A 72,089-nucleotide genomic window follows, 5' to 3' on the forward strand; every position below is an offset into this window, starting at 1 on the left:
TATAAGTATTTTCCTTTTCATTTGTGATATAGTGTGGAATACTTAATCTGGAACCGGCACTTTAAACCTGAAAAAATGTCTACTCGCCATCGTGGTGTGGTGGTAGCGTGCCCCACCTACCACACCGAAAATCCTGGGTTCAAGCACCGGGCGAAGCAACATCAAAAATTTAGAAACTAGATTTTTAATGGGATGTTGAAACAAATTTTGGCTAGCAGAAATGGACAGTCAATCGCTCCACTTATTACTAATTAAGTCGAGAACAAAGGTGAGAGACTGAATAGAACGTCTGCTGTCTACCGATTTTAGGCTAATAAGCAAACAGCGACTACTGGCAAAAGGATTGGGGTCATTGAAGTGCAACGACCGTAGGGCAAAGCGAACAAAAACTTTTTGCATACGTTCAAGTCTGGTAATGTGACAATTATAATATGGTCTCCAGATAAAAACAGTGTGTTCTAATTTAGACCGCGAGAGGTGTATAACAATTTTAAAGTGTAAGGATCAGTAAAATCAGAGCTAAAACGTTTAATGAAGGCAAGTGTTGAATATGCCTTCGTAATTATATAATTCAAATGGGGTTGAAACAAAAATTTACAATCGATTACAACACCAAGATCAGAAATTTCATTTAAAGTGGATAATCGAAGACCATCGATTTTATACGATGTGGGTAGCGGACAGCGAGACTTTGAGTAGCAAACATGTGAGCACTTTTTTATTATCTATATAAGATTGTAGGCTTAACATGTCTTCGTAGCTCGCAATTGTCGAAAAAATCTTTAGATCATCAGCATACAAAAAAAAAAATTGCGTATTCATCTATGGGATTACTTTCTTGCATTGAAAATTGATCCCGTCTGGGTAATGCAATTAATTATTATACGGATATGTATGTAAAACATTTCACAAAACGATTGAGAAATACATTCCTGTATCGTTGCTGAAAAAAGAAGTGGTTATGTATCAAAATCGAAAAACAAGCGGTGGTGTGTGTCGTTGTGAGTTCATACGAATTAAGCTACTTTGTTTTACTAGCAGCTTTGACCTACATCTCGAGCAGTTGACACTATTTGATAAAAAATTCTTTAAAAGTTACACTAATATATTCTAGTTTAAAAGAATGTTTCATTTGAGCTTTTTTAATTTAATTTCCTAATTAAATTAGATATTAAAAATAATTGTGTACTTGTCTAAGTGCTATGGCGCATGTGTGGAGCCAAACTTTACAGATATCAAAAAACTCATAAATGAAATCCCTCCAATAATTTTTAAAATTTCAAATATTACATCTTTAAATAAGTATTATCGAAAATCGATACACAAAAATATATCTTTAGTACTTTATAGTAGAAAACATTTGCATAAAATGTGCGTAAACAAAATTAAAATACATAACAATATAGTTATTTAAAAAAAAAAAAAAAATCCTACAGTCACCAACATTAATTAAATTTTATTATAAAGTAAACAAATTAAATAATAAACCTACATGCACACATACGCATAAAATTAAAAAAAAATTTAAATATTTTAAATAGCATATACACATATAACACTTTATCGAACAAAAATCCTAGCATGCTACCTATAAACCTTAATAATTTTATTGAGCATAATAAATAGTTTATATTTGCCTCGTATAATTCTTTCATCATTACTAACTCATGGTTAGAGAAGCATTCTATAAGAGATCTGCATCGAGATAAGAAAAGAAAAAAAGAAGAAGAAAAGGTCGATGAAAATGAGTTTATTATATATAAATATACATATGTATTAGAGCGGGTCAAATTGTATGGATGGATTTTTTTCCATCAGGAGTATAGCAAAAACGTAATCTACAAATGGCTCTAAGAAAAATTGCTGAAGACACCATAGCTCTAAGTCCGATTTCGAGGTCCCAATTTTTAAATATAGATATTTTGCCATATGAATGTAGGGGTTGACCAAAAAATGTTCATAGCTTCTGATAGAATTATAGAACAAATATCATACTGGGCTTACTTTAAAGGTATTTTACAATTCAGAATCTTTATTAATATCCATAATGTTTTTGAATTTTAGTAGAGATATCAGGCTTAAATTATGAGAAATTAGCCTAAAATGAACTTTTAACTACTATCTTATCAATTTTAAGAAATTTCTTATGGAATTTTTTTTTTGTCTTTACAACTAAAATAAGTTCAGAATATTTCCAAAAGCTTTCATTCAGGCAGTTTTTCTTTTTTCGAATTCATTTTAGTAGAAAAAAAATTAAAAAAACCTCTATTTTCAAGTACTAAGCAAAAAAAATACAATTTTTATAATTTTAATGTAATTTATTTAAAAAATAATTTTTTTGCTTAGAATTAACCATTTTAACGTATTTTTCAAAATAAAAGTAATATTATGTTATTATTTTTATACTCAGCGTGCTTTGCACACAGAGTATATTAACTTTGATTGGATAACGGTTGGTTATACAGGTATAAAGGAATCGAGATAGATATAGACTTCCATATATCAAAATCATCAGTATCCAAAAAAAATGTGATTGAGCAATGTCCGTCCGTCGTCAATATCAATTTTAATGATTCAGACTATACTGATATGATTGATCTGAATGACGATCATTTACTATCTGAACCGGCATTCACAAGAAATATTCCATGCGATCACTTGGTACAATTCTTAGATTATGATGAGCCAACACTAGATGATCCTAATATTCCAATGCATATACAAGGAACAGAAAGATATGTACAGTTGTTAACATCTGTTTCCAAACATGTTATAGAAAAAAAAAACCTGAAGGTGTTATGGCTGTTACAACAGAAAGTCGTGAAAAACAACCACGAATAGAGAGCAAAAAAGATTTTAAAAATTAATAACATAACATTACTTTAATTTTGCAAAATACGTTAAAATGGTCAATTCTAATTAAAAAAAATAATTTTTAAAATAAATTACATTAAAATTATAAAAATTGTATTTTTTTGCTTAGTAAGTACTTGAAAATAGAGGTTTTTTTTTTTGTTATTTTTTTCTACTAAAACGATTTCGAAAAAAGGAAAACTGCCCAAATGAAAGTTTTTGGAAATCTTCTGAACTTATTTTAGGCGTAAAGACAAAAAAAAAATTTCCATAAGAAATTTCTTAAAAATTCATTTTAGGCTAATTTCTCATAATATAAGCCTGGTATCTCTACTAAAATTCTAAAAACACTATAGATATTACTACAGACTCTGAAATGTACGTAAAATACCTTTAAAGTAAGTCCAATATGATATTTTTCCTATAATTCTATCAGAAGCTATGAAGATTTGGTGGCCAAACCCTACATTCGTATGGTAAAATATCTACTTTGCAAAAATCGGGACCTCGAAATCGGACTTAGAGCTATAGTGTCTTCAGCAATTTTTCTTGGAATCATCTGTAGATTACGTTTTAGCTATACTCCAGATAGAAAAAAAAATTTGACCAGCAGATCAGTATTTATTATGAAAATTTACAGTGAAAAAATTAATGTGTGGAACCTTAAATCTTAAGGTAGATAATTTGAGTATGGATGCATATACATATGTAAGTGTATTTTCGAGTATTTAAATAAACGTTATACGTATGTAAGAAATTAAAAAAAAAGGAAAAAACACGATAGTTGTGAGTGATAGTGCTGGCACTGTGTGACTGTGAAAAGTTTTTAAAAATATGAATCACATAAGATTTCAATTTCTTTAGAAAACTTTGTTCTGAAGTAATGGTTAGTAATGCTATTTTTGACTTGATATTTTTGACTGGTACTTATTTTGTTTTGTACTCTTTTTATTTTTCCGTCGGCATTAAAGAACCATGGCGTTTTTTGAAAAAGTATAACCTTCATCATGGTGCAATAAACCAGACAGGTGAAGTTAATATATAAAATTTAGTCGCATTTGACAATACGCGCCCTTATGAATTTAAGTGTTGCTTCTTGACTTATCTGCTGCACTGATTTTTTCGGTATCATAAAAAATACTGCATTAATGCCTTTCTGAAATATGAAGTAACTATGCAGGAAAATAACACCTGCGTTGTGTTTCCTTTTATGGGAGGGTTTACTTCCTTTTCCTGAGAGGAAATGGAAATATTTACGTCAAAGGAACTGGATGTATGGATCTTCAGAGTATGACGTTATCCACAACTAAGGAATATGGAAACATACTACTGGCGTCAATGCGATGATTGATGATCTGGGAAAATGTCATGAAGTTGCAGATGAGTATCTGGGAGGATTGTAATATGAAAACTGTGGCTTGGTGGAATACCGTCCCAAAATCAAACATTTTGCACATTTTGCTCAAACATTGCACAAGATAATAATGAATAAAAATGAATGAATGAATGAATGAATTTATCTATGTAATACTGCTGCAACAAATCAGAGCTTATAGGTTTACCTGATGCATGGCGAAATAAAAACTTTGGTTTACCACAACCATGGAAACGTTTAGACAAACATGAAAAACTCCCAGTCGTATCATAAAACCTGATGGACATTGTTCTAACATTCTCCATTTTTCCACCTGTCTCTCCTCTATCTAACCCTCTTCCTCTCTTTTTTCTCTTCCCTCTCCATTTTCTTGTTTATCGTATTCGGCTCATTCAATCTTCCGTACATCTTCGCGCTTTTCCTCGTATTCTTCCCGCTCTCGCGCCTTACGCTCACTATTATTATTATCTTATCCTTATTCTAAATCTTCTTACTGTTAACGTCTTTTAACTACTTTGTCTCAATCCATTACCCTTTTTCTTACTTTTACTATTACTCTCCATCTTCCTCTTGTTTTCTTCACTTTTTCAACTTCCTCTTCATTTTCTCCCCATTCCTCTGTTTTCTCTTTTCTTTCATGTCCCCGTTTCCAATGGGGATATATACCGAGTTTGGATCTTTTCCGTACATTATATCACTAAGATAGTGAAAAAATAGCCAAATAGTACCAACACTTTCCCCTCCCTTCTACTTTAAAATTCATGAGGGGATTATGAGGGCCGTCAAATTTTCGTTGATGTACACCTGTCTGTTTTTATTGCGTCATGAACCTTCATAGAAATTTGATTAATGGTCAGACATTTCGGAAACTCTTCATAATTTAGGCAGGGTATTGAACTTGCTGGTATTGCAATCGCAGACCACGTTATGTTATTTTGAATTTATCTATCCTCCGTAGCACCGGTTATATTTTTATTGTGCACCGGTGTTGCATAAAAACTTTGTTTCAAGATCACTAGCGTTATACTTGATAAATAATATTCTAAGCCGGTACGTCTTAGTAACGTTTCAAACCCCGTCATATGTACATCCAGGATTGAAACAGGTATCGCTCTCCGACTTCACCATAAGCCATGACCTATGGGTACGAATTTCAGTACAATGAATAATGGCAATGCTTCCCAGAGTGATTGGTCAGGTGCAGCATAGGAGTTATTAAATTTATTGACTGCAGATATGGGCAATTCCTGGTCAATCTTGATTTCGCTGTCTAATCTGATAAAAGAGGGCACGCAAAAAAAAAACAGAAATCAATTAGGCGCGGCTTACCATCACTACTACAGAAGTTGAAGAATCCATCAAGAATTTTAAAGCCTGAAGGCAATAGCATCGTCATGCTGATGTAAAGCATTTTGTTTGTGAAATATTTAGTTGTCTTATCTATCTGTATCTTTTTTTCACCTTGAAAAATGAAACAGACCACAGAGGTTCATCTACTGAGACCAGCTTTGCAAGAAAAGTTTTAGCCACCGCCATTCCTTCTTTCGCTTTTTGAGGCTATTCTATAACAAGCATAGTTGCTTTCTGTAAAGTGTAGCACCACGGCAATAAATTTTATTAACACCCAGAGAAATTGCGTGCTAAACCGAAACTACCTTCACAGTAGGCTAGTTTGCCTGCACAAGACCTGTCGAACGATTTGACAATAATGCCGCAGTCATCGTATTGCCCAGATCTGTTGCATTTCGGTTTTTTCTTGCTCGCGAAACTGTAGAAGCCTATAGGTATGATTGAGTAGATAAACACCGCATCGAAGGAGAAGCTAAAAAAGATCACAAAAAAATAAATTGTTTTGAAGTGCTTCGAGAATCGTGAAGAAAAGTTGGCACAAAAGTAACAGAAAATTCACGATACCTTCTTGAACATACCTCGTATATATCATCGATCTGGGAAAGATTTTCAGAAAACCACTTATTGTAGATATATAAATCAATATATCTGGAATAATCAAGGATGTACCTATTAAAATGTAGGACAAATAACTAACTTCCTAACTTATCTGACCAAGTGGTTGTATGGGGCGAGGATTTGCTATATTGTACCGATGCTCTCGGTGCCGACAAATGATGGAGGAATACGAAAAAAACACCCGGATACAAAATTTTATAGAGAAATATGAAAAATTGAGGAACAAATTCGCGCTGAAATAAGTTTATGAATATGTCACTGTCTTCTATGTCATCAGCATTGTGTTGTGGCTTAAATACAGAGTTGCACAGAAGAGTTTCGTAGAACGTCGGAAATCAATTCGACCTTCATTTACATGCCGAGTGGACGCAGCGACTTACATTTTGTACAGCAATCAGTGAGCCAGTTTTCGCTTGTTCTTCAAGCAGTAAACATATCATGCGTAAATTTTATGTACAAATTTTCTTCCGCCATTATTCTTGTACACACCACGCTATACATACATCTCTGCTTTGAGGCTGCGGCACAATGAAATTTTTCATATAGATGCGTTTAACACAAGCAATATGTTGCATTTATAAATATGAAGGAACTTCAGACGTAGTAATTGAAGTTCACTTCGTCTTGCCCATTCACATACAAAATTTCGCGAAGAACAACAGATGCAACAAAAATATTCGCTGACATACTTTGTGAATTACTCATTTGTTATATTGCAGTTTTTAATTGCGAAAAATGTTACCAACGAATGGGAAAAATAATTTCTCTTGCACTCACAAATGTCAAATTCTTCTTCTTATACTTTTCTTGCTACAAAAGTTTGAAAGTTGGTTACTTTTTCATGTCAGGTGGCGCTGGTGTCGTTCAATCTATCGTTCCCCATAAAAATACGTGCAATCTACTCATAAAGCATAAGATTGAGTTAAACGCGCCTATATGAAAAACTGCGTATGTGACGAGGCTTTTAGTGACGTTTAAGGCCCAACTAGCAAACCAGCGACGTGTATGCGTATTTGGTTCCAATGCCACGAATGCTTAAAATATTTATGTGGCAAGCGAAATATTTAATATATATTTTATGCTCTCACTAACTTACTTCATTATAAGGATACTATGATACCACCACATATGCAAAAACAATTTCACATTTACATACAATTTGCATATTAATTTTTGTAAGGCTGTGTGTTTGCATTTGTATGTGTAAATAAAACTATAGATTCTCTCGGTTGTGCGCTTTTAACTGAAGTTCTACTAAAGAACCCTAAATAACCGCAACAAATACACACATACAAATATAGTTATATATTTATTTAATTTTATTAAGTAAATTATTTAGTGTGCAAAGAGAAAACGTTCTTCCTACAAAATAAGAAATGTATGAAATTTTATTCTTATTATAAGTAAATGTATTATTATAAATTAAAAATAAAACAATTTGAGTTTTTGTTCATAAAGTTATTATGTATTACTAAAAATATGTATAAACAATTTTGTATGCATAGGTACATATACACAGATGCGTACATCAAATATACATATATGTATTTATTGTAGAAAAACCAAAAAAACCCAAATATTTGCATACATTTATATTCTCCTGTAGTAGCGATACATACCTACGTAGATATATTTTGCTTAGGTACACACATACATAGAAAAAATTACCTATATTTTAAGAATAAAAATTAATGAAAAAAACCTGTTACAATCTGCGTTACTTACTTTTAGTGTCAACTCTATGACGACATACATACATATATATAATATATGCAGTATATATACTGCTAATAGTATGTATATATAAAAAAATTATTATTATTGCAAAAGAAAAATTAATATTTTAATACTTGCGCACAAATTGTGTTAAATGAAAAAAAATATATTTTTTTTTGTTTTTAATCAAGACTTGCAAACGTTGTGCTAAATACTTTATATACAAAAATTAAAAAAAAATAAAAAATAAACGCTCTTACATAGGCATTTTTATGTGACAATGTTACTTCGTTACTTGTTAGCATTTATGTAAGTCTTTATTAAGTAAAAGCAAATACTTTCATTTACATACACTGCTATGTAAACATACATACATACACACAGACACATATATACAGCAAATATGTCGAAATCTTCTATTAAGCGTTTATGCAATATTTTCACTGCATTATTTTGTCATTCGTGCAAAAACGGAAATATTTTAAATATCCACCTGAGTATAACAAAAAAAAAAAAAAAACTTACAAACAACACCTCTGCCAAGTCTTGGACTTAGGCGTAACAAACAAAAGCAAATAAATAAAACTACGAAAAATGAATATTGCCAAAAGCATGCATAATTTATTATATTACACTTAAAATAAGTTTAAATCTAACTTGTTTTGAATTTACTGTAAAATTTATTTATTTTTTTTTTTTAAATTTCACTTTACACACTTTAAACTAATAATAAAATATATTGAGAAAAAAAACTTGTAAAAGTACGTATATGGAATTTTAATAGTACGGAAAAATGTACACTGAATGTGTAAAACAGACAATTATTACCATATTTAAGATAAACAAAACAAATCAAATTACTCCATCATGTAAGTTCTTTTCAAAATAATATGAAAATAAAAATGAAATGAAAGACAAAAACAAAATACCACTGGCTTCTTTTCAAATATTTTAAGATACATCATGATATAAATATACGAGGTAAATTCGTTATTTAAGGTAGGTAGCCATCTTAAGCGCCATTTTAACCGTTTGACTTTAGCTAACATCATGGCGGAACGATACAAGGTGGCAGCATGGTGACATGCGTAGAAACATAAATACAAGTTTCAATTACTTTGTTTTTGCAAATTCGGTAAGCTAATGTCAAAATTGCACTGCGACAGAAGTTGATGTATCAAATCATATTAAAGTACAAATCAGCTGTTACCGCAGCCACCTTGTATAGTTCCGTCATGACTAGCATGATGACATTTCATGCAATCAGAGTAAATATTGTGACGAATATTAGCATTTCGGTTCATCACTATGCTGCTACGAAATAAATGCACAACAACAATAAAGCAAGCAGGCACACTTATGTACAAGTAAACATGAAAGCAAGCAGCCACACATACACATGTAAACAGCGAAGCTAAAAGCAAAGAGAATATTTCACATATGTATATACATATATGTAGGCAGCAGCTAAGAGCAGAATTTATTACTCACACATACACACGCATATAACTAAGAGACAAGACGTTAATATCCGATACATACAGGAGGAATAAACAGCGGATCGCGAAAAGTCCAGACCTTAGGAAAAATATGCGAACGAGGCAAACAAGAGTATAAAAGCAGCGCAAGCTTAGGAATAATGTGTTAGCTCGATTTTGAACGCTATAATTGAAGAAGCGGTTGATAAACGCAATACAAAGCTTTATAGCTTCAAAGCTTTCGGAACCCAATTGTCAACCACACCTACGCGAGGGGAATCCTGTTAAAAATATGAATGTATCAGTTGCGAGACAAAGACCGCTTAGTAGTTCTTGGTGATTTCAATTTGCCATCGGTAAATTGGATTATCTTGAGCGACTCAAAAACTTTGACTACAACCGGTCTGCATGATTTTTTTAACAATATTTCAGATACATCACTCCTACAGATCAACAATGTTTTAAATTGTAAAAACAAGATTCTTGATCTGGTATTTGTGGATGAATCAGTGGGTATTGCTCTCAATCGTATTTCTCCTTTATCTTTTCCAGAAGATCCCTTACATCCTACGCTCGAAATAGCAATTGATATTGTTCAGCCTCCCAAGGTGCTGTGCTTTACACAATTAAAATCTCGATCCCGCTCAAGATTTCGTTATAAAGCAGACTTTATAAAGCTCAACCAATTGATTGCTACTCATGACTGGTCGGATCTTTATTCGTGTAACGACGTCGACTTAGCGACTTCATTATTCTACGGCATTCTTGATGTCTTCTTTGAAAGCTGTGGACGCCGTCGATGTGTTAGTGCTGGAACAAGTAAACCACCTTGGTTCACAAAACAACTTATAAGACTCAATAATATTAAATCTAGGGTTTATTAACGTTTCAAGAGATCAGGATCTTCTTCCGATTTTTCGAAATATTCACTTGATCGTTGCAACTTTCATTTTTTAAACCAACAATGTTATAAGTTGTACCTAAACAGTTGTAAATTTCAATTTTTCAACAATCCGAAAAGATTTTACAGTTTTGTTAATGCTAGTTCTAATAATGACATTGAGGAATTATTTGCAAAATTCTTCAAGTCGACCCACTCATCCAAACGTTTTCAACCTGGTCAGTACTCGTACAATTTGGAAAGTTTCAATTGCATTCCTAATCCAGTAATTGATAAGAATACTGTTTTTCAGAGCCTTCTAGGTTTGAAACCGATTTTTTCTCCGGGTCCAGATGGTGTTCCTAGTTGTGTGCTCAAATACTGTGCAGTTAATTTATCTGAGCCGATACATAAATTATTCCTATTATCTATGGCATCTGCCACTTTTCCATTGATTTGGAAGAAATCATTTATTATACCTTTGCGCAAAAAAGGTAGTAGGTCTAGTATCGAGAACTATTGAGTATAGCTAAGCTTTAAGCTATTCCCAAAATATTTGAGCAAATAATTACATGCCAGCTTCAACACATGCACTCAGAAAAAACTTGGATAAAATGGCGCTTAAGAAACTTTTTCCTCTTCGCATGGCCAAAATTTCTTTAAAACGAGGAAAAATTCCTCAATTTGAAGAATTTTTCCTCATTTTGAAGAAATTTGGTCATGCGAATGAGGAAAAAATTTCTTAAGTGCCATTTCATTCCCATTTTTCTTCAATCGGGAGAAATTTTTTTCTGAGGGTGTGTAGCTCCATATTATCGCCATGCTGGCAGGTTTTGTGCCGCGTAGATCAACCACTACCAACTTGCTAGAGTTTACTTCTTTTGTAATGGATGGATTTTTAAACAACAGGCAAACGGATGTGATCTATACCCACTTCGGTAAAGCGTTTGACTCTGTCAATCATGAGCTTTTAGTTTACAAACTTGATTTACTTGGGTTTCCGAAGCATTTAATTTTATGACTGGAAAGCTGTCTCGCAAATCGGACTCAAAAAGTTTTCTTTAAAAACAGTCTTTCAAGGTTGTTTGATGTTACGTCTGGTGTGCCTAAGGGTAGTCATTTGGGTCCGTTACTTTTTACTTTGTTTATAAATGACTTACCACAAACTCTAATACATTCCCGAACTATTATATATGCGGATGATCTTAAACTTTGCTACTCATACTTGCCTTCGGAGTCTTCCCGCATGTAGTTTCTTCAGGCAGACTTGGACTAATTTCAATGCTGGTGTATTGCAAATTTACTAGTTTTGAACTGCTCGAAGTGCAAACTAATGACATTTCACCGAGTGAAGCCAAGATTGACATCGTATACGTTAAACAGCACGCCTTTGGAACGTATATCTCTTGTAAGTGATCTAGGCGTTCTTTTTGATACAAAACTGACTTTTAATACCCAAATATTTTATCAATGGTAAGCAAAGCAATGGGTATACTCGGTTTCGTGAAGCGATGGGCTAAGGAGTTTCATGATCCGTATCTGACTAAGACCCTCTACACATCGTTGGTACGACCAATCTTAGAGTATTTTTCGTGTGCCTGGTGCCCAGGGTATCTAAACTTTATAAAGCGTCTTGAGTCGGTACAGAAGCAATTCATTATATTTGCACTACGTGGTCTTAATTGGGATTCAAGTGTGCATTTGACACCATATAGAAAGAGGCTTCTCCTTATTAATCTGCCAAATATAGAAAATCGAAAAACTTTACTCGGGGTATTGTTCATCAATAAGCTCATTATGGGCGAGATTCACTCCTCTGATCTTGTTAGTTGACTAAATTTTGCTGTTCCTGGTAGAACGTCCAGGCACTTCGTGCCTGTTCATTTACCACTTTGCCGGCAAAATTTTCCCAAAAATAATGCATTACATAACTGGCGTTCGCACTACAACAACTTGTATAACTGCATCAGCTTTGAATGTACACCTTCCGCGTTGCATAAGTCAATACTCCCACGTCTTGCCTGATATTTTGTGCTTTCTTTCATATGTATGGTTGAATTTAATATATACATTTGTATTTAATTGTTTTTAATTGTAACATTAATTTTATGTTAATATATATCTTAGTATTCGACTGCATTCGTCGACTTTAATCCAAATAAATAAATAAATAACCATGTTTAGCAGGCGAGGCTCTTGGGACCACAAGTTCCTCGTCGCACTAGGGGGTGGGGAGGGATGATGCTTTGTTACTCGAACTTAACGGTATGTATTTCTTAAGATACTTTTTGAAAACATAATGAGAGTGAAATTTTAAGGTGTACCACAAAATTAACAGGTTGTAACACAAAATTAACAGGTTGAAAATTCAGCTCGTGCGGTTGTTCCCTGTTAACTGTGCGAGCATACTTGCTTTGAGTGGGACTTTCACCATATCACATTATGCGGCCGCCATGGTGTGGTGGTAGCGTGCTTCGCCTACACCATGAATATGCTGGGTTCACGCCCCGGGCAAAGCAACATCAACATTTTAGAAACAAGTATTTTCAATTGAAATCAATTTTTCTAAACGGGGTCGCCCCTCAGCAGTCTTTGGCAAGCTTTCCGAGTGTATTTATGCCATCAAAAGCTCTCAGTGAAAACTCATCTGATTTGCAGATGCTGTTCGGAGTCGAGATAAATAAGTAGGTCCTGCAAATTTGTAGGAAAAATTAAAAGGAGCACGATGCAAATTGGAATAGTAGCTCGGCCTAAAATCTCTTCGGAGGTTATAGCGCCCTACATTTATTTATTAATTTTTTAATTTCGATAACATGCTACGAAAATATTACTTTTTAATATAAGACTACTAAAGATTTAAAATAAAATATAATGCTTTAGCTTTAATAAGCAACTGTCTCCTCCATTGTTGCTACACCGCTTGTTTAGCGACGACTAACACATTCAATAACCAGAAAAGCTTCGTGGAACGTCTCGTTACAGTCCCTTTAGGTATGTATTTATTTAGTAATTAAACATTAGACATTAATAAGATTTAGTCTTTTATAGTACATCAGCAAAATTATCAAAAATATAAATGCTTGGGGAAACAATAAAATAGAGATATCAGATAGATCATGTCTTAAAAGTAATGCAAATCAGCAACCCCACTAATCTTGGCTTGCTAGGGGTGATAAAATAAATAATTAAAAATAAAATAACATTTCATAAAATAAAATAATTATAATTATGTTAAGATTAAAATGTGTAGGACAAACATTACTGACTGAAATTAAGTTACTCTTAAAAATATAATGATTCATTGACAATCAGAGAAGTGACTGTAGATCAGCTTTTTGAATTTGCCTTTGTTAAACTGGCTTTCTACAGAATAAGGAATTGAATTCCAAAGAAAATAATGAAAAACAGCCTTTCCGATTTTTTAAATTTAAATGTGGGAAGTATTAACTCCAAGGAACGCTCCGACCTGGGGAATGTGAGTTTATCATATAGATACCGAGGTGTTTTGCAGTGAATAAGCCGTTATAAGAAAATACAGTTTCTGGATTTCATATATTCGGAAATCTCGCATCTCAGAAGAGAGGTTCCCCACGCAGAAATATGTTCAAATTTACGCAATCCTTAAACATATCGGAAAACGTGGTTAAATAGAACGTCTATTTTATGAGAAGAACTAGAATCAAGTCTACTATATACTAACTCAGAGTATGTAATAATAGGTAAAATCAACTGTAGCGCCAGATTATGCCTAATAGTAAGCGGGGTGAAATGTGCAGATTGTCTCAGTTTCCTCAGAGTGGCATAAATTTTGCGCATGGTCGAGGTGATATGATCTATGCAGCTAAGGGAAGAGTTGATTACGAATCTCAAGTTGGTAACTTTACTGAACAGCTTTAGTGCATAATTGTTCCGGGTAACAGCTGGAATGTCTTCAACCATCACTTTCCGACTATGTATGGGCAAGATATATGATTTTGCTGCATTTAGGCTAAGATAATTCTTAGTAGCCCAGCGAGAAATGGAGTCTATATCTTTGTTTAGATTATCAACAACCACACTCACATTAACAAGGGGACCTGAAAGATACAGCTGAATATCGTCAGCATAAGCGTGTATGGTAGCGTATTTGTAAGTCAAAAATACGTCATTAACAAATATACTAAATAGCAAGGGACCCAAAATAGAGCCCTGGGGAACACCACAATTCAGGGTTTTAAGTGCGAGGCTACTGATCCGATTTTTACCCTTTGAAAACGACCAGATAAATAGTCCTTCAAAAATATTAAAACTGATTCACCAAACCCGAAATATGATTTGAGCTTAGAGCAAAGCAGAGAATGGTCAACTGAGTTAAATGCTTTTGAAAAATCGAGCAAACATAAGACAGAAAATTCACCCTTGTCAAAGCAAATTCTCAAGTCGTCCATGATTTTAACCATTGCGGTTGAGCATCCATGCTTTGCTCTAAATTCCGACGGCAGAAGAGATAATAAATCATTTTCAGATAGATGCATAGAAACCTGCTCAGCCATTAACAACTCCAGTATTTTCGACATAGATGGAAGTAGGCTAATTGGATGAAAATCACGGGGGGAAGAAGCAACTTTACTTTTCGCCACAGGACACACACACAAGTGACTTTCCACGAATCAGGGAAGGAGGATGTGGTGAAACAATGATTAATTACATGAGTTAAGGGGCTTATAATATAAGGGAAAATCAACTTTATAAACTTAATAGGTATCCCATCATCGCCAACAGCATTAGATTTTATTTTGAAGATACACCTAGCCACATCAGCTTCAGTTACGGTAGAAAATTCGAAGGGAGCGCCAGAGTACAAAGCAGATTGGCATGGAATGAATTCAGGCGAAATGGCAGTATGTTTCTTATTTCATCAAACTTTGAAAAAGCGAATATGTGAAAACTACCTTTGCGCCCTTAAATTCGTAAATTCAGATGACAAATAACCGTGATGTAATAAAGGAACAATTTCGGTTTTGACAAAAAATAATAAAAAAAGAATTTGTCCCAACTCCTCTCAACATAAGCTTCAAATTTAGAGGCGGTTTTTTTGCTGCTGTTTATTTAGCAAAGGAACCGACTCATTTAAATTTCCATTCTTGGCTCGAAAATTGTGATCGTTGGAGCAGCTTCTTGCTACTGCCCACCCGCTTGCTCTGAGAGCGTCTCTCATTCATTTCCTATCACAATATACATATTTGCCGCATCGGCATTGACCGCAGGTAAAGGAAGTATGTAAGGTTATAACTGTCCCTTTCACCTGCTGCCTGAGGTCTGGCATCCTAATTTGCCAGCTGATGTTAGGAGAGTGGAGCTTGGAGACCACCCAATATCTATATTTCGCTTCAAGCCTATTAGTAGATTAAGGAAATACGTCTGAATTTCCCAATAAAAGTGGCAATCTTAGTGAGAAAACGTGATCAACTGCGACAGTTGAACCTGAGGGATTCTCATATTATGGACATCAACATGGAAATCTCATATCAACTGGTTCGTTATTGCAAATGAGAAAAGCAGCAAAGGTTAAATATGTAGTAACTGTATATTCCAACAAAATATAATGAGAAACTGCCAAATTGAAGTCTACATATAAAAGCTCACTTATGAAAACTTGCGTTGGTTAAAAGCTCCTACATACCACATATTTTGTAGTATGGTTGCACGGTTGTCACTTTGGCCCATTTGGACCAAATATGGTGCTTTCCAACCCCAATTGATCCGCTGATAAATTTTTTTTTTAATTTTTGTTCATTTTAGGCTGTAACCAAAACTTTGGAATTTTTTTACTGAGGTAAAAACGTACAATAAAATTTTCCACATCTTCATTAACCCTTATATAACTTTCAATTTACCTCAATGGATTTCTTACGAAAAAAATTATTGTCATTAAAATGTGGCAGAAAAATGGCACTTCATCTAGCAGATAGTTTAGAAAGTTGGATCTTGAAGCAAACCAATTTTCGTTAATTGTTAGTGATACAAGCAGCCAATCAGAAAATCTTGTTTTGGTGGCTAGATATTTCGATCGGTTATCAGAAACTTTTCGTGATAGATTTGAGCTTAAAAAAATTGTTGCAAACGCACGTGCACCTCAAAGAAATTTGACGGAATTTGCATTGATGAAGCTATTCTTGAATTGAAAACTAAATCAAGGCATGCGACTAGTTTGTTTTATATTAATACCCAGTTTTTCAGTGCGAGTTTAAACTACAGTTAAAGTTGAGTAGAGTTTAACCCTGCCACTTCGGCCGCTTAAGCTGAGATGCGCGGCAGAGTTTTATGATATCGAACAAAGTGGCAAGGTTAAACTCTAGTGAACTTTAACTGTAGTTTAAACTCGCACTGAAAAACCGGACCTAAGTGCACTTGCCACTTCCCTTTATTTATTTTCAAATTTTGCGTGCAGGCATACCGATGGGTATTGAGAATTTGTGAAGCTATATATCGATTGCTAAACAAAAAAATTACCCTTACAAAGAAATCATATGTAAAAATTTTGAAAGTGTTACTTTTCGTTTGGTATGTCAATATTTAAATGTTCCTCACATAGCCCTAAGCAAAATAACGATTTTAAGGAATTCCAAGGCTTTTGTGGTGCTAGGCCGCGCAACATATTGGGCATTTATTTTACTCGTTGGCTCACTCTGGAAAGTATCTTCTTGCGTACGCCTTACACTGCGATGCGGCTATATATTCTATCTTTGTGTCTGGAAATTTACGGCGTGTATGATATACAACTGTCAAATTTAAAGCAATTATAGATTTAATAGTTTGTATATATTTCCGGCCTGCACTAAAGAATTTAATCAGAAAAAGTTTGTCTGAAGCACAATTTGAGTAATCTTAAGTACAACAGTTATATCAATCATATTAGATATTTATAAATTTCAGCGTACATAATTTAGAATACTAAGGCTGGGTGCAAGTTCGCCTAAATTTTAGGTCCCTAAACTAATATTCCACTGGAACTTTTCAGCACTACAATAATTTAGGAAAAAGCTGTCAAAACTGTGCGAGTTGATTTTAAAGCCTAAATTGTTTATTTCTGCTAAGAAAATAATAACAATACGGGGAATTTGGTATTTTTGATGCGTTTTCACGCTTAAAAAGAACAGAGGTCAATTAGGGTTGGCGGTAAGTACCTATCCCAAGATAGCAGTTCAAGAAAAAGCAGTGGCTCCGTTTTATAAGGCTTTTTTTCGGACATAGTGGAGCACGTGCTCAATGACCTTTTCCACAATCTCGAAATCAATACTGTGATGTTGGTACGCCTCCAATAACTTCTTTAGGCAAATTAGTGCACTTGGCTGCCAAATATGTTCAGATTGCGGTTCATATTTGAGAAGGATCCAATTCTTGTGTCGCCAACATCAGCTTGAACAAAATTGAGCTCACCATCACGTACAATCGATTGGACCTTAATCGCAGCAGGGATCATCGCTCTATGGTCTGTGATTTACTTAAATTGAATGGAAAACAGTCATTTATTTGCGTGCTTTGCACACAAAGTATATTAACTTTGATTGGATAGCGGTGGGTTGTACAGGTATAAATGAATCGAGACAGATATAGACTTCCATATATCAAAATCATCAGTATCGAAAAAAAATTTGATTAAGCTATGTCCATCCGTCAGTCTGTCCGTTCGTCCGTCCGTCTGTCCGTTTACACGATAACTTGAGTAAATATTGAGATATCTTCACGAAATTTGGTACACGAGCTTATCTGGACCCAGAATAGATTGGTATTGAAAATGCGTGAAATCTGATGATAACCACGCCTACTTTTTATAAATATAACATTTTGAAAAACACAAAAAACGTGATTATTTAGTAAATAATACACCTAGATTGTTGAAATTTGACATGTGGACTCACATTGAGACTCTTGATAAAAATTTTAAAAAAATTTTTAAAACGGGCGTGGCACCGCTCACTTGTGATAAAATAAATTTTACAAATATTATTAATCATAAATCAAAAATCGTTAAACCTGTCGTAACAAAATTCGGCAGAGAGGTTGTCTTTACTATAAGGAATGCTTTGAACAAAAATTAACGAAATCTGTTAGGGACGACGCCCACTTTTATATAAAATATTTTTAAAAGGATCGGGGACGAATAAAATAAGCTATATCTTTGCAAAAAAAAAGCTTCATATCAATGGTATTTCATTTCCCAAGTGGATTTATAACAATAAATTGGAAAAACTTCAAATTTAAAAAAATGGGCGTTGCACCGCCCCTTTTAGGAATAAGCAATTTTCTATGTTTCGGGAGCCATAACTCGAAGAAAAATTATTGGATCGTAATAAAATTGGGCACACAAATTTTCCCTATAGCAGGAAATATTTCTAGAAAAAATGGACGAGATCGGCTAAAGACCACGCCCAATTAAAAGATTTTTAAAAGGGTCGTAGGAGAGAATAATAAGCTATAGCTTAGCAAAAAATAGTTTTGAATCAATGATATTTCACTTATCAAGTTTTATTGTAAGAGGAAATGGGGAGACATTTTTTTTGCAAGGGGCGGCGCCACGTGTTATGTAGAAAAGTAATTTATCTGAAATGAAATGTACAATTGAATCTCACGCTGAGTATATATTGTTCGGTTACATCCGAACTTAGACACTTTTACTTGTTATTTATTATTATTATATTTTAGCCAAACAGCAATTATAAATCTTATATATGTAAGATGTAAGTACTCAATCCAGAGTTTAAGTGAAAAACCAATTGATGAAGGAATATATTTTAAGATCATCCGCAAGATATCGTTGATAAATTAAAAACAAAAGACAGCGTATCCAAGAAACTCACTTGAAACCGTTTACTCCATTCGGAACCGTTTACTCTTTTGCCAGCGTTTATTATTTTTTTACCTTTTCCTCTTTTGAAACCGGTTACTTTTTTGAAACTCATTATAATTTGCAAACCGTTATATTTTTGAAACCGATCTTTTTTGTTACCCAGTTAAGACCTGATTACTTGTTTTGAACTGTTTGCTCTTTTAAACCAAGTTACTCTTTTCAGCCCGGCTACTTTCTTTTGGAACCGTTACTCTTCCAAATCAGGTTGCTTTTTTTTGGATCTGTTTACTCTTCCCAACTGAGTTTTTTTTTTTTACGAACCATTTACTCCCCAAATCAGGTATTTTTTCCGAATTGTCTACCTTTCCACTTCACTGACAAATTTTTATATTCGTTGCCTTTTTTTAAACCACCTTTGTGCCATCGGCTTCTTTTTCGTTAGTTAGTGTCGTTATCGTGCCGTGTTTTGGTAGAGCTCTGTTGATTGCCAGAAAATATAAAAAAAAACACTTTGACTCAAAGCATCACTGCGTGTTTATAAAAACATTTAAGTTGTTGTTATAAAAGAGCTAAAGTTTTTTTTGCAAACTTCTTAAAGAAATTTGGTAGATTTTCAAATTTGCGTGGTAGAATTTCTAAACACATCATTGGTACGAACACTGCTGCTCCATGGTACTCAAATGGCGCTCATTGGTCAAAAAAGCTTTCTCTGTTCTTTGCAGAGACAATGAGAGTGCGATGTGAATCGCTTTCAATAATGATTGCAATTACGCCCAGCGAATAGTCAACACAGAAAATGGTGTAAAGGACGAATTTGCAAAGCCGAGTACATACATGTGTGCTTTAGTTAACTTGGGCAGGCTCAACCGGCAACTCTAGCTATTTTGTATTGTCAGTGTGTTGTGAACCATCGGCATATGAAGTTTATAAATATTTTGCTTACGGCAAGTCACCGAAACTACAAAAAGTGTGGCATTGTTCTTGTAGCAGCATTTGAAATACATATAGGGAAAGGGTGAAGTGGTATTAGCGGAAAACATTAACAACGGAAGTATATAGCAAAATTAAAGTGTTGTTACTAAAAAATATATTCAAATCTTGTAATTCAAGATTGAACGTTTAAAATTGAAATCAAACGAATAATAGCATACACAAATTACAATAAAAACGCAATCATTGCAGCTGCTGTAAATCAATGTATTAGTGCGACTGGCTGATTGTTACAAAATTTACATCTGAAGCTGTCTATCCTTTGAGATAGCAACAACAAAAAGAAGTGAGAAATAAACGTAATATTTCACAGCACATTTAAGTGCTTCAATTAATTTTTGCGCGTGGGTAGTATAAACGGCTTCAAAATTAATTACTCAAAGTATCATCACAACGCTATGTCCCTGTCGGCCATAGCAAAGGTAAGTTTTTAATGTTAAGAACATAATCTGGAAGTACCTACATATATGTATATATTTTGTAAAATGATTAACTCATACATATGTGAAAAGTACAGCTAAACTCACTCCACTACGCACACCATTTGCATTTATGCACTCACACCACTTACTCAATAGGATAATGAGTTAGCGGCTCATGCAACTTCACTTATTAGGCTAGTCCTTTTATTTGCATTTCTTGCTGCATTTTCGTTAAAGTTTTGTGTATAAATTTTATGCATAACTTGTAGTTTACTCTTAAAGAATTACCTTTGAACATTTCACTCATGCCATACTCTTTAGTTTCTCTTCCTTCATCTGAGTGATTTCTTGAAAAAGCAGTGCTGCCAGACTACATAGTTTATTTACCATAATTTGTTTAAGACTATAATTTTAAAATTTTACTGAGGACGATTTGTCATGACATCAGCTTGAAAAGGTTTGTCTGATTTAGTGGAAAGGCGATAAAGGTTTTGGGGAGTGTTATCGATGTTGATGGCCCTTTGCTGGCTATAGATCGAGTACGTTCCCGTAACAATCACCATTAAGATAAAAGCCCGACCATATAGGGAACGATTTATTATGACTACATTGAACCTTCTAGGCCATCCCCCCCCCACCCCTTAGTTCCATGGAACTTGGAATCGCCATAGCTTCGGTTGCTGAATAAACAGGATTCATCACGGGTAGGTGATGTTGACAAATGGGTTGGCTAAGCTATATATTGCGCTGGCAACCCCTTGCAAGGGGTGGTGTAGCCTCTTGAATCATTTGGATATCTAGTCGCCTCTTCCGACAGGCATACATGCCGCGTATATTCTAATCCCCTAGCCCACTGGGGTACAATTTACCCTCCGCCTGCTTGTTAATTTGAAACATGTAGAACTGGCCCACCTCCTTAGGCCCAGATACAGTATGTGCCTTCCAATCTGTGCCAATATATTCGGATCTGACTCTGCAGAAGTTGCAGCGTATTCGCCATCACTTCATAACGGTATCATAGCATTCATACCTTGACTTTTAGTGGCGTGTAGATCTGCGCTTTATCCTTAACGTCAAACGCGTGTACGCACCTATGGAGGCTTGGAACAACTTACTCCAGCCGCCGCAAGCTCGCGATGTTGTCGAAAGCTATCATCTTCACATCATTGTATTTATAACCTGTATTATAGATAGCAGTTTTATAGCACTTTAATAGCAAACTAATAACCGGTATATAACTCTTCGATAACACAACGTTAACAAACCAGTAACTCGTCGATAAGAAATAAAAAGCACTCCTATATCCCATAATTAGCAATACACCATAACGAGCCGGACCCGTGCGCTTCTTGCGCAACCAGTATAAAAGTCTCTTATTAAATATCAACATAAATCAGCTGTTCTATCAAGCAATTAAAACTTACAGCTTGCGCTGCATCTGGCGTACGATAGCAACTGCCTGTAATGCAGAGCAAATATTCACAATAGTGCCTTAGTACAAATAGATTTCTTTGTGTGCTCACAATCGTTTGTTTTTAACAAATTATTTTAATAAAATATAGCTAAATGAAACACTACGACCAAAATTGCCCAAAGCTCGCTAATAGCCCGAATCTCCATCTTTACAACCAAATTTTTTTTATAGATTTGGATTCCAAATAAGGGCGAAAAAGGGACCAAAGAGCAATTAAAAATAATATATATGATGATAAATTTATAACATGCCGCCCAGTTTCGTTTTTGTGCGTTTGTTTTGATAACGGAGATTATTTCCCTCTTTCATTGTTCAAATAACAAATCGGCCCCAAAATTTCAAAAAAAGATTTGTCACAATTTACTTCAAACTTTAGGGTGATTCTTGCTTATTTTCCAACGAATTTTAACGTACAAAAAACAAAACGTACAACTTAAGCTAAAAAAGCCTATTTATTGGCCTAAAAAAAACGAAATATTCAAATGCCACTAGAAATAACACAACTTAAAAATATCCTTTTATTTCTCATCTAATTTTATAAGGCAACACCATCCAATTGGCTACCCTCCGGTCGGTTAATGTTTGCTGTACAAAACTTCTAAATTGTTTTAGTTTTGCGCATGGGCAAGGTTACTCAAACTTCTGTAAAGCTTTCATGAAATAAGTTTTCTAAGTTTGCAAATTATGAGTTAAACAATCAACCCCTATGGCTCCTTTTTTGGAGTTGCCAACTACAAGCAAAAATAACTTGTTTAACCAGTTAGTTCTTAAATGTAAGGAAGTAAGTAAATATAAGGAAGTATAGTTTGTAAAAAAATGGGTGCCATAATTGGACATAAGTATGTATATATATGTGACGCGGTCTATGAAAAGGTGGCTTATGACTCAAAACAAATTTTTTCCACTTTTTTTCTGGTTTCGATAGTCTTTGAGATGCTCTTTCACGTGGTGAAAACTAGAAAGTCCTAACTTGCTTAGTAGTGTACTAAAAATGTAGAGAAAGAAGAGCACAAATGAAAGACGATGAAGCCTTTGGTTCCTTCGATGCCACTTTGGTGGATGGTGAAGCATCCTCAGATTTTTTGATAGCACTTTTATCGATGGCAATGGAGCCAAAATATCGGTCAGAAACTGGTTTGTGCTTTGCTTTTTGGGCATTATTGTCCATAATGCAAAAGAAAAACTACTAAGAAACTGAAATGCATTGTTTATCTTTAACAGCTGTTTATCGCAATTTCTTTTTTGAGTCATAAGCCACCTTTTCATAGGCCGAGTCACATATGTATGTTTGTAGTTATCGTTACGTACATATAAATACATGCGCCGTACTCTCAAAGATTAACAGATATGTGGTAACTCCTCAAGATTTCTAATTTCGCCATAGACCTCATACTACTAAATTTTTGTTCGTAATGCGCCCGTGATTAGTTGTTGAGCATCATTCGGCTAATACCGATTTTGAGCTTTTTATATAAGTGAACAATTTCTCGATTTCTCTGGTTTTGAAATTCTTGCTTGTGTTCGAGAAGAAATCAAAAGCTACAACGCCGAAGTGTTTGCAAAAATTTGGCGCGGTGCGATCCAGCTTAGAAAAAAAGTCGTGAGTACCATATACTCTTGGAGCTCAATGCGTACCAAAGCTCGCCCAGGGGTTGAAATTAAACCACAACAGAGATAACTTTACCAGCAACAAATAACTTCGGGCTATTTGAGAATAGTCTCATCGGCTTCATATCGGTAACAACCGATACCGACAAGTCATTGTATTACAATACGAGTAGGCTTTTTATCGAAAACGCCGCCGCCGATTATTGTCGTTTTTCGCCCGCCGCCGCCGAATGTCAAAAATATCGTCCGGCGGCGTCCGGCGCGTTACTAAATTTATACTCAGTTGAGCAGAGCTCACAGAGTATATTAAGTTTGATTGGATAACGGTTGGTTGTACATATATAAAGAAATCGAGATAGATATAGACTTCCATATGTCAAAATAATAAGGATCGAAAAAAAATTTGATTGAGCCATGTCCGTCCGTTAACACGATAACTTGAGTAAATTTTGAGGTATCTTGATGAAATTTGGTATGTAGGTTCCTGAGCGCTCATCTCAGATCGCTATTTAAAATGAACGATATCGGACTATAACCACGCCCACTTTTTCGATATCGAAAATTTCGAAAAACCGAAAAGGTGCAATAATTCATTACCAAAGACAGATAAAGCGACGAAACTTGGTAGATGAGTTGAATTTATGACGCAGAATAGAAAACTAGTAAAATTTTAGACAACGGGCGTGGCACCGCCCACTTTTAAAAGAAGGTAATTTAAAACTTTTGCAAGCTGTAATTTGTCAGTCGTTGAAGATATCATGATGAAATTTTGCAGGGACGTTACTCCTATTACTATATGTACGCCTAATAAAATTAGCAAAATCGGAGAAGGACCACGCCCACTTTTAAAAAAAAATTTTTTTAAAGTAAAATTTTAACAAAAAATTTTATATCTTTACAGTATATAAGTAAATTATGTCAACATTCAACTCCGGTAATGATATGGTACAACAAAATACAAAAATAAAAGAAAATTTCAAAATGGGCGTGGCTCCACCCTTTTTCATTTAATTTGTCTAGGATACTTTTAACGCCATAAGTCGAACAAAAATTAACCAATCCTTTTGAAATTTGGTAGGGGTATAGATTTTATGATGTTAACTGTTTTCTGTGAAAACGGGCGAAATCGGTTGATGCCACGCCCAGTTTTTATACACAGTCTTTCGTCTGTCCTTCCGCATGGCCGTTAACACGATAACTTGAGCAAAAATCGACATATCTTTAATGAACTTAGTTCACGTACTTACTTGAACTCACTTTATCTTGGTATGAAAAATGAACGAAATCCGACAATGACCACGCCCACTTTTTCGATATCGAAAATTACGAAAAATGAAAAAAATGCCATATATCTATACCAAATACGAAAAAAGGGATGAAACATGGTGAGGTAATTGGATTGGTTTATTGACGCGAAATATAACTTTAGAAAAAACTTTATAAAATCGTTGTGACACCTACCATATTAAGTAAAAGAAAATGAAAAAGTTCTGCAGGGCGAAATAAAAAACCCTTAAAATCTTGGCAGGTATTACATATATAAATAAATTAGCGGTATCCAACATTTGGTCGATATCTGGAAAACGCTTTCACATATACAACTACCACCACTCCCTTTTAAAACTCTCATTAATACCTTTAATTTGATACCCATATCGTACAAACACATTCTAGAGTCACCCCTGGTCCACCTTTATGGCGATATTTCGAAACGGCGTCCACCTATAGAACTAAGGCCCACTCCCTTTTATAATACTCATTAACACCTTTCGTTTGATGTCCATATTGTACAAACAAATTCTAGGGTCACCCCTGGTCCACCTTTATGGCGATATCTCGAAACGGCGTCCACCAATGGAACTAAGGATTACTCCATTTTAAAATACTCATTAACACTTTTCATTTGATACCCATATCGTACAAACGCATTCTAGAGTCACCCCTGGTCCACCTTTATGGCGATATCTCGAAAAGGCGACCACCTATACAACAACCACCACTCCCTTTTAAAACCCTCATTAATACCTTTAATTTGATACCCATATCGTACAAACACATTCTAGAGTCACCCCTGGTCCACCTTTATGGCGATATCTCGAAACGGCGTCCACCTATGGAACTAAGGATTACTCCCTTTTAAAATACTCATTAACACCTTTATTTTGATACCCATATCGTACAAATGCATTCTAGAGTCAACACTGATCCACCTTTATGGCTATATCCCTAAATGGCGTCCACCTATAGAACTATGGCCCACTCCCTCATAAAATAATCTTTAACACCTTTCATTTGATACCCATATTGTACAAACAAATTCTAGAGTCAACCCTGATCCACCTTTATGGCGATATCCCTAAATGGCGTCCACCTATAGAACTATGGCACACTCCTTCATAAAATACTCTTCAATGCCTTCCATTTGATACACATGTCATACAAACACATTCCAGGGTTTCCCTCGGTTCATTTTCCTACATGGTTATTTTCCCTTATGTTGTCTCCATAGCTCTCAACTTAGTATGTAATGTTCGGTTACACCCGAACTTAACCTTCCTTAATTGTTTTTACTCGTTTAGGACTGTTTAGGCCATTTATTGTTCATGTCGAAAATTGGTCGAAAGTGGTATCAACGGATGCGCATCACTGCCAGTTATAAGAAAATAATTGCGAAGGTTAACTCTTTCTAACTGTTCAAAAGTTATATAAAAAAAATCGGCGTTTTCGATGTCAGCTTAATACGGACTTTGCATCACCCAATTCACCATGTTATTAAAACAAAACTCTAAAAGAAAAGTTTTATAATAAATTGATATGCTCACTTTGCATATTTTTTCAAAAAATTAATAATGAACAATTAATTGAAATAAAATGACCCAACGCGAACATGTTTTCAATTTGTCCTCAAGTTTTTAAAAAAAGCAAATTACCCAAAAAAGGTGCCGATTTTTTTTTTTTTTAATTTTATATTGCGATTGGCTGAAAGAATAAGCGAAATCAGAGATGCAAAATCCTTTAGTAGATTCTAGGGGCATAAACACTACTTTGAAATGATTCTTACCTCATACTTAAGTTGAGAAGGGTTTGAAAAATCACGTGGGCTTACATTCAAACATCTGTTGTTTATTTGCGAAACTATAAAATAGCGTCTGAAATGTTAATTTTGATTTTCACACTTCATCCTTCAACACCCAAATCTCCCGGTTTGACATTTCCTAAAGTTGGCGGCATTGATTATAGCCTATCAACCAAGTTTAAATATCACCTATACGTTACGGCTCCTTTTACAAATGTGAATACGTAGGCACATATATTTACCAGGTGAGGCTTCTCAAGAACACTCAAAATGGTGAAGCAAAAGCTTTCTCAAGACAGTGGAACTAATGACCGTATGTGCTACTACCCGAATGTAGTGGACAGTGAAACTATTCTGAAAACTGAAGCTACGCCGACATCCATAACGAGCTCTTATATCATAAGGCCAGAAACCAGCAGTTAACATCTTTCAACTTAAAATCGGTCAACTTGCATTGTAAAATATCGTTTTGATTTAACGAAGACTATTGAAATCAATGTTGTGAACACAAACGTCTGCAAACTTTGGTCTACATTTTCAAAATTTTATCCATGGTCATTTTTTATGTAGATGCGCCGAGGATTATACGATTTTCACCCATGAGTTACGCAATGACATCCACTTAGACTGCTTATGATTTCGAGGGAGGCATCTCTGGCGGAATAGTCACTCCCTAACGTTTCAAGGTGTTTCTCTGGTGTAACTCAGTAGCATATCGCGACAAAAAACATGCGTTAGAAAGTTTTCGGAGCTACACCTTGAGCTTCTGGGAAAGTGACGTCGACGAAGGTATGAGTTCGGAGCTACACCTAGAGCTTCTGGGAAAGTGACGTCGACGAAGGTATGAGTTCGAAGTCGCGTCCTATAGCTTCTGTGCTGGCATATGGTGTGAGGGTCAGGAGGCGTGGCAGCGACTGGGGGTCGGGATTACTACATCGCACATCAATTGTAGTTTTTAAAAACAGCTGGAAAAAATGGATGTGCCCTGTGCCACGAGTAACATGAGTATTATAAAAAATAAATGTAAGGCGCGATAACCTCCGAAGAGATCTTAGGCCGAGCTTCTCTTCCAATTAGCGTCGTGCTCCTTTTTAATTTTTCCTACAAATTAGCGGGACGGGACCTACTTGTTTTATGCCGACTCCGAACGGCATCTGCGAGGCAGGTGAGTTTTCACTGAGAGCTTTTCATGGCAGAAATACACTCGGAGTGCTTGCCAAACACTTCCGAGGGGCGACCCCGCTTAGAAAAATTTTCCTCTAATTGAAAAACCTTATTTCTAAAATTTTGATGTTGTTTTGCCCGGGGTGTGAACCCAGGGCATTCGGTGTAGTAGGCAGAGCACGCTACGATCACACCGCGGTGGCCGCCGAGTAGTCGTGAGTATTAATGGATCATTAATAGCAACCGTAAGTCGCATTTGTGCGTGACCGCCAAGGAGCCAACAATAATTTAAAGAAATTGTGTTCGCGACGATTATTAGGATTTAACCCCAGGTGGAACTACGCTTTGCACAAGTATGACATTTTATGTATCTCTATTTCTTTTCAGCAGACGCAGCAGTACCAATTCCAAAGACCGGGGTTAGATTCGAAGCCTCTCTGGAGTAAGGGACAATCCCTCCGCAATGAGCTACTCCTGAAAATTGTTTAATGATCTGCGAGATTTTGAGGCAAAAACCCCGGACCTGTCCGAAATGGCCAAAACGTTTAGTTCCTTAAATCCATACAAACAAAACCTTATCTAAATACAATTTTTTTAAATAGAAAAATCAATCTTTTTAAAGTAAGAACACCGGCGTATGCCGGCACGCCTCCCACGCCGCCGCCGCCGGTATATAATAGAGCCTGCGCCGCTGCCGCCGATAAAGTGATCGGCGTAAACCTCTAGTAAATGATTCATAGTCGTTGATGACAAATTATTAACAATAAGAAATTGATAACTCGCCGCCCGGTTTCGCTTCAGGTTTCGGTTTCGGTAACAGTGATTCTTGCCATCTTTCATTGTTCAAAGGCCCATTTCGCCAATAGCTTATTTCCCGGCAAATATCATTGCTTGTGATAAGCTGAAAAAATAGAAAATAAGTTGTAATCCATTCCGTAACAAATGTGTATTTTTTACTTTCCTCAGTTATGATTGGCGCTTACGATATTTTTCGCTTTTACACTTCTAATGTTGTTCAATAGTTAGGTTAGGTTGGGCTAGGTGGTAGGAAAGCTCACTTGGACAACATGAAGGTCCGTTTTGATACCTTACCATATTATAGAACCGTTGGGTAGCAACAGAGACAATTTTAAGATAGAGATGTTGCAGGCGCGAACTTCAGTGGAAAGCAGCGGAGCTTCACACACTTCTAGTAGGTCACTTTCACCACACCAAAAACTTTAACACAATTTTTAACATAATTTAAGCACACAAAATACACTGATTGGAGTTTTAGAGTGTAAAAATGTAAATTCTGAAAACATTAGCTGAATAAAAAATAAACAGTGTACAAATAATTTTTAAATAATAAATACAGACAGTGGTAGTTTAATAAATTCTGCTGTGGTAAGTGGTGAATGTGACCGCATAGAGTTTTGTGAAGCTTGCTTCACACTATTTTTCGTCCCTGCAACATCTCTATCTTAAAATTGTCTCTGGTAGCAACGATAAAGTACCAAATGATACCGATCTCAACCTTGGATAAATCCTCGGGAGATCCAAGTGAGTCGCGACCGAAGTACTTTCGCCTAGTTCTGGCAAAAGCTGGGCAGTCAAGCATAAAGTGATTTGGTGATTCGACCTCATCATCTTTCATACAGCTACAGCAGGATGTAGTTTCCAGTATATTGAGACGTACCGCATGGATACACATGGGACAGTGCCCTGTCAAAACCCCAATGACCATTGATAGGTGGCAATTATTTCGGCAGACCTCCTGCCATCCACTTTCGGCCAGAAATATTTTGGTACCCTGCAAGAGGTGGTGTCCGCCCTACGTTTGCTGAGGTGAATCGAGGCCCAGCTATGGGGGAGCAAACCACAGGTGGGCAGCGGAATCCCGAAATCCCTACGGCCATCTTCATCCGGTTCAGTTGTACCGCTGCGGGCTTAGAGATCCACTTGACAGTTACCCGGGATATCACTATGGTCCGGGACCCAGGTAATCTTAATTATAAAATAGTTCGATGCAATCGCAAGCGAGGTCAAGGATTCCCAGACCACCCTCGATAGCACTGTAGTTGAACTCAAGGCCTTGATAGACGCTTGGCTATCAGAGTAAACCAGAGAAAACTTTCTGGACCCCTATATTTGCTTTACAATCGAATGGAGAGTCGTTTCCGTCGATCTTCCCTTGCAGTAGGCATGCTGTGAAGCCGACATTAGCCCTCGAGGAATCCTTTCCCGTAGGTACAGGTCAATCAACCGCTCACACGTCTTAAGAAGAAACGACGAGAGACTGATTGGCCTGAAATCCTTAGGTGATACATAAGAGCTTCTGCCGGCCTTCGGAATGAAGATGACCCTAACCATGTGGCAATACTTCGGGATATAGTTAAGTCTGAGGCAGTTAGAGTAGATGATGGCCAACCAGCGGCAGGAAATCCCTAAAGACTTTTGAAGTTGCGCAGGGATGATGCCATCCGGGCCCGGAGACTTATTCAAGAGTACTATATGTATTATTTTCTCCAGCATCAGGCACCCTGTACAAAACCTTGTTTAAATGGCACGAATTTTTTCAATGGTGGGTTCCAAACGTTCTCAAAATATATCAGGTCAGTTTCATGATTGTCCGCAAATTTCCGTACGAAATTTTGGAATCTTGCAATCCATTTTTGAGTAGTTTTGCATGGAGCTATAATCTTCACATTTGGAGCATGCTTTAATACCCGATGATAATGTAACATAAAGCAACAAAAATTCGCTAGTTGGTGCAGATATCGTGGTATTTAAAAAACTCATCCGAAGTTTGAAGTTTTGCGATCGAATTTTTAGTAGCTTCTCATTGCGCTAGAAACTTGAAACCTTACAGTTAGTTCAGGGCAACGTGCAACAAAAGCAGACAGTATGATCACTAAGTGGCCCACTGGTTGATGTAACTAGAAAATTTATATATTTGAAATTGAAAATCTGGGGATCGATTTTTAAGTAACTTTCCGATGAGCTATGGACTAGAAATTTAAAATGTGCCCCAGAGTTCAAGGAAAGCTCAACACTTATAACACACAGTTTCGCTAGATGTCGCACGGATCCAGATTTTAAGAAAAATTTGCGATCAGTTCTTGAGAGCTTTGCCATTGTGCTACAAACTTAGTAATGCACACATAGCCAAGAACCCGGACGCAATTTCAGACTTATAATATCAAACTTGTATTTCACCCAGCGGTTTATGGGGCTTAGAACATACACGCGGCAGGTATACCTGTCGTAACAGGTGACTAAAATATCAAATTTATTCAAGCGATTGTTTAGCGCAACCCTTCCAAGGGGTTACTTACTTACTTAATTTGCGCTTAACCGTTTAAATGGTTATGGCCGTCCAACAAGGCGCGCCAGTCGCTTCTTCTCTCTGCCAACTGTCGCCAATTGGTCACACCAAGGGATTTTAAATCGTTTTCCATGTGGGTCTTCCAGCGGAGTGGGGCCGCCTACTTCCTCTGCTTCTATAGGCGAGTTCCTAGCAAAGCAGCCGCTGCGTTTTAATTCGCTGGACTATGGTGAAGCTCTTATAGCTCATCGTTAAATCTTGGTATGACCTAGGTTTCATGTGGCCATACTACATCGTTCCCGAGATGGTCGGGCTAGTACCTTAATGATGCTTGTTACCGGAACGTACCGGATCTGCATCCGGCAAAGAACCATCAACACCGACAGCACTCCCCAAAACTTTCGGAGATGTCCTAATCACTACTATAACAATAATATCAAGAGATTTCCCACTGAGGTATAAATTTGCAGCCTCACATATAGTTCAGAGGATTAAGAAAATGCAACGAAAGTGGAAAAGTGGTGCACGGGCCGAGGTAATACAAATATTCATACGAGGTTTGGAATCATTCCATCAATTTTTGTGTAACTTCCTGAAAATCGAAAGGCTTGAAATTTTAAATATGTATGTATATGTAATTTAGAGGCCAACGCGAGTGAAATACCTAACCTAGCGATCAGTTTTCAAGAGACTTTCCATTACGCTAGAAACTTGAAACTTCACATAAAGTTAAAATTACTGAGACGATGTAACAAAAGTGTAACACAAAAAGATGATAATTTTTTTTTTTTTTTAAATAATTGATCAAAACTCAGACATGATGCTGATTTATTATATAATAGCTATTGTAAACAGCAAATTAGAAAAAAATTATAAAAGAAGCTTTTTGAAAATACAATGACAGCAATTACAACTCCCACCTTGTGTAACCGAGCAACATAGTAAATAGTCCTCCTAATATATCTGCATGCATACGGAATCTTTTGTTCGCTTACACTTTCATTCCAAATAAGTATATGCCTCCTTCGAGCTCTCAGTATTCCCTAGATATTTTACTCTCCCTCTTTAATTTTCTTTAACTGGCATATAAACATACTTCTGTTTGTATTCCCGTAGCTCTGTGAAAAAGGAAAGCATACAAAAGCTCGTGAACAACCAGGGTAAGGATGAAAGGAGCGCTAAAATTGCATTGTACAAGTTTCACTCAAAATCATTTGAGTCTAAACAAATTTAGGGGCTGAAAATTGAGGTAGATGTCGTTTATTGTTAGCACAGATACACATGTACATTCCTAAAATAATATGCTCCCGATTTGAAAGAATAGCGATTTCGGAGCGCGCATAAACAAAGGTCAATAACCCGACCTTGGGTTGCGTCAAAGTAGGAGCAATCGTAGCATCGTCAATTTCATTATCACGAAGTATAATCATCATTGTGCGTTTTGGACTTATTTCTAACTTCATTACCTATAGTAGGCTCGTGCGTAATATTAACCAAAAGTACTTTGTAGGCATTTATGTATGTTACCATATAGCAGTAGGGTCGTTGACCTCGAAGAGATGAACAATATAAATTTGTAAATTTATGTACATTGTTGTACATACTCCGAGAATTTGTATGTAAATAAGTATTTAAATTACTGATGTATGCTAGCATTTACGATTACATTGTTTGTGTATACATACGTCAACATCTATCAGATACTTGAGCAATACATTTCTAAAGCTTTCAGTAAGTACAAATATATGCCGTGCGGAACTATATTGGGAATAATTTCACAGAAACAGCATTGTGACCCGGAATCTATACCACATTTTTGAGAATTTCAAATACTTATTTACTTAATTGGCGCTTAATCGTTTAAACGGTTATTGCCGTCCAACAAGGCGCTCTAGTCGATTCTTCTCTCTGCCAACTGCGCCAATTTGTGACACCGCCTTCTTCCTCTTCTTCCATAAGCGGGTTCCGATAGAAACACTTTCTTAGCCGAAGCGTTGTTTTTCATTCGCATAAAATGGCCTAGCCAGCACAGCCGCTGCGTTTTAATTCGCTGGACTATATTGATGTCTACGTAAAGCTTCCAGAACCGATTCATTTGATGTTGTCATGGTCCATGCTTCTGCACTATATAGCAGGCCGGGTACGATAAGTGACTTGTAGAGTATGATATTTGTTTTCCGAGAGAGGACTTTACTTTTCAATTGCCTACCTAGTCCAAAATAGCATTTATTGGCAAGAGCGATTCTTCGCTGGATTTCAGAGCTGATGTTGTTGTTAGTGGTTATGCTGGTTCCCAAATAAACGAAGTCTTTTACTATTTCGAAATTATGGCTGCCAACAGTAGCGTGGTTGCCAGGGCGGGTATGCGCTGACTCTTTGCTCGATGACAGCAGGTACTTCGTTTTGTCCTCATTCACCATCAAAACCATATTAACGCTTGTTTTTCCAGCTTGTTTAGGCCGATGATATCAATGTCATCAGCATATGCCAGTAATTGCACGCTTTTGTAGAATATTGTTCCCGAGCGGTTAAGTCCTGCAGCTAGTATAATTTTCTTCAGCATCAAATTAAAGAAATCGGATGATAGGGGGTCTCCCACTCCCAATTCTGACTGAGCTGATGGTGTTGCTCAGCGTCATTTTGCACAGTCATATAAGTTTTGCGGGGAAACCAAATTCGGACTTAGCGGCATATAGGCAGCTCCTTTTCGTGTTCTCGAAGGCGGCTTTAAAATCGAGGAAGTGGTGATGTGTGCCGATTCTTCTTTCGCGGGTTTTTTCCAAGGTTTAGCGCATTGTGAAAGTCTGGTAGATGGTAGATTTACCAGGTCTGAAGCCGCACTGATAAGGTCAAATAAGCCGATCCACGGTGGGATTCAATCTTTCGCACAATACACTTCACAGGACCTTATATGCGATATTAAGAAGGCTGCCGTGCACTTGTTGTTTTTCAATCTGGTTATTGCTATTCTGACTTCGTAATAATCGAATGGGAGGACATTTATTCCATCATCGTCGATTGCAGGATCGGGATCGTCATCCCTGTGGGGTAAATCACTGTCTCAATTTAGGAGAGCAGAGAAGTGTGTCCTCCATAATCTAAGTACTCTCTGGACAACATTTACAATCTCACCGTTTTCGTTCTTACAAGAGCTTGCCCCGGTCTTAAAACCTACCGTCTGTCGCCGAAATTTTTGGCAACATTTTCGTGCGTTATTCCTGGTGGCTAGCAGCTCAAGGTCCTCGCACTCACGCCTTTCTGCCTCTGCTTTTTTCTTTCTGAAAAGGCGTATCGCTTCCCTTTTCAACTCGCGATAGCGTTCACAGCCTCCTCTTGTTGAGCTCGCTTTTAACGTGGCCCTGCAGGCAGCGTCTTTTCTTTCGATTGCAATGCGGCATTCTATAATTATACTCAGTTGAGCAGAGCTCACAGAGTATATGAACTTTGATTGGATAACGGTTGGTTGTACAGGTATAAAGGAATCGAGATAGATATAGACTTCCATATATCAAAATCATCAGGATCGAAACAAAATTTGATTGAGCCATGTCCGTCCGTCCGTTAACACGATAACTTGAGTAAATTTTGAGATATCTTGATGAAATTTGATATGTTGGTTCCTGAGCACTCATCTCAAATCGCTTTTTAAAATGAACAATATCGGACTAAACCCCGCCCACTTTTTCGATATCGAAAATTTCGAAAAACCGAAAAAGTGCGATAATTCATTACCAAAGACGGATAAAGCGATGAAACTTGGTAGGTAAGTTGAACTTATGATGCAGAATAGAAAATCAGTAAAATTTTGGACAATGGGCGTGGCACCGCCCACTTTTAAAAGAAGGTAATTTAAAAGTTTTGCAAGCTGTATGTATGCTTAATAAAAATTATCAAAATCGGAGAGCGACCACGCCCACTTTAAAAAAAATTATTTTTTTTAAGTCAAATTTTAACAAAAAATTTAATATCTTTACAGTATATAAGTAAATTATCTCAACACTCAACTCCAGAAATGATATGGTGCAACAAAATGCAAAAATAAAAAATAAAGGGCTTTGTCGAAAATCGATATATCTTTACTAAACTCAGTTCACGTACTTATCTGAACTTGTTGGTATAAAAAATGGCCGAAATCCGACTATGACCACGCCCACTTTTTCGATATCGAATATTACCAAAAACGAAAAAAATGCCATAATTCTATACCAAATACGAAAAAAGGGATGAAACCACCACTCCCTTTTAAAAGCCTCATTAATACCTTTAGTTTGATACCAATATCGTACAAACACATTCTAGAGTCACCCCTGGTCCACCTTTATGGCGATATCTCGAAAAGGCGACCACCTATACAACTACCACCACTCCCTTTTAAAACCCTCATTAATACCTTTCATTTGATACCCATATCGTACAAACAAAGTCTAGAGTCACCCCTGGTCCACCTTTATGGCGATATCTCGAAACGGCGTACACCTATGGAACTAAGGATCACCCCCTTTTAAAATACTGATTAACACCTTTCATTTGATACCCATATCGTACAAACACATTCTAGAGCCACCCCTGGTCCACCTTTATGGCAATATCTCGAAAAGGCGTCCACCTATAGAACTAAGCCCCACGCCATTTTAAAATACTCATTAACACCTTTCGTTTGATACCCATATTGTACAAACGCATTCTAGAGCCACCCCTGGTCCACCTTTATGGCGATATCTCGAAAAGGCGTCCACCTATAGAACTCAGCCCCACGCCATTTTAAAATACTCATTAACACCTTTCGTTTGATACACATATTGTACAAACGCATTCTAGAGTCACCACTGGTCCACCTTTATGCCGATATCTCGAAAAGGCGACCATCTATACAACTACCACCACTCCCTTTTAAAACCCTCATTAATACCTTTAACTTGATACCCATATCGTACAAACACATTCTAGAGCCACCCCTGGTCCACCTTTATGGCGATATCTCGAAAAGGCGTCCACCTATAGAACTAAGCCCCACGCCATTTTAAAATACTCATTAACACCTTTCGTTTGATACCCATATTGTACAAACGCATTCTAGAGCCACCCCTGGTCCACCTTTATGGCGATATCTCGAAAAGGCGTCCACCTATAGAACTAAGCCCCACGCCATTTTAAAATACTTATTAACACCTTTCGTTTGATACCCATATTGTATAAACGCATTCTAGAGTCACCCCTGGTCCACCTTTATGCCGATATCTCGAAAAGGCGACCATCTATACAACTACCACCACTCCCTTTTAAAACCCCCATTAATACCTTTAGTTTGATACCCATATCGTACAAACACATTCTAGAGCCACCCCTGGTCCACCTTTATGGCAATATCTCGAAAAGGCGTCCACCTATAGAACTAAACCCCACGCCCTTTTGAAATACTCATTAGCACCTTTCGTTTGATACCCATATTGTACAAACGCATTCTAGAGTCACCCTTGGTCCACCTTTATGGCGATATCCCTAAATGGCGTCCACCTATAGAACTGTGGCCCACTCCCTCATAAAATACTATTTAAATTCATTTGATACATATGTCATACAAACACATTCCAGTGTTACCTTCGGTTCATTTTCCTACATGGTTATTTCCCTTATGTTGTCACCATAGCTCTCAACTGAGGATGTAATGTTCGGTTACACCCGAACTTAGCCTTCCTTACTTGTTTTGAGTTATTTGAGAATTGCTTCCACGGATTCTTACCGATAAAAACCGTAATGGACAATTTTTTGTTTTACTATCGGCTTATTATCGAAGTCGAAATTATTGTCGAGCTGCTTCTTTGTTATCGCCTAGACATCGGCTTCCCATTGGTTTCTTATCGGCTTATTATAGACGGATTACAGATGTGCCATCGACTTAGTATTGAAGACTTATCGTTATCTGTTTCATAACAAACTTGTGAGTCGTTTTTACCAAATCGATAAGACGCCAATAACAAATTGGTAACACTCCAATAATAAATCGATAGTTATTCGATAGCAAATCTATAACTTTTTGAAACAAAATCGATAACTTTTCGTTAAAAAGTCGATAACGTTTTGATAAATGATCAATAACTTTTCTATAAGAAATCAGTAATATGCCGATAAAAATTGGTGATACTTTGATAACTTTTCGATAGCAAATCGAACTTTTTTTAAATATCAATAACATATCTACTATTGATCGATAATCTTTCGATAGCTAACTAATAGCTCGTCGATAAAAAGACGATAGTCTTTGTTACCGATAGCAAGTTTATAGCACTTCAATATCCAATAGATAACTCGTCTATGCCATGTCGATAACATTCGGAAATGGATAGAATGACCACACATCGATAACTTACATTTAACACTTCCATAGCGAATTTATAGCGAGCGGTTCGTTTCGTTTTAAATAGGTATTGTTTCTCGTACACTGATGTTTCACCTATCTCTCCTGGAGTTTCGATAAATTATTCATAAAACAAATAATAACAAGTAAGGAAGGCTAAGTTCGAATGGAGAGTCGTTTCCGTCGATCTTCCCTTGCAGTAGGCATGCTGTGAAGCCGACAGTAACCCCCGGGGAATCCTTTCCCGTAGGTACAGGTCAATCAACCGCCCACACGTCTTAAGAAGAAACGACGAGAGACTGATTGGCCTGAAATCCTTAGGCGATACATGAGAGCTTCTGCCGGCCTTCGGAATGAAGATGACCCTAACCGTGTGGCAATACTTCGGGATAGAGTTAAGTCTGAGGCAGTTAGAGTAGATGATGGGCAACCAGCGGCAGGAATGATGCCATCCGGGCCCGGATACTTATCCAAGAGTACTATATGTACTATTTTCTCCAGCATCAGGCACAATGTACAAAACCTTGTTTAAATGGCACGAATTTTTTCAATGGTGGGTTCCAAATATTCCCAAAATATATCAGGTCAGTTTCATGATTGTCCGCAAATTTTCGTACGAAATTTTGGAATATTGCAATCCATTTTTGAATAGTTTTGCATGGAGCTATAATCTTCACATTTGGAGCATGCTTTAATACCCTATTATAATGTAACATAAAGCAACAAAAATTCGCTAGTTGGTGCAGATATCGTGGTATTTAAAAAACTTATCCGAAGTTTGATATTTTGCCATCGATTTTTTAGTAGCTTCTCATTGAGCTAGAAACTTGAAACCTTACAGTTAGTTCAGGGCAACGTGCAGCAAAAGCAGACAATATGATCACTAAGTGGCCCACTGGTTGATGTAACTAGAAAATTTATTTATACGAAATTGAAAATCTGGGGATCGATTTTTAAGTAACTTTCCGATGAGCTATGGACTAGAAATTTAAAATGTGCCCCAGAGTTCAAGGAAAGCTCAACACTAATAACAAACAGTTTCGCTAGATGTCGCACGGATCCAGATTTTAAGAAAAATTTGCGATCAGTTCTTGAGAGCTTTGCCATTGAGCTGCAAACTTAGTAACGCACACATAGCCAAGAACCCGAACTCAATTTCAGACTTATAATATCAAACTTGTATTTCACCCAGCGGTTTATGGGGCTTAGAACATACACGCGGCAGGTATAGCTGTCGTAACAGGTGACTAAAATATCAAATTTATTCAAGCGATTGTGTAGCGCAACCCTTCCAAGGGGTTACTTACTTACTTAATTTGCGCTTAACCGTTTAAATGGTTATGGCCATCCAACAAGGCGCGCCAGTCGCTTCTTCTCTCCGCCAACTGGCGCCAATTGGTCACACCAAGGGATTTTAAATCGTTTTCCATGTGGGCCTTCCAGCGGAGTGGGGCCGCCTACTTCCTCTGCTTCTATAGGCGAGTTCCTAGCAAAGCAGCCGCTGCGTTTTAATTCGCTGGACTATGTTGAAGCTCTTACAGCTCATCGGTAAATCTTGGTATGACTTAGGTGTCATGTGGCCATACTAAATCGTTCCCGAGATGGTCGGGATAGTAACTTAATGATGCTTGTTACCGGAAAGTACGGGATCTGCATCCGGCATAGAACCATCAACACCGACAGCACTCCCCAAAACTTTCGGAGATGTCCTAATCACTACTATAACAATAATATCAAGAGATTTCCCACTGAGGTATAAATTTGCAGCCTCACACATAGTTCAGAGGATTAAGAAAATGCAACGAAAGTGGAAAGGTGGTGCACGGGCCGAGGTAATACAAATATTCATACGAGGTTTGGAATCATTCCATCAATTTTTGTGTAACTTCCTGAAAAGCGAAAGGCTTGAAATTTTAAATATGTATGTATATGTAATTTAGAGGCCAACGCGAGTGAAATACCTAACCTGGCGATCAGTTTTCAAGAGACTTTCCATTACGCTAGAAACTTGAAACTTCACCTAAAGTTAAAAGTACTGAGACGATGTAACAAAAGTGTAACACAAAAAGATGATAATTTTTTGTTTTTTTTTTTTAAATAATTGATCAAAACTCAGACATGATGCTGATATATTATATAATAGCTATTGTAAACAGCAAATTAGAAAAAAATTATAAAAGAAGCTTTTTGAAAATACAATGACAGCAATTACAACTCCTACCTTGTGTAACCGAGCAACATAGTAAATAGTCCTCCTAACATATCTGCATGCATACGGAATCTTTTGTTCGCTTACACTTTCATTCCAAATATGTATGTATATGCCTCCTTCGAGCTCTCAGTATTCCCTAGATATTTTACTCTCCCTCTTTAATTTTCTTTAACTGGCATATAAACATACTTCTCTTTGTATTCCCGTAGCTCTGTGAAAAAGGAAAGCATACAAAAGCTCGTGAACAACCAGGGTAAGGATGAAAGGAGCGCTAAAATTGCATTGTACAAGTTTCACTCAAAATCATTTGAGTCTAAACAAATTTAGGGGCTGAAAATTGAGGTAGATGTCGTTTATTGTTAGCACAGATACACATGTACATTCCTAAAATAATATGCTCCCGATTTGAAAGAATAGCGATTTCGGAGCGCGCATAAACAAAGGTCAATAACCCGACCTTGGGTTGCGTCAAAGTAGGAGCAATCGTAGCATCGTCAATTTCATTATCACGAAGTATAATCATCATTGTGCGTTTTGGACTTATTTCTAACTTCATTACCTATAGTCGGCTCGTGCGTAATATTAACCAAAAGTACTTTGTAGGCATTTATGTATGTTACCATATAGCAGCAGGGTCGTTGACCTCGAAGAGATGAACAATATAAATTTGTAAATTTATGTACATTGTTGTACATACTCCGAGAATTTGTATGTAAATAAGTATTTAAATTACTGATGTATGCTAGCATTTAAGATTACATTGTTTGTGTATACATACGTCAACATCTATCAGATACTTGAGCAATACCTTTCTAAAGCTTTCAGTAAGTACAAATATATGCCGTGCGGAACTATATTGGGAATAATTTCACAGAAACAGCATTGTGACCCGGAATCTATACCACATTTTTGAGAATTTCAAATACTTATTTACTTAATTGGCGCTTAATCGTTTAAACGGTTATTGCCGTCCAACAAGGCGCGCTAGTCGCTTGTTCTCTCTGCCAACTGCGCCAATTGGTGACACCAATCGAGCGGAGTGGGTGCCGCCCTCTTCCTCTGCTTCCATAGGTGGGTTCCGATAGAAACACTTTCTTAGCCGAAGCGTCATCTTTCATTCGCATAAAATGGCCTAGCCAGCGCAGCCGCTGCGTATTAATTCGCTGGACTATGTTGATGTCTACGTAAAGCTTCCAGAACCGATTCATTTGATGTTGTCATGGTCCATGCTTCTGCACCATATAGCAGGCCGGGTACGATAAGTGACTTGTAAGGTATGATATTCGTTTTCCGAGAGAGGAATTTACTTTTCAATTGCCTAGCTACTCCAAAATAGCATTTATTGGCAAGAGCGATTCTTCGCTGGATTTCAGAGCTGATGTTGTTGTTAGTGTTGGTGCTGGTTCCCAAATAAACGAAGTCTTTTACTATTTCGAAATTATGGCTGCCAACAGTAGCGTGGTTGCCAAGGCGCATATGCGCTGACTCTTTGCTCGATGACAGTAGGTACTTCGTTTTGTCCTCATTCACCATCAAACCCATCTTTACCGCTTCTTTTTCCAGTTTGTAGTAAGCAGAACTAACAGGGCGGGTGTTCAGGCCGATGATATCAATGTCACCAGCATATGCCAGTAATTGCACGCTTTTATAGTGTATTGTTCCAGTGCGGTTAAGTTCTGCAGCTAGTTTAATTTTCTCCAGCATCAAATTAAAGAAATCGCACGATAGGGGGTCACCCTCTCTGAAACCTCGTTTAGTTTCGAACGGCTCGGAGAGGTCCTTCCCAATTCTGACTGAGCTGATGGTGTTGCTCAACGTAATTTTGCACGTCCGTATAAGTTTTGCGGGGAAACCAAATTCAGACATAGCGGCATATAGGCAACTTCCTTTCGTGCTGTCGAAGGCGGCTTTTAAATCGACGAAGAGGTGATTCTTCTTTCGCGGTTTTTTCCACGATGGTAGATTTAACAGGTCTGAAGCCATACTGATAAGGTCCAATCAGCCGATTCACGGTGGGCTTCAATCTTTCGCACAATACACTTGACATTACCTTATATGCGATATTAAGAAGGCTGCCGCGAATTTTTGGTTTTTCAATCTGGTTATTGCTATTCTGACTTCGTCATAATCGATTGGGAGGACATTTATTCCATCATCGTAAATTGCAGGATCGGGTTCGTTATCCCTGTGCGGTAAATCGCTGTCTCCATTTAGGAGAGCAGAGAAGTGTCCCTCCATAATCTAAGTACTCCCTGGACATCATTTACAAGGTCGCCGTTTTCGTTCTTACAAGAGCTTGCCCCGGTCTTAAAACCTTCCGTCTGTCGTTGAATTTTTTAGTAAAATTTTCGGGCATTATTCCTGGTGGCTAGCAGCTCAAGGTCCTCGCAATCACGCCTTTCTGCCTCTGCTTTTTTCTTCCTGAAAAGGCGTATCGCTTCCCTTTTCAACCCGCGATAGCGTTCACACCCTCCTCCTGTTGAGCTCGCTTTTATCGTAGCCCTTTAGGCAGCGTCTTTTCTTTCGGTTGCAAAGCGGCATTCTATAATTTTGAGTTATTTGAGAATTGCTTCCTCGGATTCTTACCGATAACAACAGTAATGAACAATTTTTTGTTCTACTATCGGCTTATTATCGAAGTCGAAATCATTGTCGAGCTGTTTGTTTGTTATCGCCTAGACATCGGCTTCCTATTGGTTTCTTATCGGCTTATTATAGACGGATTACAGATGTGCCATCGACTTAGTATTGAAGACTTATCGTTATCTGTTTCAAAACAAACTTGTGAGTCGTTTTTTACCAAATCGATAAGACGCCAATAACACATTGGTAGCACTCCGATAATAAATCGATAGTTATTCGATAGCAAATCAATAACTTTTTGAAACAAAATTTTCACTAAAAAGTCAATAACGTTTTGATAAATGATCAATAACTTTTCTATAAAAAATCAATAACATGCCGATAACAAATTGGTAACACTTTGATAATTTTTCGATAGAAAATGATTTTGTTTTTAAATATCAATAACTTATCTACTATTGATCGATAATCTTCCGATAGCTAACAGATAGCTCGTCGATAAAAAGACGATAGTCTTTGTTACCGATAGCAAGTTTATAACACTTCGATATCCAATCGATAACTCGTCTATACCACGTCGATAATATTCGGAAATGGATAGAGTGCACCTATGCCGTCGATGCCACTGACCACACATCGATAACTTACATTTAACACTTCCATAGCGAGTTTATAGCGAGCGGTTCGTTTCGTTTTAAATATGTATTGTTTTTCGTACACTGATGTTTCACCTATCTCCCCTGGAGTTTCAATAAATTATTCATAAAACAAATAATAAAAAGGGGTTGGTCTATTGTTGGCTCCGAATACCAGGGAGGATGGTTTTTTCTTAAATAATACATTTATATCGATAACTTCTTTAGTTGAGAACTATAAATGAGTATTGGCATATAGACTTCTGCTGAAATGTGTATCCAAACGCATCATGAACACACTCAGCTAGCCGCTACTTACTGCTAATCTATATATATAATAAAATAATTAAAAAAAATTTTTAAGTTAAACGGTTTTATTGAAAACAATATTTACATGAAATAATAATAATACGAAAAGCTGGAAAATAATTAGGTAGGTCCTAGGTACTAGTCATCACACTCCTTATCAATCTAGGGCGTTGATCAGACAATTAAATAAAAGCGTTGGGCGCGTGAAATTTCTAAAAATGTGAGGCGTAGCATAACCTGATTAAGGTTCAGTTGGTTTTACTTATGACTATCAATAGAAATATGACGCGTCCAACGCTTTTATTTAATTGTCTGATCAACGCCCTAGATTGATAAGGAGTGTGATGACTAGTACCTAGGACCTACCTAATTATTTTCTAGCTTTTCGTATTATTATTATTTCATGTAAGTATTGTTTTCAATAAAACCGTTTAACTTAAAAAAATTTTTTTAATTATTTTATTTTCAAGTTTTTAGTCTTTATTTAATTGCCTATTATTTCTCATTCTATTTAGTTCATTTAGTGACTCATTATTACAAGGACTCTTTCCTAACAATTTTTTACAACCTAAGTCCTCAAAGACTTTACTCGACTCTGCGCCACGTATGCTTGTCCCTCCTCCAACTCCAAAATATTTTGATGTCACTTCTACTGGACTGTGTGCAATATTTGTTCCAAATATGAGCCAAATCGGGCATCATAGGTCGCTTTCTATTCATGTATGTATTATGTGTTCCAAATATGGACCAAATCAAATCGGACCACAAATAAGATTTTTGTGAATATCTCGATCCTCGCGCCACCTAGCGGCGATTTTTTTGATAGGTCGCCTTCTATTCTTGTATGTATTATGTGTTCCAAATATGAGCCAAATCGGACCACAAATACGATTTTTGTGAATATCTCGATCCATGCGCCACCTAGCGGCGTTTTTTTCACAGGTCGATTTCTGTTCGTGCATGTATTATGTGTTCCAAATATGAGCCAAATCGGACCACAAATGCGAATTTTGCGAATATCTCGATCCATGCGCCACCTAGCGGCGATTTTTTTTCACAGGTCGATTTCTATTCTTGCATGTATTATGTGTTCCAAATATGAGCCAAATCGGACAACAAATGCGAATTTTGCGAATATCTCGATCATAGCGCCACCTAGCGGCGATTTTTTTCTTATTATTGCATTGTCATCGGGTTCTGAACTATATTCCAAGTCTCAAGCTTGTAGCTTATCGGGAAGTTACTTAAATTTCAATTACAAGATTCGTTCACAACGGCCGTGCAGCCTGTCAACTCAAGCTAAATAAAACCGTTTAAAAAGAAGTGTACATTTTGATTGTTACTCCATAACTCTAGAACGGATAGAAAGATTTCCATGCAATTTTTAGGAAAGATACAGGAAGGAGAGACGATGGTTAGTTGATTTTGAAATATCAAATCGGTTTAGCCATATGTATATAAAAATCAATTCTGTGTGTGTGTGTTCGCTATGGAAAAGCATTTCCCACACTTCAATCATCACCAAATTTTGGCTATAGGTTCCTTCGATCAACACGAAGGTTTTAGGCTAAAAATAATTTCGATATATAAAAGGGGCGTGGCACCTCACACACAAATGGAATCTTTGGTACTGCATAACTCTGAAGGTATACATGCCAGAACATTGAAATTCAGTGAGAAGTTATATGAGGTCAATCCCTAACACCACCAAGAAAATGTGGAATTGGGAAAAAGGGGGCGTGGCACCTCCCATACAAATGGAATATATGATGCTGCATATCTCTGGATGTAGTAAAGGTAGGATAATGAAAATCGGTACGGAGCTATATGACGTTAAGTCCTAACACCTCCAGTAAAATGTGAATTGGAAAAAAAGGGGCGTGGCACCTTCCCTACAAATGGAATTTTTCAGAACAATGGCGGCAATACAAACTTAGGTTAGTTTAACGCCTAAAGTTTGACTACATTGTTGAGTTTGGCTGTTATTCCTTTTGCACGTTTAGTTACCTGCCGTCGTTAAAAAAAATTTGTTAGCTTCAGTCTATCTACATCTTCTATAAAAATCAAATTCTGTGTGTGTGTTCCCTATGGAAACGTATTTCCCACACTTCAATCATCACCAAATTTTTGCTATAGGGTCCCTCGATCACGACGAACGTTTTTCATATTTCAGAATTAAGAATTTTAAACTTTTTTTTGGCTGTGCGAACGAGCAATCTTAGCTCCCAAAAATGATCATGTTAACAAAATCAATGATCGCATTCAAAACCAAATTCCTGGTGAAGTGACGAAATATAAATCGAACGACACTTTTACATATGAAGATCAAATTGCCAATTATCCAATTGAATTTCTAAACTCTTTAGAGCCACCTGGAATGCCTCTGCGAATATATTAACTTTGAAAATTGGCTCACCAATAATGCTTCTGCGGAATTTAGACCCACCAAAATTGTGCAATGGAACCAGGCTTCGCGTTAAGAAATTAATGTAATCGAAGCAACAATCATCAGCGATTAAAGCAAAGGTGAAAATGTGCTCATACCACGCATCCCAATGATTCCTACAGATTTGCCATTCCATTTTAAGCTCTTACAGTCTCCTGTACGCCTTGCATTTGCAATTACAATCAACAAAGCACAAGGACAATTTAGAGAGTCCGTGCTTTTCCCATGGCCAGATATTTTTTATCTTTGCACCGTTGCACCGAACGAAAAAACCAAAACTATTGTGTACCCACACACATACAATAATAAAATGTTTTAAACGAAAATTTCACCAAATATCCGTACAAAATTCAATTCAATTTACAGAACAATATACTAAATTATCAACAAACAAAACAGAAAAAATAACGCAACATTCATTCGATCTCGGGCGTTACAACGTACGCCGGATAAAGCTAGTCTCTAATAAATGTTAACAAAAGTATTATATACTTTGACGCATTAGATATCAATAAACATTAGACCAGTATATTTTAAATTTGCATAAAAACAAAGGAAAATAACCAGTTCAGTTGACTTTTGTTTACTCAGATATAGGTACATTAGGGTGTTCTTTTTTCTGACTGTATTTCTAGTTCTTGTAACAGAAGGCCATATATGCATTCAAATCTTATCTCATTGAAATCCCTTTTCTGCTTCAATTTTAGAAACCATTTTAGGGAAAATGTTCTTTTTCCATACAACGCATTGTTCAGATAAAAGAGTTTATTAAATGTCCCCACGAAACGTCTCATTTGTTCACTCCTCCATTCCTTATTCAGTCTCGTACTACATGCTGAACTTCGTCAAATTCCAAACACAATTTTTAGAGTGAGTAATCTCATTCGATGATAATTGTAATTTAATGATGTTGTTTGTTTCACAAAAATATATAAAAGAGATGCAGGTTGGTCAGGTTTTTGATTTGCTGCTAATCAAAGGCCGAATTCATTACAAATGCGCCGCATGGACTAAGAAAATTTCGAAACTTGTAGTTAATTGTTTTGAAGCTCAATGAGATCATGTGTGATCACAATTTAAGACTATCGAGTAAAATTATATATATATAAATAAAAATTTGGAAATTATTTCCCTTCTTTCTCTTGCTTCCTCTCTTTACTATTTTCCCACGCACTTCATTTTCTACTTTTCTAGTCCCAATGTATTTCCTTACACTCTCGCTATTATCTTCCTCTTCCATTTCTCTCTCTCCTCCCCCATCTTCTTAACAACCTACCCTTTCCAAAACCCTCTCTAACACATCTAATTTGTTACACATATTGTGAAAGCAATCTAACCCTGGTCGATATTTTGGTATATGTCTAAGAACGGGGTTAACATATGGAACTGAAAGAAAAGGCCCTAGATATTGAGCTAATCGAAGAGGAACTCTGCATTAAATTTTAGCAAATCGATCTATTACTTAATAAGAGTGTTTCGAACAGGTCGGTCTCTGATCCGATAACAAGCTATTCAAGGAAGTACACCTGTAACATATTTCAAGCTAATCGCACCATTAATTAAGAATATTTTTAGAATGGTTTGGTCCTAGTTCTCTTCCCGGAAAGATAAGAACACCCACACAAAATTTTATCAAAATCGGTCTAGTCGTTCAGGAGGAGTTCAGTCGCAAACATACGTACAGAAGAAATATATTTATTAAGTTAGGTCGGCCTTCCCGGAATGAAAATTTTCTCAAATATTTTCTTTGTTAAAGTACCCCCGTACCAAAATTTTAAGATAATTGCACTATAAACTACAATTTTGGAATAGGTCGGTCCCTGCTCCAATTCCCGGAAAGAAAAGTTTCTTAAATAATGAGCTAGTCACGGAAGTAGCCATGTACCGAATTTTAGGCAAATCTCACCTTACACTATTTTATTTAAAATAGGTCGGCCCTTGGTCTCCTACCCAACATTTGTTTGTGAAAAAAACCATGCCTGCCGCCGTTCTGAGGGCAAAATATAGAACTGCGTACGTTTTCGTGTTATTCGCTGGTGTGTTTAAGGCGTGATGCTTCAACCCCTTCCAGACTTTCATATTTATATATACATATATACAGATAGGTATAAATATTAAAGGCTTCTTTTGTAATCTTATCATTTGCATGTGATTCAAAAGAAAAAAAATGATTGGCACGCCCTAATGTACCTCCACATAGTATGCTGGTTAATAAAATTTTAAAAATAAATTAAATTCTCTCCCATTATAAACGAGTTATGTGTTCTAATCTAGAGCCAAATACTGAGCACGTTAAGCCATGCAATCTCTTTTAGTTTACTTGACCCAAGCGATAGAACCGGCGGTCTCTTCGCAAAACAACAAATATACACGGTTATCAACAAATAGTAAATCACTTCACATTTTTAATTTAAATTACACTTTTTAATAATAAAACAACCTAAAATGTCTGACGAACTAACAAAAAATTTCGTTCATTCTTCTTCTGGTTCTTCAAATCAACCTTCCACTTCAAAGCCAATACTCTATTCGTATTGGCGTAGCTCATGCTCGTGGCGGGTGCGCATAGCTCTCAACTTAAAGGAGATACCATACGACATCAAACCCATCAGCTTGATTAAATCAGGAGGTGAACAGCATTGCAATGAGTACCGTGAGGTCAATCCAATGGAGCAAGTACCGGCATTGCAAATCGGTAATAGTTGAAAATAAATATGACTTAAATATTTCTATAACATAACAAATTTGTCTTCTTCACAGATGGTCATACGCTGATTGAGTCAGTAGCTATTATGCATTACTTGGAAGAGACGCGCCCACAGCGTCCGCTATTACCACAGGATGTACATAAACGTGCCAAAGTGCGTGAAATTGTCGAAATCATTTGCTCGGGCATACAACCATTGCAAAATTTGATTGTACTGATTCACGTTGGTGAGGAGAAGAAGAAAGAGTGGGCACAGCATTGGATTACACGCGGCTTCCGTGCTGTCGAGAAATCGCTCTCGACATCAGCTGGCAAGTATTGTGTGGGTGATGACATTACCATGGCCGATTGCTGTTTGGTCCCACAGGTTTTCAATGCAAGAAGGTAAGACTATTGGTTTGAAATAATAGAGGTGGAGTTTGGGGTGGAGGTAGAGGTAAAGGTAGAAGAAGAGGTAGAGGAAGAGACAGATTTAGAGGTAGAGGTAGAGATATAAGTAGAGTAGAGGTAGAGGTAGAGGTAGAAGTAGAACTATAATAAGAAGTAGAAGTTAGTGGAGTCAAGTGCGAGTAATGCCCAACATCGGCGGCCCAAGTGAAGCTATACATCACCCATTGTAGAACTCAACCAGCTCGATAATATTATATGACCCACCAAAAAGATGTAGTAATAGCCTACCGAATTAATGTTATACGAATAGGAAGTGCCTTTTGGACGGTGTCCGACGACGCGATCCTTGTTTCTATCTCGAAATATCCTAGTAGATCTGCTATCAATGGAAATAACCGACCTGTTTGATATTGGAACCGAGCAATCATCTGGTGATGCTAAGAAAAGCGCAAGGTCACGAACTATAGCTAGGTGGCAAGAACAGTGGGAAGAATCGAGGAAAGGACGCTGGACCTTCACGTTTCTTCGAAATATAGAGGTATGGTTTCAGCAGAAGCACGGCGAACTAAGCTAAAAACATGCAAACAGATATTGAGTTTGCACGGCGGTTTCAAGGAGTATTTACATAAGCTTAGGATAAAGGAGGATATATTCTGTTCACATGGTCCCACCGAAGTGGAAACGCAGAATATGTATGGTTTCATTGGCCACGTTTACTCAACGAAAGGCATTCTGTACATAGAGTGTTTGGAGTAAAACCTTCCATTATGAATTTAGTTCCCCTAATGTGCAGGCAAATAGATAGTTGGACTGATGTGAGCAAATTGGTCTTGCTTTTTATGATTGATGCATGCTGAGTGTGGGCACAGAGAAATACCCATGCGAAACACTGGCGATTAAAACGCCTTTCGCCCATGACATTATGCCTAACGGCGGTCCCACGGGTTTCATTGGGCTTGTTGAGGGCAGTGCGCTGCTCCAACGTCCCAGGAAGAAGAAAAGTAGGAGCAAGAGAAAAATTGACAGGAAAAGGTAAAAGCGGAGAGCATAATGAGGAGCAAATATGAACGATATAAAGTACGTAAAAACCTTTTAATTTTATGAATGTTAGCCCAAGTTTGAACAGGGCACTAAGCCGTTGATTGCCACTTTACAATTATTATAACTCTTTACTTAAATAATATTTTTCCAATAGATTCCACGTTGATCTCCGTCCATATCCCATCATCTTACGTATCGATCGTGAATTGGAGGCTAATCCAGCTTTTCGCGCTGCTCATCCTTCCAACCAACCTGACTGTCCACCGGAGCTGCCAAACAAATAGAATTTTCCGTCAACAACTGCAAAGCGCCGCAAAACTAAAAAGTGATCGTCGCAAACAGCACAACAAGAACAACAACCGTAACAAGACCAAAAGCTAAGAAATGCGTTGAACCAATGGAGGGCGCAAAAAATTACAAACATAAATACAAGAAATGTGGCAGTTTAAAGCAGTTGAACAAAACGAAAAGTAAAACAGTGAAGAATAAAATACTGGAGAATATTTACAAATGTACATACAAACTTAAAGTTCAAACATTTAGTACAGATTAAATATGCAAACATTAAAACAAATAATGAAATGGAGTAGTCAACCCTAAGTAAGTTATAAAATTGCAAGCATATAAGAAGAAGAAAAAGAAGAAAAAACCTATGATAAAAAATGAAGATATATTCCATACATTTGTACATATTTATACATATATTAACTCGCCAAATTTTTGTAACGTCGGAGCAAACAAAAGAAAGATAAATTTTTCATAAAATTTGGTATGTAATTAAAGTTAAAGCTTTTGTAACGGTTTTTCGATGACTTCCTCGTTTTTCTTTAGAAGTCTTTTTCAAATTGGGGTTCTGTTAAAATTATAGAATCTCTTTTTTTTTACTTTTTTGGTACCGGCTATTTAGTTGATAACTATTTCTTTTCATCCTAAAAATTCTGCAAAATAATTTTTCAATTATTATGCGTTAATCCTTTTAATTTCTATTTTTCCCCATTTTTTTCTTTCTGGACAAAAAAATATTTTCCTTCGGACGAATAGCCACTACCTTACTTTTATGTAACCGGTTACTTTTTAAGACCAGATACTTCTACAGAGCAAGTTTCTTTTTCGGTCCGTTTACTTCTTTGGAACCGTTTACTTTTAAAAACTGATTGTTTTTAAAACACAGGTACGTTGTAAGACCTGGCTATTTTTTGCGACCTGTTACTTTTTACGAACATGTTTTGGATCTGGTTATAGTTTTTAACAGGCTTGAGAACTAATAGGTTTCAATATCGTTTTTTTAAACAATAAGCTTTTCAAACTGGTTTCTTTTTTAGAATTAGTAATTTTCAAAAAACTGTTTTTTTTTTAACAGTTGGTTTAATGAAATAAGTTTCGTTTTTGAAGCGGCTAGTTTTTTTAAACCGGTTAATTTTGAGATCGATACCTTTTTTGATACTGGTTATTATTTTGAAACCGGTTATATTTTAAGAATTGGTTATACCGGTTTTTAGAACTAGTAAATTTCAATTTCGTCTTTAAGCCAATAAACCGTTTATATTTTAGAACCGGTATTTTTTTTAAACCGTTTACTTTTTGAACCCGCTACTCTTTTGAAGGTGTTTTCAAAGTATAACCGGTTTAGATTAAATTTTTTTAAGACTGCTTTGTTTTTCGTAAAGGTCATTTTCTTTGAACCGACTGCTTTCGCCAATTTTGAAAACGGTTACTTGCTTCGAATCAGCTGCTTTTGTGGAACCCACTATTTTTTGTGAACCGATAAAAAATATTGTTTTGAAACCAAGTACCTTTGGGAATGCTAACTTTTTTTGAAACCAATTTTTTTTTTTTTATTATTAATTTTTTGGATTTGGAAGATTTTTTTGATGTGTTAAATTTTTTGGTAGTTTAAACTTTTTTGTTTACTTTTTTTTTCTTGAACCGATAAATTTGTTTAGACTGATTGCATGTATTTGGAACCCGGTAGATTTTTGGCACATCTCGTAATATTTTGAACCTTCTTAATTTCATTGAGACTGATTTCTTTTTTATTAACCAGCCAAAAATAAAAACTTTTAGGAGATCATAAAAATAGTGCAGGAAAAATCCTGAAAATAATCCTGACATATTCCAGAAAAAATTAACGAAAGATCTCTAAATATATCCTCGAGGTTTTCACGAAAACCGTACTGGCAAAAAGTTTAAAGCGATCTCGAAAAAATTTGAAAAATGATTTTGATATAATCAGAAAAATGTCTCGAACAAATACCGACGAGATCTCAAAACTTATACCTAAAGAATTTAAATAAATAAAAAGAAAATAAGGTCGCTAAGTCGTCTCTAAATTGTTCCGAAGTGATTCAGCAACAATGCTCATATATTTCTCAACAGACCATAACTGCATGCATTACAGTACAAAGATCATACTTAAATGAACAAAATCTACTACCAAAAAAGGTACGAAGCTCATCGAAAAAAGGACCGTACTGCTTTCTAAGAGTTCCAAAAATCATATCGAAAAGGATCCCGAAGATGTTTTGAAAACTATGTATAACAAAATCTTTTTGAAAACAACCAAGAAATATTTGCATACTAACAAACAAATAGTACCGCAATTAACAAAAAAAAAAAAAAAAAACTATCAGAAATGAAACCCAACGCTGAGCAAAACTTGAGCCTCAAGAATCGAGTTCCATTCATGAAACAATTAACTTCCGTTTTTGTATTATGATATATTCATAATTATCGTTTTAATGGAGGGTGAATTATTTTGAAGCATTGCTATCGAACAATTAAATTCTATCGTTACTAGAGATGGTAAAATTAGCCCCTGATTGTTATTGAACATTAAATAATTAATTAAAACACCCTAATGTACAGTTCCAATGGTAAATATTGATTTTCTGACTTTAGTCTTTTTAAGGATACATCGATAATACCCCGGCATAACTGATCGTATTGCAATTGGTTACACTGATACACAAATAAGAACACTGCTTCTTTTTTCCATAGATCCACTAATGTATTCCGACTAGCTGTATCTGAGGTTTACTTGGCATGCGCCCCCACAATTTCAATTAAATTGCTAAAAAAAAAATTTCGAGAATAGTGTTTTGAATGCTTCACCAAGAAACATTTTATAGGCGCAATGGTCTGACTTTGGAGTTCGTTTGGCACTTTCATTCAAGTCAGTTTCAAGTAATATGTGAAAAAGTTTAAGAAATCGAAAAAACAGGTCTTAGGTTCAGATTCAGCACATCGACATTTATTTTCATTCGCCTGCTTCATTAGTTTTCGCATGCGCTTGCAATACGCAACCGCTTTTGAAATACGTAATCAAAATCTAAAGTTTATTATCCCCAATAAGGTGAGTCGTATCGAAACTCAGTGCCACAAGCACTCACCTCCAGCTGAATACTTTCCAATGTGTAACAGTCGATCCAAACGAAGTATTCGAATACGTCAGGAAAATAAGCTTACGTCGAAACAATGGGGCTGAACAATAATCCTATCCCATTCGTAATCTCCAAATAATCAATGTAGATAAGAAATATATAGTGAACAGATGTACATACCTAAACGATTTTTAAGATAAATATAAAATAAAAAAATGAAAAAAAACCCCTTATCTGAACGATCGGTTGTATGGGATATATATTAGATATAAAGGAAGGATATATAGGAAATCTTCTATGATATATTAGAATATATATCACCAAGTTTCACGTTTTTATATTGGAAACTAAGGGAGAAATGGCCAAAAATCTTTCTACCTGAACGATCGGTTGTATGGGATATAACTATATATAGCTCCGATCAAAGTGATTTTTTCAGGACATATTCTATGATATATTAAAATATATATCACTGAGTTTCACGTTTATACTTTCTAAATTGCGATAGGAATGACCAAATCGTCTTATCTCAAGGATCGGTTGTATGGGAGATATATGTTATAGTGGTCCGATCCTACCGGATCCGACAAATGTCTAATATAATACAAAAATACATCCTTGTGCCAAATTTCATTGAGATATCTCAAAATTTGAGGGACTATTTTGCTTTCAAAAAGACAGACGGACGGACAGACGGACATGCCTTTATCAACTCAGTTCGTCACCCTGATCAATTCGGTATACTTAATGGTGAGTCTGTCTTCTATATTTCTCAACGTTACAAACATCGGACCAAAGTTAATATACCATTTCATGTTCATGAAAGGTATAAAAATCGCATAGTTCGAAACTTATTTGCATTTCCTCGCCTGTCAACCGTATACCATAAAATGTTCTACCAACTAAGATTTGGCGATATGCTATATGTACTAGTATGCACAATATTTAAAGAGTTCTCCTAAAAGATATATCAAGATTTATAGCAAGCAATGCTAATAAAAAAAACAACAACAAAAATTGTGAAAAATTATCTAAAAGAAAATTTAAATGTGAATGCTAAGTAATCATTTGGAAAGTGAAAACAAAAGCATTAAAAAAATATTTTGGCAAAAATGTGAAAACTATCTAAAAGATATGAAAACGTTTTTTTGTTGTAGAAATCACACAAGAACTTACACACGAATATATATAGTTTAAGCGCTATGCGCTATTTTTTAAAAATCTATATGAATATAAAGGCAGAAAAACTTTTATAAGTTAATCATTTATTTTTTTATGAAAAAAAAGATCATTCAAGGAAGTGAAAATTGTGTACGAAAAGCAAAATTAAATTCAGGGATTTTTAAGTATTTATTCAAATTTTTCTATAACTAATAATGCATATAGGAGAAAAAAAAACTAAAATTACATGAAAGTCACTACTTGTAAGAATGCGCGTTAAAAGAGCATACAAAAACTAGTAAAGAAATACAAAACAGAAATTAAAAAAGTACAAAATACAGTAAAATTAAAATTTTTTAAAAGTAAACATTTAAAGTAGAAATACAAATTTTGCTTGCTAATTTCCTATAACTGACAAACAAATAGACTTACATTTAAAAAGCAAATATTCAAGTCATTAAAACAAAGAAAAAATATATAAACAAATTGAGAAAATTTAAATTTGGATTTGCAGCTTAAACTTTTTTAATGGATTTCTTATCTTTTTACTCATCAGAGTTCATTGCATTTTAGAAGCTTAATTTAAATAAAAACGCAGACTTAACATTTGTAAAAATAAATTTTGTTAAGCAAATTTGGAAATTAATTTTTAAACAAACATTACTTCTTGTTCCCACGCATTGTGTGTAATTTTTTCAATTAATTCTGAATTCTTGGTATTCCCTGAGGAAGATGCTAAAATGAATCGAAACGCCTGAGCCGAAAAAGTTAACCTCTGTTTTATTTAACGTAATAAGCGGAAGAGCTCCATGATAAGCAATAATTAGTTCTCAAATCTAGCTTAATAAAACTAATTATAAAATTGGAAATTTTAAAAATAATTTGGTAGATTTTTTCTATATTTCGAATACATTTCAAATCTCCAATTTGTATGATTTCACCACAGTGTCTGGTTCCCATTCTACCATGTAGTGCAGATTTCTTTTTTATACCAACAATTAATAATAGAAATATCTCAATATCTTCAAAACAGCAAGTAGTTTAACTTTTTTTTGCAATTTTTTTTATTCGAAAACTTCTTTTGACTATAATGTTTTCAACATGAAACTTTAACTGTTCTCTTGATACTCAGTAAGGAAGTTCAGAATTTTGTGCATTTGACGTTGGAAACGTGGCTATAGCAAATATAAGCTACGGATCATGAGCAACTTTTTTCATTCAAAATTTTCTCTTTGCACGTTTTGTTTTGTTCTGACAGTTGATGATTTGCTATTCAATATTGAAAAAATAGACGACGGTTTTTGGTGTTGCGTTTTTGCAGTGACGTAGTAAATTCGTTGCCGTGTATTTTATTAGTGTGCTGCAAAAGATATGCTACGGAAGTTTGCAATGCAATGATGCTAGACCATTTGCACAAAACACTGAACCCACTTAATATATGAAGCCAATTCCATACAACAAAAACAAATTTGTGCATTTACTCATCAATATCTTTAGCATAAATAATAATTCTAATAAAAAATCAATAGTAATACCTAATATATATATCATTAAAAAATAACATATATATGATAGATTTATGGAGGATTCAAGATTGCTACAAAATTAAAGTTCAATACGCCCTAATAGAGCAAGAGCCCGTGACGCCAGACCTTCGTTATTTTATAAAAGTTGAAATTTCGTCAGTGCATACTTCCAACTGAAGCAGGATTGTTCGTCTATTATAAAACTTGAGTCATAGTGGCTTTAACAGATATCGTGCAAACATTTTGCAGAAAAATAGACCTTTCTTTCGTCACTTTATAAAGACTGATTTTCATATATGGTTTTCGTCATGATATAAGAAGCCATTAGCCTCATTGCCAGACACTTTCCATAGTGGCTTTGATTTGCCAGACACTTTTAATCCTTCTGAACTTCAAAGAACATCGAAGCAATTTTATACTGAACTTAGAATACAAAATTTTAAAACAAAAACTTTTGAAATTTTGTTTGCCGTATAAAACTTTCAGCTTATGAAAAAGTATTTAGATTTATGAAAAAGTACAGTTTTGCATTATAAAAAGTGTCTGGCTGTACAAAGCCACTATGGAAAGTGTCTGGCAATGAGACTAGTTGCTTCTTATATCATGACGAAGACCATATATGAAAATAAGTCTTTATAAAGTGACGACAAGGTCTATTTTTCTGCAAAATTTTTGCACGATATCTGTTAAAGCCACTATTACTCAAGTTTTATAATAGACCAACCATACTGCTTCAGTTGGAACTATGCATTGACGAAATTTCAACTTTTATAAAATGACGAAGGTCTGGCAGTCACGGGCTCTTAGACTATAAATTGTATTCAAATTTTAAATCTGCATGCGAAAATTTCAGACACTAAAACAAAATTTTTTTGAAACTTTAAATGTGAAATTGAATTAAATATGTGATGGAATCAAATACGATTGTTTCCTCAGCTCTGGTATAGTTAAAGTTGAAAATCTCTATATGTATAGTATGTGCTTTGTTAAATGAACAAACAAGTTTTTTGGATATTAAATACTCACTGCACAGATACTTACATACATAGAAAAGTAACAGAGAAAAAACACAGTAAAATTCATACAAATATAAATGTATGTTATTTAGGTATTTTAAAACAAAGAGTAAAGTTTAAGCTGATATAAGAAACCAAAACATTATATGATGAAAAAGTTAAGCGTTGATCTTAATAGGATGTCTTTTCATAAACACAAAAACTTTCTGATCTAAAGAAATCATTATCATACGAAAATTTTAATGAGTAAATATTAACAAAACGAAAAATATCACAGTAATTTTATTATTAAGGCAGTTTCATTGGTTGAGGGTGTTTTTTTTTTTTTTTTTTTTTTGCCGTGCCGGCCGGTGAAAGAGGTGAGACGGAACTTTTGTGCTTATTCTTCTTTCGTTACAACCCTTTAGTTGAACAATGAATTTGTAGGCACGATTGATGTATCATTATGATATCTCTTTGAGGTACGGAAGTAGGTACTTGCTTAAAATTTTGCATTTGATATTGGCAAGAGCTGAATTCTCACAGAGATAAAGCGACCATATCTTGATTCCGTTTGAATCCTGCCCCCTCAGCATCAGCATGCATTATTGAAAGATATTCCCATTTATATTGTTCTATCGGTTAGGTTAGGTTAGGTTGAACTGGCCGGTCCATGAGGGCCTCGCATAGACTGAATGTGTCCTTAGTGTTGCTAGAAGTTTATTTTACAAAATAACTCCATCCTCTTGGCAAATACTAGAAGCTTTCGAGGAATTAAGCCACTTGCTGCTTCTAGATCTGAAAGCTGTATCACGCCTAATAGCTGGAGTTCTAGCCTAGCAAGTGCAGACCAAATCAAGTTTCAAAAAAATCAACTCCATGGCTCTTTTTCTAACCTGCTGTTTTAGAAGATAATTCGGGCTACAAAAATAGTTTGCCCTTTATTAATATTTTATATGAGTGTGCAATCGCTGGCGCATGCTAACGATGAATACTATCACTGGCGTTAATATCCTAAACTTTAGTTCCGCCTTCTCTAGCTGAAATGAAGAGACGAACAAGTGGGTCTGTTTATGAACGACAACAAGAACAAAAAATATAAATAATTAGTGTTATTGCGCCACTTTAGAATTAGTTCTTTATTCGAACTTTTTATATAGTTTCGAACTAGTGTACAAATTTGCAACTAAGATCTAGTTCTTTTCTTTGTACTATTTCGGTGACTCCCAAAAGGACCGAAATGGTGAGAAAGTGTGGGGAAAAGACATACTCATAGTCGAAGCTCTTGACAGCTGGTAGCAGTTTTTTGTAGGTGGCCTATTTCTCAAATATTGAATGTTAAATTAGAAATATAATAAAACGATGATAAAAAAATTTTAAGGACTACCTCTATATAAATGTGCCAAAAATAGAAGGAATTTTTCCTTTAATACAGACATAGTCTTGTTGAATTTTGACTAAAAAACTTTAATAATAGCTCTTGTAAAAGAATTTTGGGATTTAAAACTATAAAGGCGGAGCGCAGTCTTTCAATTTAAGGCAAACCATGTACTTGGGATTAACTAATTGGTTATTTAAAATTTAAACACACGCTCTACCTTTATAATTTTAAATCCAAAATTCTTTTACACGAGCTACTGTTAAAGTTTTTTAGCCAAAATTCAACAAGACTATGTCTGTATTATATGAAAAATTGCCTTCTATTATTTGGTCCATTTATATAAAGGTAGTCCTTAAAATTTTTTGATCATCTTTTTATTTTAAATTTTTTAGTACTGCCTACAAAAAGGCAATTGCAACATTGATTAGTTATTTAAGAAACTCCTCAGTTAAAATTCTTAACTTTATTTGTTTGTTCAAAATAGCAAGATTTAAGAGAATTAGTGGAATTTTTGCGACAACACTGGCGAAAACAACAGAATTCCACCTGGCATTATAACAAGAGAATTCCACCTCGTTTGTCAGCTACATAATTTGCACAGCTGAAAATCGTGGTGAAATTCGCATAAGCCTGAAAGTCTAAAAGAATCGAGTTTTAAACTATATTTCAGGTTTTAAGTCTCTAGATATCCAGGAAGTTTGTTAAAAATCGATTGCGAGATTCCCAATTTAAAACTAGTTTTCTCAATGCGCCACCTAGCGGAATTTTGTTTGATAAAATATTGCACTGTCACCGGGTTCTGATTTACGGCCCAAGTTTCATGTCTCTAGCTTATCGGGAAGTTATTCGAAAATCGATCGCAAGATTCCCCCCGTTTTTAAAGGATTTGCAGTTATCTTAACTAGCGCGCCACCTAGCGGAACTTTGTTTTCTATAAGTTGTATTGTCACCAGGCCTCTAACTAAGTGCCAAGTTTCAAGTCTCTAGGTAACCGGGAAGTTAGTTAAAAATGGATTGAAATATTCCCAAATTAAAATTTATTTTCTTACTATCCCTATCCGCGTGCCACCTAGCAAATTTTTTTTGATAAAATATTGCATTGTCACCGGGTTCTGACTTACGGCCCAAGTTTCATATCTCCAGTTCACCGGGAAGTTACTCAAAAATCGATTGCAAGATTCCCTCGTGTTTCAAGGATTTATAGTTATCTCACTTAGCGCGCCACCTAGCGGAATTTTGTTTTCTGTAAATTGTATTTTCATCTGGTCTCGAACTATGTGCTAAGTTACAAGTCTCTAGGTAACCGGGAAGTTAGCTAAAAATGGCGGATTTTTTTTGATAAAATATTGCATTGTCACCGGGTTCTGACCTACGGCTCAAGTTTCATATCTCCAGCTCACCGGGAAGTTACTCAAAAATCGATTGCAAGATTCCCCTCGTTTTTCAAGGAGTAGCAGTTATCTCACTTAGCGCGCCACCTAGCGGTATTTTGTTTTCTTTAAATTGTATTGTCACCAAGCCTTGAACTGTGTGCCAAGCTTCAAGTCTCTAGGTCACCGGGAAGTTAGTTAAAAATGGACTAAAAGATTCCCAAATCAAAATTAATTTTCTTAATATCTCGATCCATGCGCCACCTAGCGAAATTTTATTGATCAAATATTGCATTGTCACCGGGTCTGACTCACGGCCCAAGTTTCTAGTCTCTAGCTCACCGGGAAGTTACTTAAAAATCGATCGCAAGATTCCCTGCGTTTTTTCAGGGATTTTCGTTTATCTCGATTCGTCTGCCACCTGGCGGCATTTTGTTTTCCACGAATTGTAGTGCCATCGACTCGCAAACTATGTGCTAAGTTTCAAGTCTCTGGATCACCGAGAAGTTAGTTAAAAGTCGATCGCAAAATTTCCATTCTAAATTAATATTCTGTATATCTCGATCTTTGCGCCACCTAGCGGATTTTTTCACCTGCATTGTAATGTCTCCCAAATCTGAACTATGTTCTAAGTATCAAGTGTCTAGCTCAGCGAGAAGTTGCCGAAAAAGACTTTTCCGTGGGTCAAAAATTCGTATGGAAATGAGGGGATAAACATGAAAGGGACTTAATATAAAGGTAATAAAAATCCAAACTGTCGATTTTATAACTGGAGAAAATTTAGCTACTCACGAACTAGTACTTATTTCGCACTTTAGTTTTAGTTCCGAACCAGAAATTTCACTAATTACTGACTTCTCTTCAGGATACTTAAGCATATACTAATTCGAAACTATGCAGTTATTTAACAGCCCAGAAGCTCATAGAAGTATTACAGAACTACTCTTTTAAGCTAAGCTTAAGCGGCCGATCTCCCAGGTTTAAACTCTAGTTAACCTATTAGTTATTTACGTTCGTACGAAATGGCGTCGAATATACCCAACAAGCATTTGGACTTGAATACAATTAGAACTCATGTTGATAACTAGGCATACTTCTAAAATCTCAAGAGTTGTTTCAGTTGGCTCAACTCGAGAATCAAAGCGTACTCAGCAAAAGAGGGAACTTTTTATAAAGCAAAATATGCTATTACTTAAATTGAAAAAAAATTAATTAAAAACTTGTGGTTCTCTAACTGGACTCAAATGTAAGATTCAATGATGTTGATTTAGGACCTTCGGTGTGGTAGGCGAAGCACGTTACGATCACACCACGGCGGTCGCCCATATAATTTATTCTTGATTAATTACACTTCATTACTGCTATCAGCCAGGTGTTTATTGTGAGCAATGTTGGTTTTGCTGGTACCTCCTTGAAGATTTTTATCAACTCCACCTCAACTAGATATATAATGTAAGATATCAACTGGAGAAATGGGTTGAATATTCATTTGAGAACTGTACATTTCTCAAAATCTCTCGAAATTAGGATAATATTTGGAAAATATTAATGACGTTGGAGACCGAATGGAAAACTTTTAATTTTACAAAATTTCTCAAATTTGGATTGTGACTGGAGAATGAAGTTGGATATCAACTCGAGAACTATCTGGTTTAAGAATAATTAAATAATGATGTTGGATATCACTTCTGGAACTAGATATATATTTCGCCGGAGAATTTTTTTCCATGTTTGTTGGGTAAACAAAATCCAGCGGTTGCCGTATCTACAAATCATCTATATAATAAAAAAAACCAATGTTGCCGCACAAAACAGCCTACCTCAAAGGCGGCCTTAAACTGTGACTGAAAAACTGCTCGGTAGTTGAACTGGAGTTTAAATTTGACTAGAGTTTAAGCAAGCTTAGTTTAAGCTTAGCTTAACCAACCACTGATAAACCGGGCCTTAGAGAGAAAAATAAAACAAAGTTGGAGGATGAGTTTAAAATCGTTTGCAAAGGCAGGGCTTACGCTTCCCCTATAACTCATCTATACTTTGCTGTTTCATTCTCTCCAATGTGTCGAATTATGAGTTTTTATCGAAAAGGATAGATATAGAGTAGAAACTATGTATGTATATCACATCAACTTAAGAAAACAAAGATTTCGTTATTAAAAATATATTCGCGGCCTCGGGCTTTCCTAGTCACACTTATTACCTTCAATATTTGCTGGCGCTCTAGATACTATTCTATGTCTATTGGGAATACGGTTTGTACCATGCTAACTTTATATTGTTACGAATATTAGCAAAACTAAGGTGTGCTGCTATCTCTAGGCCGATGCTAAGCAGTGACGTGAATTCACATCAATAATTCAATCATTATGTATCTACATAAACGAAACAATAATTGCGTCTACACATATGTACCATGTACGTATACGAGCAGCGGAGAGTCAATGCACAAACACATGCATATATCTGAGATACTCCTGAAAGTATGCAATGAGAGAAGCTATAAAATCGTGCAATTGTAGTTACAGCTGAGAAATTTGAGAGCTAATGGGAATTAGTAGATTCTGGAAATGGAAGCGCCTAGAAGATGCGAACGTTGAAATCAGTGAGTATAAAAGGCAGCAAATGTAGAGGCGCTGGAATTCAGTTTGAGTTGAGCTATCAAGCAGTTATTGATTAAGCACGAAATCTGGCGGGCAATAGTAGGGTTTCATTTGAACTATCAATCAGTTTGATTGTTACGCAAGCTAGTTGCAAAGTATAAGTGTTATTGTGAAGTACTTTAATAAAGGCCATTTTTCCATTATTCAATATTAGAGTTATTTATTCAACAGTTTAGCGATACGAACTTAGCAAAAGGGCAAATAAGAGGATTTGCAAGTAAATTCGTTACAATATTATAGCATCGCTGATGGCTTGCAATCTATCTTTAGCCTAAGCAATCACAATATTTATTTACATACTTGTTGATACCGGTATTTTGCTACTTTTGCTTTTGTGTTTGTTTACCACATATCTGTCATTAGCATTCGCGAAACATTAGAGGTATTCATAAAACTATATTAAAATGCTTTCAAGCAGAAAATTGATACACTCTTAAGCTTAGTATGTATAATATATGTATGTATATCGATATACTTTCAAAATTTGAGCAAATAACTGTTTGCCTTGTTCTGAAAAGATTGCCTAAGGTTCCGCTAAATGATGTATATTAAAACGAAAAATGACATTGATGAGGGCGCAACACCGAAACCGGTTTATCTCCAAACAAAATTTGACAAGGGACGACGGAAAATCGTGCCAACGTACATCAATTATCCACCGTGCAAGAAAATCAACAAAACAAAACGAAGTAGTTCCATTAAATATTGTTCCTAAGTTGAAAACAATGAAATTAATAAGTAGGGCAACCCAAAGTATGCAAAAAAAGGAGAACATTTTAAGGAGCTTTTAATATGCCAGCAAAATTTTAATTTATGCATAAAATTATGCATTTAAATAAATAAAATAAATGTTAGGCGCGATAACCACCGAAGAGATTTTAGACCGAGCAAAGTTTTCTTGTAATTGAAAAAACCTGTTTCAAAAATTTTGATATTGCTTTACCTGGAGCCACAGGTCCTTATAATCAACAAAATACGCCTTTACAGGTCGAAAGTTCCGGGAGAGTCAAAAGTAAGCACCCTATTCGAAATCGCTGAAACTTTTGCAAATTGCGCCAAATGTTAATTACGGTTTATCATTGGTGAATTTAACAAACACAGAATACAAATAAACTTGCCCTCAATTGTTTTGCTGTTCAAAAACGTGGAATAATCTGAAGGAATCATATCACACTCGTTTAGTCTATGTTTTTGGTGATTTCCAATAACCAGCTAGATCACACGATTTAACTGATCCAAACTTATTTTTATGTGGTTTTTCAACTCTAAGGTGATTATTCGTCAGAAATTGTAGCCGCCGTGGTGCGGTGGTAGCATGCCCGGCCTATCACACCGAAGATCGTGGTTTCACCCCGGAAAAAGCAACATCAGAAATTTAGAAACAAGTTTTTCCAATTAAAAAAAAAGTTTTTCTAGGCGGGTTTGCCTCTCGGCTGTGACTTTGCAAACCCCTCCGAGTGTATTTTTCTCAGCAAAAACTCATCTGTCTTACAGATGCTCTTCGGAGTCAGTGTAAAACATATTGGCCCCGTCTCGCCAATTTTTAGAAAAATTAAGTGGACAACGGCGCAAATTGAAAGAGAAGCTCGGTCTAAAACCTCTTCGGTGGTGATCGCGTCGTGCATCTATTTATTTTTATTTTTATTGTATCATGAAATGGGTCCGTAATTCTTGCGGCGACCACTTGGGCAATGTATGTTTCTAGACTTAATGGAATAAATTATTTTTGATTAAATAAACACAAAGAGAGTTCCACAAAGAGAACCAAAGTTTTCATTGAAAAAGCTTAAAAACGTCGACTGAATCCCACATATGGCAATTGCGTCTGAGAACTTATTCCCTTTGTTTTGCTGTTTTTCCGACAAGGTCAACTTTTTGTCACATATTACATATGCTACACAAGGCCATATAAATATATGAAAAATTTCCGATTATTTGCATGATTTACGGCATTCTCGAAATTCACTTTACCTATGAAAAAATCTCAATTTTTGTCACTCTTTTAGGATTTTAAATTTATTGGTTTCAAATTTTAATATCCGACATCTTTTAGGATGTTCCTTGACGGTGCATCCGTCTATGAACTATTATTCCAGCTCTATTTTACTGACAGGAATAAGTTTAACGAAATAAATAAGCATCAGATCCAAAAATATGCTACAAGCATAGTTTCCTCCACTGGTAAAATCCAGAAGGATGTATACAAAAAATATAAACACTAAAGAAGAGAAAACGTGTAGTTCTGCGAGTCTGCCACTAGACATGAGAAATCTCTACTCTTTGTGGCAGGCGCAACCCCCGTTTTTACACATTACCCAACCTATTAAAACTGGCATGTCGTTGGATGTGGCGTCCTGCCAAACTCCTTGAGAATTATCACACCCTTGCCCTTATAGCAAGGGCGTTCTGCCACTGCAGACATAGGGAACGGGTACATGCTCAACATGCCACATACTGCAGACTTTGGGGTATACTCTTATTCAACATCCCCCGCACTGTAAACTAAATGCCTTAAGAAATATCCACCGAAGTGACTTATTAATGGGCATTTTAATAGAACTATGAGAAAGTGCTTGTTACACTAAATATCTTGCCACTGCTGGAACAACAGAAAAGCTTTTAGCTCAATTTTCTGTTAAATTTCACTAATATTAGCCGGGTTTTTTTTATCGTATACGTTAACGTTTGCGCGTAAAAAAAACGCTTATCCTCGCTTAGATAATGCTTAGGAGACCCATCTAGCGGCGGTGGTTAATAACTAGCTACAGAACAGGGTGTACCTAAAATCGGAGACAAAAGCCACTGGAGGCCATAATGTATAACATATAGGTGAATCGGTTGCAATGAATAGTGGATACTATTTTTAGAGGTGATATATAGAATTAGTGCTGGGGTCAAACTTACTTACTTAGTATATTAGTACTAATTTTATGCGCAGCAATTTCAGAGGTGTATTTAAAGTTTGACGCTTAGCAGTCCATATAAAGTTTAAAGTTTTTAATTTTTTGCGTTTTCTTCATTTTTATGAAATTTTCACGATTTTTAGGTTAAGGCACCATTAATCGACCACATTGGATATGGTTATGGATATGGGTATGGTTACGACTAGGGCGTTAGAGTTAAGGAAGTTTAATTAGCCGTTAAGCGTAAACGTCTATAGATGTAAAAAAAAAAAAACACAGCTTTACCGTTTTTGATGAATACCCCTATTGCATGAAAAGCAAATAAATGATAAGTGAATGCCAGAGATAGCAATAAACAAATGAATGCAAAGAACTACCAAATAGAAAGTCTGATAGAAGTATAGTTTCCAGTAAGTTAATTTTATTTTTGATTGGTAAAGAATCCCGTAAATCAAATTAAGCTTCAGCTTGGTATAAATAAATTCATACACAGTAAAATAGCTACGACAATGCTCTCAAGTACCAGCCAGCTGTTACGAAGTACAGTGCTAGCAGCGAATCAACTAAACAATCACATTTACAGAGTTTGTACAAAACATGTGTCTACTACACCCCTGCTCTTTCAGCCACAAGCAAACAAAGAAGCTAATAAACCAATACTTTACTCCTTTTGGTCCAGTTCCTGTTCGTGGCGTGTACGCATAACACTCAATCTTAAAAATATTCCATATGAAATAAAGCCTATCAACTTGCTTAAATCTGGCGGCGAACAACATACTGAGGAATATCGTATGGTTAATCCCATGAAAGTCGTGCCAACATTACAAATTGGTAGGAAAAATTTAAGTTTGTATTATGCAAAAAATAATAAAAAAAAAAATTATTAAAGATGGCCGCAGCATTATAGAGTCTGTTGCTATTATGCATTATTTGGATGAAACACGACCACAGCCGCCCTTACTTCCTCAAGATGTATACAAACGCGCTAAGGTGCGTGAAGTTGTTGAGATTATTTGTTCGGGTATACAACCATTGCAGAATTTGGGTATACTAAAATATATGGGCGATAAAAAACTGGATTGGGCACAACAATGCATCAACCGTGGTTTTAGCGCGCTTGAAGTCATCTTGTCTAGTTCTGCCGGCAAATTTTGTTTTGGCGATGAGCTTACAATGGCTGATTGCTGTCTATTGCCGCAGGTGTTTAATGCTAGAAGGTAAGTTTTTATACAGAGAAGCTATGTTGTGATAGCAGCTAATATTTTTTAATTATTTGATTTTAGGTATAAAGTTGATATGTCACAGTACCCAATTATATCACGAATTGAAACTGAATTGTTAAAGGTTCCTGCCTTCGCTGATGCCCATCCAAACAAACAGCCTGATTATCCAACCAAATAGTTTAATTAGGTAGTTTTATTTATTTTATTTTTAAAAAACATATTTCAATTTATAATGCCATATATTTGATTCAATACGTAATAAACTATTGTAATATTATATTATTATTATAATTATAAAACCAGCATGTACTATTTACTATATTACTCGAAATTTATAATTTTCGGGGCGCTCGGTAGTTTGTTTGGAAGTAAGTTGGTTCACCATGACAAGTCCGAGCAAGGATCAACATCAGGGTTAGAAATTCTAAAAAAAAATAGTAAAAAGTAAAATTAACCTTAAAAAAACTAAAAAAAAACATGCTCTTTTATCACCTAGTACTTTTTAGGGTACGGGTACTTTTGTATACTATTTTAGATTCTCAAAACCGGGTACTTTTTTAAAAACAGGTACCTTTTTTGAATAGATATTTTTTAAAACCGGGTAATCATCTAGAACCAAATATTTCGTTGAACCGGGTGCTTGTTAACCGGGTACCTTTTCGAAGAACTGGGGTTTTTTCTAGAATCGGGTAGTTTTTAAAATATTTGGCACTTTTTTGAGCCGGGGACTTTTTAGAGCCAGCTACTTTTTGCTTTTTGAGCCGGTTACTTTTAGAACCGTGTACTTTTTAAAACTGCCGGGTGCACTCCGAATTGAAATGACTCTGTAGGCCGTTTTATAATGACGCCAAGTGCGTAATTTAAGTTTTTGATTGGTTTATCAAATTACTGTGACATAACTAGTATAATTTTAGGGGATTATTCCGATTACGATCACGACTACGTGTTTTGATTTACTTACTTGACCACTGAAGTAGAGGTCGCAACACCCGATTGTCTTCCTTACTTAACCCTTTCACTACCGCCAGCTAGTACGCAATACGAGTATATTTCTAAGTAATGGTAATTACTGTAAGGAGCTTGGGAAGCACTTTAGTGAAAGCAGAAATCGCCTCCTTATATGGGCGTGGTCAGAATTTCATGTCCACCTGAGTGGACATGGGTAACCAAGGTAGTCAATTTAAAAGGCAGTAAGGTCTAAAAAATTTCGAGAAGAGATAAACAATTGAAATAATTTTACAACCAAAATAATTTTTATTAGAAAAAAATTAAAATTTAAGTGGTATTCATCAAAATAGTAAGAATTTCGACGAATGCAGAGGTGGGCATTTCGTGCAATAAAAGTATGTTTTTTGCTTGCATCCTTTCATTTTACAACGAACTGCATTACTTCGACGTCCTTTACTTGCATTTTGAGAACATTGAGGGTATGTGCATGATATTTTGAAAATAGTTTAAACCAATCTTTTCCTGAAAGCAAATAAATCCATTTGATTGAAGCAACAAAACCAAGTTTGTTTAATTTACAATTAAATTTCAGTGGAGGATCCCTGCTACTCAACAAAATCATAGGCATTCCGCTTTTTCCAGCAAGGCTTACCACGTATATGCTGCTTTATTCCCATGCGCCCTTTAAATGGTATAATCTGTTCATCAACACAAAGGATTTCCTCCACCTCTTGCTCCAATAATCGTTCCGAATAGAATCCATTATAGGTCGTACGCTATATAATTTGTCTTGGGTTTTGGGGGTAGACTAGTATCCACTAAATGCAAATGTGTTCACAGCCCATACGGACGATTACGTGTCATATTGTTAGCAAATAATGGTAATGCTGAACTTCCGAATTTTCCCTAGACTAGTTGGTCGAAAGTTTGATTCTTTCTGCACACCATAAAGATTAGTGAAGTTGGATGCATCTTCAAAAATTTAGTGGGCAAGTAGTTTTGGAAATAATCGTACTCACTTTTGACTCCTTTAGGCATCTGAACAGGTGGGTAAATATAAAATCAGCAATTCGGTCATTACTACGGCAGTTCCTCCATTGAATGCCCCATTTCTGAGTTATATATGCCCAATCAAAACATTAATTTCCCGCTTCCGCTTCTGGGGTACTTATTTTTCTAGTAGAAAACTGAAACTTAACGCAATCCTCTCACGGAAAAATATTCATTTTGTGGAGCATCCTCTCCTCTCCTTATTGTGGATAGTGTTGAAACAGATGATTTTCAAATGCTGGACTGAGCTCTCGTTCCATTTCACTTTCCTCACAACTCGTATCGTCACATCCCACCTCTTCATCTCCTTCATAACGTTTCCTAGTTAGCGCTGTGGAATCAATTTCATCATTATCCGACTCATCGGCGAAATTTGAGAAATTATTTAGAACGTCAAACATCTCGTGGTCTGTCAACACTTTGTGCCTATCCATCATACATTTTACCTACAATGTAATATTATCTTCCCTTAACTCACAACTCTTGACTTCTCATGTCCATTATAAGGGACATAAGGTTTTATCTCTCTAGAAAACTCACCTGAATTCCAATCATCTCCCACTTACAACCGTTCAAAGAGAAAATTTCGAGTTAAAAAATATCGCTGACACAAGCAAACCTAAAAACTTTGTATGATGATGAATTAAACAACAAACATAGGAAATATAATATTTCAACCTTCCTTCACAAAAGCCTGCACAATACTGACAAAATTTTAAATTAATTAGCGGGAATTTTATTTTTATACTCGCAATAAACCGCTAGGACCGTATTCACCGAAAATAATGCTTAAAATTTTAAATTCAAAATACCTGCCACTTCAAAGTCATGTCTACTGCAGTGGACATCAGTAGCGAAAGGGTTGAATCGTTTATCGTATTTCATGCACGGCGCTGATATAGCATTTTCAGGTCAAATGAAACTTTTTTCATTTTAAATGAAACTTTTTTCATTTCAAATGAAACTTTTTTCAAGTCAAATGAAACCGTACTACTAAGGTAATTGTCAATAAATTTATATCGTACTTTATAACGCTATTTATCAAATTTTTCTTTAAGACAACTATTTCAAATTAGCCACATTGAAGGCAAAATTTTTGCTTAAATTTTCTTTGTGAATCTAAGCTGCAGCTAAGATCGGCTTAGTTTAACCTTGCCTTTTGATCGTTTCAATTTTTTAATAGATAAAGTAGCAGGGTTATAGGCTAGGCAACTTATATACTACAGTTTAACCACCCACTGAAATAAGCACCTATATTTTTTACTTGTATCTACTCCTCTTATATATAAAGCACATTCTTCTTCTACATATACTTCGTTAATAACATAGGAATAAAGCAACGTAGAGAACAAATAGAAAGAACCAAAGAGCCTGATGTGAGCGTATTTCCTATTCACTGTCTGACACCAACTAACACATCGGTTGAATCCTCTGTATTATGCATTTCTCTTTGACCAACTTCTTACCAAACAACATAAAACGATAGCAAGATATTGAGAGAAACATTACTTTTACCAACTATATAGTAGAGCATGTGGACTGTGGAGAGATCTTTTTTAACTATGCTGAAAAACATAACCGTAAAAAGTGATCTTTTCTACTCTATAGCGCAGTTACATTGCACTTCACTCGTTTGGGCCTTTGAAAACATATATATTTGTTTTTATTCCATTTTTTTCATTGTATATTGTATTTAAATGTAATAATTAGACGATGGCGAGTACCGAAGAAGATTTAATGATGAGCTGTATGAGCTATACGCAGACATCAACATAGTCCAGCGAATTAAAACGCAGCGGCTGCGCTGGCTAGGTCATGTTATGCGAATGAAAGATGATGCTCCGGCCAAGAAAGTGTTTCTATCGGAACCCGCCTATGGAAGCAGAGGTAGAGGGCGACCCCCACTCCGTTGGATGGATCAGGTGGAAAACGATTTAAACTCCTTTGGTGTGACCAATTGGCGCCGGTTGGCGGAGCGAAGGAGCGACTGGCGCGCCTTGTTGGACGGCCATAACCGTTTAGACGGTTATGCGCCAATTAAGTAAGTAAGTAAGTAGAATATATATATTAGAATGGGTCGATTTATTAACCGATATAGCGCCATCGATTTTTCGCTAGGATTTGGGGTCAGGAAAAAAAGTTTCACTACGCATACCCAAAAAAATAATTTTCGAGCCTGCGAAATTTCATTTTTTTTTTTTACTTTTTTTGACTTTGATTTTTAAGGGTTTTTTCATAACCCCCTAAAAAAGTTTCATACGTATACCCTGTCCGACCCAAAAGCGTCCGTTATATAAAAACGTTGGTATACATGAAAATTATACAATCAAATGAAAATTGTATAGTGTTCATAGTGTTTGATGTGACAAAGTGTACCACAAATCGATGGTACCGATTTTTTATGTAATTAATGGTGTAATTTTTGTAAATTTTATTTATTTTTCATTTGTATTTTTGTCAACCACCACATCTAAAAATATTACGCCCCTGATGATGCCAAGGAAATTAGGCGAAACGCTGGGTCGTAAACTTTGTTTTTATTCGCACTACAACGAAATATATCAGAATAGTTTAAAGGAAACTTAATCTCCGAAAATTTTTTTAGTAGGTCATGAAAAAACCCTTAAAAATCAAAGTCAAAAATAGTAAAAACAAGTAAGGAAGGTTAAGTTCGGGTGTAACCGAACATTACATACTCAGTTGAGAGCTATGGTGACAACATAAGGGAAAATAACCATGTAGGAAAATGAACCGAGGGAAAACCTGGAATATGTTTGTATGACATGTGTATCAAATGAAAGGCATTAAAGAGTATTTTATGAGGGAGTGGGCCATAGTTCTATAGGTGGACGCCATTTAGGGATATAGCCATAAAGGTGGATCAGGGTTGACTCTAGAATGCGTTTGTACGATATGGGTATCAAATGAAAGGTGTTAATGAGTATTTTAAAAGGGAGTAATCCTTAGTTCCATAGATGGACGCCGTTTCGAGATATCGCCACAAAGGTGGACCAGGGGTGACTCTAGAATGTGTTTGTACGATATGGGTATCAAATTATAGGTATTAATGAGGGTTTTAAAAGGGAGTGGTGGTTGTTGTATAGGTGGTCGCCTTTTCGAGATATCGCCATAAAGGTGGACCAGGGGTGACTCTAGAATGCGTTTGTACGATATGGGTATCAAATGAAAGGTGTTAATGAGTATTTTAAAAGGGAGTAATCCTTAGTTCCATAGGTGGACGCCGTTTCGAGATATCGCTATAAAGGTGGACCAGGGGTGACCCTAGAATTTGTTTGTTCAATATGGGCATCAAACGAATGGTGTTAATGAGTATTTTAAAAGGGAGTGGGCCTTAGTTCTATAGGTGGATGCCGTTTCGAAATATCGCCAAAAAGGTGGACCAGGGGTGACTCTAGAATGTGTTTGTACGATATGGGTATCAAATTAAAGGTATTAATGAGGGTTTTAAAAGGGAGTGGTGGTTGTTGTATAGGTGGTCGCCTTTTCGAGATATCGCCATAAAGGTGGACCAGGGGTGACTCTACAATGCGTTTGTACGATATGGGTATCAAATGAAAGGTGTTTATGAGTATTTTAAAAGGGAGTAATCCTTAGTTCCATAGGTGGACGCCGTTTCGAGATATCGCCATAAAGGTGGACCAGGGGTGACCCTAGT

The 72,089-nt window shown here is 35.9% G+C and overlaps 2 protein-coding genes across 3 annotated transcripts; both read left to right on the forward strand.

Moving 5' to 3' along the window:
* Positions 1 to 20,017: 20,017 nt before the first annotated feature.
* On the forward strand, positions 20,018 to 57,190 carry LOC137237508 (probable maleylacetoacetate isomerase 2). Of its 2 annotated transcripts, XM_067761196.1 has the most exons (4): positions 20,018 to 20,512; positions 48,199 to 48,376; positions 48,442 to 48,772; positions 49,974 to 57,190. In XM_067761196.1, exons 1-4 carry the CDS (start codon positions 20,489 to 20,491, stop codon positions 50,101 to 50,103), a joined length of 663 nt encoding a protein of 220 aa, XP_067617297.1. In that variant the 5' UTR covers positions 20,018 to 20,488; the 3' UTR covers positions 50,104 to 57,190. The 2 variants fall into 2 exon arrangements, with proteins under 2 accessions (XP_067617297.1, XP_067617296.1); XM_067761195.1 differs by lacking the exon at positions 20,018 to 20,512 and having other exon boundaries at positions 48,010 to 48,376.
* An 8,173-nt stretch (positions 57,191 to 65,363) lies between these two features.
* On the forward strand, positions 65,364 to 66,736 carry LOC137243688 (probable maleylacetoacetate isomerase 2). The gene is made up of 3 exons (XM_067771653.1): positions 65,364 to 66,023; positions 66,082 to 66,409; positions 66,476 to 66,736. Exons 1-3 carry the CDS (start codon positions 65,702 to 65,704, stop codon positions 66,591 to 66,593), a joined length of 768 nt encoding a protein of 255 aa, XP_067627754.1. The 5' UTR covers positions 65,364 to 65,701; the 3' UTR covers positions 66,594 to 66,736.
* Positions 66,737 to 72,089: the final 5,353 nt, after the last annotated feature.

The sequence above is a fragment of the Eurosta solidaginis genome, chromosome 1 (genome assembly GCF_040869045.1).
Source record: "Eurosta solidaginis isolate ZX-2024a chromosome 1, ASM4086904v1, whole genome shotgun sequence".
Taxonomy (NCBI): domain Eukaryota; kingdom Metazoa; phylum Arthropoda; class Insecta; order Diptera; family Tephritidae; genus Eurosta; species Eurosta solidaginis.

Excerpts from the sequence above, each read along its gene's own strand:
- LOC137243688 (XM_067771653.1), top strand. The coding sequence starts at position 65,702 with ATGCTCTCAAGTACCAGCCAGCTGTTACGAAGTACAGTGCTAGCAGCG. Across the intron at positions 66,024-66,081 it reads CGTGCCAACATTACAAATTG|ATGGCCGCAGCATTATAGAG; the intron begins GTAGGAAAAATT and ends AAATTATTAAAG. Across the intron at positions 66,410-66,475 it reads CAGGTGTTTAATGCTAGAAG|GTATAAAGTTGATATGTCAC; the intron begins GTAAGTTTTTAT and ends ATTTGATTTTAG.
- LOC137237508 (XM_067761195.1), top strand. The coding sequence starts at position 48,127 with ATGTCTGACGAACTAACAAAAAATTTCGTTCATTCTTCTTCTGGTTCT. Across the intron at positions 48,377-48,441 it reads AGTACCGGCATTGCAAATCG|ATGGTCATACGCTGATTGAG; the intron begins GTAATAGTTGAA and ends TCTTCTTCACAG. Across the intron at positions 48,773-49,973 it reads CAGGTTTTCAATGCAAGAAG|ATTCCACGTTGATCTCCGTC; the intron begins GTAAGACTATTG and ends TTTTTCCAATAG.